Source organism: Palaemon carinicauda, unplaced genomic scaffold, assembly GCF_036898095.1.
Source record: "Palaemon carinicauda isolate YSFRI2023 unplaced genomic scaffold, ASM3689809v2 scaffold681, whole genome shotgun sequence".
Taxonomy (NCBI): domain Eukaryota; kingdom Metazoa; phylum Arthropoda; class Malacostraca; order Decapoda; family Palaemonidae; genus Palaemon; species Palaemon carinicauda.
Genome location: NW_027171962.1, coordinates 29,730 through 92,500, shown reverse-complemented (window position 1 = coordinate 92,500; position 62,771 = coordinate 29,730). Strand labels below are relative to the sequence as shown.

Below are 62,771 nucleotides of genomic sequence, written 5' to 3'. Positions count from 1 at the left end.
ATTTTTATCACTATATTTATGTAGTTTTGAGATTGGGAGATTTTGGTAAAAAATGGGTATCCTTCATAAACTGCTAGTGTATCCTAGTGTAACTGGTATACATACTAACACTAGGACTCTGAGAGGCTGGTGTACTTAATCGAAGCTGAGAACTTGGTGTTTTTGTGGATCCTAAGATATATTTGTTAATCTTGAGGTTTCTGGCAACCTTTATAGACTACTAGCGTTCCCTGATATAACTGGTATTCCTATTAATATTTTATTCCTATTAAGCACCTCTTAAAGGAGAAGGTCACTCCAAAATCAAACCACTGTTCTCTAGTCTTGGGTAGTGCCATAGCCTCTGTACCATGGCCTTCCTCTGTCCTGGCTTAGAGTTCTCTTGTGTCTAACCCCATATGGAAGCAGCAGTTTCAGAAATACAGTCCAATAATATGAAGAGCAGCCTATGTCATACTGTATTTTGTTTACAACTATAATATTCCATTGCGTATAAGTACATGTATATGTCCTTATATTATTCTCAGTAAATAAATCACTCACACGCACGCACACGTAAATTCTATCCAGCTAACTAATATCTGTTCATAGAGGACTAATTTAACTCAGAAAAATACTATTCACTCGTTAACGTCTTTCGGTTTTGTCATGTGTATGAGGACAGAGGAGAATATGTAAAGAATAGGCCACACTTTTCGGTGCAAGTGTACGCAAAGGTAAAATGAGCCGTATGTATATATATATATATATATATATATATATATATATATATATATATATATATATATATATATATTATATTATATTAGAGAGAGAGAGAGAGAGAGAGAGAGAGAGAGATTCCCGAATGAATATATGAATATATACATTTATATATATATATATATATATATATATATATATATATATATATATATATATATATACATATACATATATACTGTATATATATGCATATATATATATATATATATATATATATATATATATATATATATATATATATATATATATAACTCCTCTGTCATTTGTGTTAACTGCAAATATCTAGAATTCAAAAGGAAAGCGAATGACACATCAGCTTCCCCATCAAATATAATTACTCTCATTAATGACATATTCAACACATCTGCATATGGAAATACCTTATCTGAGTCGCGGTTCGCCTCTTTTTTTATTTCTTTGGGTGGAATCTTTATTGATATAGAACATAATCTCGATTAAGAATGTCTTGAGAGATTTTGGTAATGATTCTCTCATGAATGTCGCTCGTGGTCCTGAAATATCAAGATATTTGAGTCCTAAATTCTTGTAGAAAATTTTTAGATAAGGAAAATAATAAACAAATGAAGATATATAAAGATAAATATATAAATAAACACTAGAGTAAATATATGAATAAACACATTAAACTAGGAAAGGACTCTGAGATTGCAGACCTCCGCCACAGCAGCTTATTTCTCGAGGTTAGGTTAATTTGGTCGACATTTTCTCTCGACCTTGACCTTAACCTTTGACCTAGGACTTACAAAATTGAATCACTTCCACGTTTCAAGATAACGATTAATCCATGAAAGTTTCACTACTCTGTGAGTAAAATTGTAGACAGGAAGCAGTTCACAGACAAACAAACGAACAAACAGACAAACAGGGCCGAGAACATAACTTCCTTCCAACTTCGTTGGCGGGGGTAATAAATAACAATAGGGGCTATTTTCCTTGTAGCTTCTTAATAAATAATGAACCATAAGACATGAAGTATATACTTGACAATTTCCAAAAGAAAAAGCCTCTGTAGCAGCCAATGGGAAACGTCGTTGCCTGGCAATCAGTCGGAGGGGAGTTCGAGACCTACCTAAGCTCGATCGTTTCTAGTAGTGTCTGCAACCTCACCATCCTTGGGGGAGCTCATAGATCTACTTGCTGAGTCATCAGCAGCCATTGTCTGACCCTCCCTGGTCCTAGTTTGATGGAGAGGAGACTTGGGTGCTGATCGTATATAAGGACAGTCTGTAGGACATTGTTCTGTCTCTTTGCATCTGCCATTCATGAGCGACCTTTAAATCTCTAAAGGCAAATTGAGTTGTCTTACTTATGAACAGGTTATTGGCATTGACTCTTTAAGGATGAAGGTTTATAGGAAAATCGGTAAGCACAGACGAAAGGAAAGAATTCCAGAGTTTTGCAGTGGAGGGAAAGATGCAAGTCACTAAAGATTGCTATTCTCTGCTAAGGAATGAGAGGATGTAGTTTGTCGGGTGTTACAAGGTCCCTGGATTTGAGTGGCTATTCTATCCTTGAGCGTTCAATGGAACGGTGAGAAAAAAAGAGTAGTCAACTCAGAGAGAGAGAGAGAGAGAGAGACTCAGGCAGCTAAGATTGTGACTATTAATCAGATAAATTGTCTTTTATTTAATCCTACTTAAGAGCAAAAGAAGAAGAACCTCGACCATGTAAACATTGTTTAAATCAAGAGTGAATAAATCCCTTGTGAAGCTTCAAGATCTGAGATAAAATTAGAAGAAGTTGTGACATTTGATGATTAATTTCACCAACATGTCTATGAGAGTTGATCTCCTCCATTTTGATAATAATAATCACCAACAAGCTCCCACTAGACATCCGAAAGACTGAAGACATTAAGGCTTTCAAGAAGAAACTGAAGACTTTCTTGTTTTCTAAGTGCTTCAGTGAGTGGAACAGCTAACAAGGAATTTGCTGTGTGATACTACCAAAGAATGTATACGATAAACAGATCTTGTAGGTCCTGCATGGCACAGGGTACCCCTGTGTGACAGGACCATGAAAACAGCCCTAGAGGAGGGACAACCCTACTGCCCAAGACAGACGTCCCTCAAGAGGCCGGGGACTTTAGACCTATAACGATAACATCAGTTGTGACAAGGGGACTGCATAAGATCTTGGCCAGGCGCCTGGCGGAGCGCATTCCCTCCTCGACTAGACAGAAGGGCTTTAAAGCCGAGGAGGGGGTCAGCAGTAACCTTCTAATCTTAAAGGAACTCGTCAAGGAGGCCAAGAAGGAGCCGAAAAGTCTTTACATTGCTTTCATCGACTTCAAGAAGACTTTCGACTCCATTGGCCACCCGGCGCTTCTCAACACCCTAAAAGCATCGGGCCTTGACAACGAATCCACCAGCTACCTTGCCAACTTCTACTCAAGTATCAACACGGAGGTAGCAGGTGTGGAAGTGGATACTAACAGAGGGGTTATGCAAGGAGACCCATTGTCTCCCCTGTTGTTCAACTTAGCCCTAGATGTTGCGCTCCAGAAGCTCCCCGATGGTGTAGGGGCAACACTTCGAGGAGTATGCATTAAATACATGGCCTTCGCTGATGATATCGTGGTTGTGGCGACTACAAGAGTTGGATTGTCATCTGCGGTAAGGAATCTACTTGATGAAGCAGGAAAGCTGGGACTGGAGCCCGGCTTGAGGAAGTGCGCCACGGCCGGTATCATTGGTGATAGGACAAGGAAGACCTGGTACGTGGACACCCGCCCCTTTATGTACAGAGGTACCATCATCCCGACCACGAGCCTCGACAGATTTTACAAATACCTTGGGGTCGAAGTCAGACTCGTGGTTAACATAAATGGGGCGAAACTGATAGGCAAGGCCAAGAATGAACTGGGAAATCTACAATCAGCGCCAATGAAACCCCAGCAGAAATTCTGGGCCCTTAAAACCGTGTTGGTACCCCGACTCAAACACATAGCCGTGCATGGGGACTTAAAGAAATACCACCTAAACAACATAGACGACCAGGTGAGGAAGTTTTTGAGGAGGTGTCTCCATCTACCAGGAGACACTCCCATTGGAGCATATTATGCAGGCACAGCAGCAGGAGGACTTGGCATATTTAACCTTGCCGAGGGCATCCCAATTGCCCTGCACAAGTGCTATGGAAGGTTGGCCAGATCCCCAGACCCGTTGGTGGCGGGACTAGCTGCTGAGAAATGGCAAGAACACCCGCCTCCCGCCAGCACGGACTGGGGACAACGGCTTTACCAATCAGTAGATGGTTGCGGGCTTAAGGAGGCGCCCTTTGGTCTGCGGCCCAGATGGTTGGACTCTGCAACGCGCCTGATGAGGGGAGGGCACCTTTTGTAATGCCTTGAAGCTAAAATTGGGAATCCTAACAACACCAGCCCGAAGCGCCAGAGGCAGAGAGAGGAGCAGCCGATGCGATCTTGGCTGCAATGTCCCCGGTACCCTGCACCATATTCTTCAGGTGTGTCCAGCTGTCCAACCTTGGAGGATAAAGAGGCATGACAACATCAAATGCTTCGTAAACAAGAAGGCCAAAGAAGCAGGGTTTTCCACAGTTGATGAACCCCACATCACTACGACATCGGGGCTTAGAAAACCAGACCTTGTAGTCTGGAAAGACACGACGGCAGTAGTAGTCGACTGCCAAGTTAATGCCGACGCTAATGTGGGACCCCTCGACTACTTTGAAAGAGCGAAGATACAGAAGTACAACAACGCCTCTATAAAGAACGCCATTCAAGACCTTATGGTGGCAGTACCTCAAATAAAGACCATTACTGGTAACTGGCGTGGGGTGCTGTCCAGGGGTACCATCAACTTATGCCAGAAATTGAATATGCGACTGGACAATATGGACTTATTGACGGTAAAGATACTGGAAGGTGGTTTGGCAATATACGCCAACTACATGGGAATGTCGGGTGGCGGAGACGTGTCTTAGCACCACCGGCCATGAAGCTTGACCATCAGACGTTCCTCCGGATGATGATAACGAACATGCCATCCGTTGAGTGGAGATGGTCGCCGGTTGGAGATGGCAGCAGATTGTGTCTACCATCAGTATGAAGGCTACATCTCCAAAACTTAGAATTGAGGCTAGTTTGTAAGGTGTTAGGTTTTCCTCTTAGAATAGCTTAGGAGCCTCTTCACCGTAAATGAGACCTATGTAAGTAGGAAAAGAACCCAACCTGTGGGAAGAGGATGCATTGTAAACCATCTGGTTAGCTATAGTTGTTAGGATGAGAGCTCTCACGATAGGGTTAGGGAAGAAAAAAAATAAAGTACAGTAACATAATTTTGAAATAATGTGGTTTGGTCTAGAAAACAAACTTGTTCAATATGCAGATGATGCTACTCTCTTTACATCAATTCCGTCTCCTGAATGTAGATCTGGGGTTGCTGAATCCCTTAATAGAGATCTAGCTAAAATTAGTACATGATGCAAATTATGGGGTATGAAGTTGAATCCTAACAAAACTCAAAGTATGATTGTAAGTAGGTCAAGGACCGTGGTTCCTCATCATCCAGATCTCAGCATTGATAATGTTTCTTTAACTTTGACTCTTTTAAAAATTTAAGTGTGATTCTCGGTAGCAAATTTACTTTTGAGAAACACATTAGGTCTGTGTCTTCTTCAATTGTACAAAATAAAATGGCTTATTGAGAAAGTCTCTCAAGATTTTCGGTGATCAATGTATTCTGCAGAAATGTTTTAATTCTTTCATTTTACCTTGTTTCGAGTATTGTTCTCCTGTCTGGTCTTGAGCTGCTGATTCTCATCTTAATTTGTTGGACCGGAACTTACAGTTTATTAAATTTCTTATTCCTGATCTAGACATTAACCTTAGGCACCGTCGTTCAATTAGTTCATTATGCATGTCGCATAAGATTTTTCATAACTCTGACCATCCTTTACATTCAAATCTTCCTGGACAGTTCCATCCTGTTCATAATACTAGGTATGCAGTTAATTCTAATAGTCAGGCCTTCTCCATCATGAGGCTTAATACTACACAGTACTCTACAAGTTTTATTCCAGCTGTGACCAAGTTGTAGAATAATCTTCCTAATCGGGTAGTTGAATTAGTAGAACTTCAAAAGTTCAAACTCGCAGCAAATGTTCATATGTGGAACAGGCTTGCATAAGTCCTTTTACAGTTTATAAATTGAATATGTTGTAATGTTGTTAATGTTTTTAAAGTTTTTTTTATTTAAATTTTCATTACTTCTCATATAGTTTACTGATTTCCTTATTTCCTTTCCTCACTGGGCTATTTTTCCCTGTTGGAGCCCTTGGGCTTATAGAATCTTGCTTTTCCAACTAGGGTTGTAGCTTAGCTAGTAATAATAATAATAATAATAATAATAATAATAATAATAATAATAATAATAATAATAATAATAATAATAATAATAATAATAATAATAAGTGACGAGTTTTGCTGAATTTCAACGGAAATATGTGACTAATTAGATAGGAAATAAGCAAATTGTTTTGGAGGCATTGAAATAAAGTAAACAATGGAATATTCAATTAGATAGACTTTTCCGATAATAGCAATAGACTAAGAAAGGGTAGTTAAAAAAATGAATACTCTATGGGCTTACTATCAATTATATTTCTACGTCTGAAATAATCTTAACGATACTTTTTCATGACGTCAGCTGGCCCCTAACTCTGTAAGATCTATGAAACTTCTTACTAATGTCTTGCGTAGTGTTGAAATCATTTAAACACAGCGAAATAGTTCACTGTTTAGGTATCAGAATGCTTAGAATGTATATTTTCCCTACTTATGACAACCAGAGCCTATGGGTAATAGATTATAATGGCTAAAACTAAGGTTAGCCTTATATAGGTGAAAATTTGACCCTAGTTCGAAGCTTGGGGAGGTACCTTACATCCCTATCAATAGAATTTGCAGGTGTGATCCTTTATTTCATAGCCTTTATTTTTCAAGGTATACATATGGTTTTTAATGGTATTATCCAGACCATAAATATATGAGATCCTTGTTGGTGTATGGTGCAGAAAACAATGTGTAAAAAGATGCTGGAATAAACGTTTTCGGGTAATATTTTCCTGCTTTTCCAACTACGATCGTAGCTTAGCAAATAATAATAATAATAATAATAATAATAATAATAATAATAATAATAATAATAATAATAATAATAATAATAATAATAATAGGTCCTACAAGATTCACGTATACCTATAACCAAAGCCAATAGAAAATTCTATTGGCCTTGCCTCTAACTAGGCTCTAGCCGCTAGCGGCTAGCCGATAGAAAAAAAATAGTGCGTTTTGTATATACAATTGATATTTAAGCATCACAGGCAAATCCATTATTTTTATATTTTTGTCTGTTAAAAAATTGAGAAAATAAAAATATGATTATATGACGCTTATTTTATTTGTTATCTCAGAAATTTTACTTTATATAAAAATATAAAAAGTGTAGAAATATGTTGAGATGTGCCGATACAAAACGCACTCTTTCAGTATTTCGTCATCTTAAACCAAGAAACGGAAGATTATTAAAGAAAACAGCCCAACCGGCAGTTTTGAACTTAATCTCCTAACTATTAAATATTATCACAACTATTATTCTTACTTTGCCAATAATCAAAACTATAATAACCTAAAACACAGATAAATAGCAGCCATGTCCAATGAGGCGACAACGTTTACTGGAATATTTTCATTATGAACTAAAATATTGAACTTGTTCTGTTTAAATTACATTATTATAGTATTCATTGTAATGTTTTAAAAATGCTTATGCAGATATAATAAAAAAATCATGACTAATGTCTTCGATTCCGATTATGAAAGTTTTGAATTTTCCTCATTCAATCGGGTAGAATGCAAAAGCAAAGCGATTATTTTAACAAGTTTTTACACCATTACATATATTATATAACAGGATAAAGTAAATTAAATCATATGTATTTTAATTTACCTTTTATTTCACTTATAATAGTAAAAAATGCAAGTTTATAATATATGAAGATAATGTTAAAAACATATCCTGCTGAGTGACATCGAGCGGAAGTAAACAATACCAGAGACGCTGAATCTTCGGGCGTTCGTTGCTCTGATTATATCCTGCGTCATATATTTTTCCTCGTGTTTGTGGCTGTGTTTGTTTTACAAAACAGTAAAATACAACTGTTATTGTTTGATATCAACGCCGTTTTACGTGTATGCGTAACCTACGGGAGATGTGAAGGATAATAACTCAATTGAGAGGTAGGATACGGGTGGAGTTGTGGCTGTACAACGGCACGGCTCTTGTATCATGTTTAGGCCATGTAGGTTTACGTCAACTCATAGCTTATATTCACGAAATTCGTGTATGAAGATCAATAAATAGACGAATATTGTATAATTCAGCTAATTTTCACTCTTATTTCATTGGCTATTACGTAGGCTTGCCCATAGTACTTTGCTCTACCTACTGTAGGCTTGTCATATTGCATTTACGTATCCAGGGGCCTATTATGTAATATTTATATTATGAATTCATATATTCATGTATGTAGGTGTATAAATAGATTAATATGCTTTGTGTGAGTTTTTTTATACTATATTTTATTGGGCTTGATGCATAGGCTAACATAGGGTACTCAACTCTGTGTTTGGCAGGCTTCTCTGATTCAGTATTAGTACCCTATACCTTGACATATAATATTTATATTGTGAATTCATATTCTTCGTATAAAGTTATTTTCACTTTTGTTTGGCCTTGAAGCATAGGCTAGCTCAGGGTATATTGCTCTGCCTGCGGTAGTCTGGTCTGATTCTAGGTACGTAGCCTGTGATCTATTACATAATCTGCTACTGTGAATTTTACCTGGGTTAATCTAAATATAGTCTACTCAATCATAAAGAAAAATGGGTTTCATTGTAGTGTATTACAGGGCGATGTAACCTAGGAAAACAACTACTTTTTCTTATAGAAAAAATTACTCTCTTCGAAAATGACACTCGTTCCCGTCGCAAATTAATAGTTTCAGAAATATATATACATCTATATCCTCCGATAATGGGGGACCCCCAGTTGGAACTCGGGGTTTTGGGTGGGGAAAACATACTGGGGAATCGATATATAAACGTAACTCAAGCCTTTTCTTCTCTATACATTACCTTCTTGAAATTATAATAACCGGAGGAAAATACAAAACAGTATATCTGAATTAACTTTCGGGGCGCCGTTACAAAGATTGTGTCATGAAAAAATACAGTAACCAGTGCTGCTAACGTCCGATGTAGATCAATTGTTATTTTGTGACCTCTCATACTACTAGGCTAGGTTAGGTGGGTTTGTTAGGTTCTGTGCCCTTTTTGTACTTTTTATATATTGGGTAAAACTTATTTGGAGAAATTATTTAAAATACGTATGGAAATATCTATCATTGCTATCGTTAGTAATGTCAGCGTGCCGTTGGTAACTCTGTGTACCATACGTCAACGTTGGTAACACTGTGTATTATTGGTAACGTTGCTAATGTTATCGTTCGCAGTACATTCGTAAGAGAAGTGACACCGTTCAACTTAAAGTTAGCCGAATTGGTTGATCTGTTTGTTTCCGATTGAAATGAACATCAAATTCGGTTAAATCACGTTAATTACTATAGGAAAACATATATTTTCTGTTCGAAATCTCACCCAGTAATACAATAAAAAATTACCTGAAAATGTACCGTCAAAACCTGTAATGGTTTATATATGATCTATGGTGCAGTAGCCTGCCGATGTCTTTGTCACGTCGGGTACTGTTTATGGTACCGCAGTGACATTTTTACCCTTATGCTACCTTTGCTTTGGAAAAAATTTCACGTTCCTACTATAATCAAAACTAGTATGTCTTGTCTTCCACACCCACATTTACCGAAACTGACTTTTCTCTCTTATCTCCTGATTGGTGCATGGGTAAATATTTAAAGACTGGAACACTTTGGTCCTTTAAAGTTGACGTCTGCTATTCAAGCGTCAAATCTTTCAACTCGATTGACATAGAAAATCTGTAACAAGGAGGGTATAGCATTGTATATTTTATTACCATAGAGTTAAAAAAAAAAGCTTTGTTCCGTAGCTGGAATACAAACCACGCTATTTAGTAGGGGTATTATTTTCAGCATAGCTGAAATGACGAGCCATCAAATTTTAGCGAGGGTTAACTACCCATACCGCTAGTTAAGGGGGGGTAGGGGAGGGTAGCTTGCTACCCCCCCCCCCCCCCCACACACCTGTGATTGAGCTCACTTTGCTTTCGGCTCGGATGGTGAACGGACTTTGCTGCCCTTCATCCTCGCCGAATATTGGCAGCCATTAATGACTTTTGCTTTTTCTTTTTTTTTTTAGTGTCTTTGCGAAGTTGACTTTTGCGACCACGCGCAACTGCCCTGGACTCTTTGGATGCCCTTGTAGGACGTTTTTGTCGGCGGTGGAGACTGATCCTCACAACCTTTGTCCTGTATGCAGATGTCAACGGTGTGATAGTGAAAATAAGTGTAATGATTGTAGGGAGTGGTCTTCCTCCCAGTAGGAGAGGTTTGGTCGACGGCGGAAGAAGTCCAAGCGGGATATTTCTCCTTCGAAGGTTCTTTCGACGGGAGAAAAACTAAAGTCCTCTTCTTCCGTCTCCCGACCGTCCTCTGAAGCTCCTACTCGTTCGGTCTCTTACGAGAGACCGTCGAGTAGTAGCGTAGACTAAGTTAATCTCGGCCAACCCTGGTTCTCGAGAGATGATGTTGCTTCCCCTAGCAAAGCGGCCCCACCTCTCCCCCCAGGTGAGGCCTTGTCACTAACCCCTCTTTTGCAGATTTAGTCTTCCTTGGGGCTTACGGGTCCGCCCTCCAAGGAAACTTTGCTACAGTTCATCCGCATGGGTGCTTCTGTTCAGCAGACATCGTTGCCATTAGAGGCAGATCCTCTGACCCTTGTCGATGTTATGGTGTCAGAGGTGTCACATGCGGTTTCATCCAACTCCTCAGCCCCTCCAGCGGTTGCTGCCGACTTAATTTCCCCCGGTCCTGAACATCCTTCGAGGGGGAAACTAAGTCCAACGTCTGTCTCTCCTGCAAGTGTTTCTTTCCCTCGGGGGAGTTCACTCATAGAGACTCCTCTTCGGAGGACTGCTGCGGCGCACGGTCAGCTTGGTGATCCAACGGCCCCCAGAGGGCGCATTCGTCGGAAGGCTCGCCTTCCTCTTCGCCTTAGAGGTCTCCCTTCACTGTTTCTGCTGTATTCATCTGACCTTCTTTCATCGATTGTCTCTGTTCCTGCAACTAGTCCTGGACCTCTCTGCAGATCGTTCGCGATCCCCGTCGGTGGATGCTCGCCCTAACAAAGTACACATCCCGGTTCCTGACCATCCACCGTTCAGACCCGCCGACCTGTCATCGCCGTTCCTGTCACCGGTAAAGCCTCTTGTAGCTCTACCAAAGTGCGCAGCTGCGTGCCATTGCCCTGCAGCTTGCCAACCTACAGGACATCAGCGCTCACCAGCAGATCATCAGCACTCTACAGCGCTTCGGCATGCCACTTCACTACAGCCCTTCGGCACGCCACTTCACCTGCTCACCCTCAGAGAAGGCAGCAGCCTCATGCGCCTGCGTGCCAACGTTCACCCGCTCACACGCCCAGGGTCGCCCACGCGCCAGCTCACTACTGTGCGCCCACGATCTCCTGCGCATCAACAATCTTCTGCGCATACGCGCCCACGATCTCCTGCGAGCCAATTATCTCCTAGGCACCTGCGTGTCAACGAGTTCCTGCGCGCCAACACTCTGCAGGTGAAACAACAAGTGCGATCCAGTGCTCTCCTGGACATCCGCGCTCTCGTGAGCGCCAGGTCTCTCCCGCGCGCACGCACCACCACTCGCCTGCGCTTCAATTTTCATCTGTGCACGCGCGCCAATACTCTCCTGCGCACGCTTGCCAACAGGCACGGCTGCTAAAACTGCATCCGGCAAGGTCACCATCGCCTCATTCCTCTCCACGCAAACGCATTCCAGCGCCCCCTGCGGTAGAAGGGAAACAGGCACCAGCAGAGGGATTCAGGATCCATAAACTGCGTTCTAAGACGGACCCATCTAAAACGGTGACTCCTCGTTGGGAACCTTCGGTCCCTTTCCCTTCAGGGGATCTGTCTGACAGTGCATCAGTCAGCCAGCAGCCTTGGTTCAGTGCCTTAGTCAGAGCTGTAACACAGGCATTCAAGCCTGTCCTGTCCGACCTCTCGTCAGAGCAGCCTACAGCTCTGGACTCACAACATGGAGCATGGCTTCCTCTACCCCTTTGAAGAGGAAAAGAGGAGTTTCTGACGCGGTCACTTCCCTGAGGGTGAAGCTGACTCCATGCAGACCATCGAGGCTAGTCCCTCCGGTATCTCCCCAGGGATACTCTCCCTTCCTGTCCGATGAAGACCATCCTTCACCAATGGAATCACGTAAGGAGAGGCACTCCTCCATCCCACCATTGGAGGAAACCTCCCTTCATGTGGAGAGTTCCCCTCAATCAGAGATCAGGAGGGACACAATACTCAGGCCTTCGATGTTGGAGTCTTACCTCCTTCCTGGAAGGAGTCCGAAGACTCTTACTCTGCCAAAGTCCTCCAACAGGACTAGAACGGAGACAGCCAGCCACTCAAAGAATGTCTGCGACTCAACCCAAGAAGAGCTCTTGGGGACAGAAGGAGACTTCGCTCCGAGTCCAACATCAGGAGGAGACCAACAAGAATCAGAACATACATTCTGGCAGGTTCTGACTCTTAATAAGGGTTCTCAATGGGTTTTCCGACCCAGAGATACTACCTTGAGAGGGCAAAGACACGGTCTTAGACTGCGTGTTTGGCACTCAGAAACCCTCAAAGACCAGTGCAGCCCTGCCCTGGTCTCAAGGGTTCAAGAGTACCAGGGACAAGATCGCCCAACAGCTCTCTGAGTTTGCCTCCTCCAACCGTGCCGGCTCTACGAACAAGCTCCTCCCACCTCCTCGCGTACAGCAGAGGAGGTACTTTAAGTTCCTGGAGAAGCCCAGTTCAGCTCTTCCACTTCACCACTCTTTAGAAGAGCTAACCAGGGGAGTCCCTCTTGAGACTCTCCAGCCGGCAGGTCTCGTTCTCGGCGGCCGAGGTCCTTAACCAGGAAAAGGTCACTAAGTATGCGATGCAAGCTACTTCGTGGCTGGACATCCGGTTAGGGACCTTGGGTACCCTGATAAGATCTGAGGATTTCTCCAAGGAGCGTACCAGGAAGGCAATGGAGACCTTTTTACTCTCAGGCTCTCGCACGATCGAGTTTCTTGCCCGCAAGGCTCGAACTTGTGAGCAAACACTATCTTGAAACGTCGAGAGGCAGTGTCTGAGAGGTTCCACCAACAGGTCCCCAGCGTCGAGATAAATAGGCTCTAACATTCCTCTCTAGAGGCGGCCCACCTGTTTTAGCCTAAAGAGACTCCCTCCTCCATAGGGCTTTTGACATCCAAGCCCTATAAACCTCCAGCACCTCAGCCGTCTCGTCCAACCAAGACCGTGACGACGAAACCAGCAGCGAAGACAACGTTGTCTAATAAGCCCTGACAGGAAAGGCAAAAAGTCGTCCAGGGGAGGAAAGAATCCTAGAGGGAGCGGCCAAGGCCGCAAACGGTAGGATAGGCACTGGCGGGATGTTGCAAAACAACCCCCACACCCTTGATCACACTAACTGACAAATGTCTCCTCTGCACAAAGTTTCCCCTTACGTTATCAACTGGACTCTTGGACAGAAGGAAAATGAAAACAAAACATAACCTTAACACTATATTCTTAAAAGTAAACGCAATCAAAATTATTACTCTACTTGAAACTAAAGATATCATACAGGCAACACAAAAAAACTTAACATACAAAATAAATAAAAAATACCACATTCACATAAACCGGGAGAAAAAATATCAAAACTTAAAACTAAGATGCACCACAACCAAATATGTTTATATATATATTTTAGGGACACCAATACAGTCGTCCACACACTGCCAACTGTCTTTAATGGCAAACTACTACAGCAAGGGCCAATGTGCCATAGCTGCCTCCCTAACTGGGGTCGTAATCATCATCGTCATCATCATCATCAATAACAGCAATCAAAATTCATTCGGTCCGGGTCATCAACATTTAACTAAATCTGAACAGTCGTATCCAGTTCCTTATTATAAGCCAGGCCGTCAGTCAATATTCAAAATATAAGCTCTCCAAAGGAGGAATCACGGCCTGCCAAAATATAAAAAGAAAAATACTTACGAACACTCCTAACTAACTTAACTATCGCACTATAATCAAAGATAAATAACAAACTGTTCCTATCATTCACAATCATGACAAGCCAATATAAACAAAATTGTACTTACTTTTGAAATATATAAACGCTTCCACGCTGGTAAGAAAAATATATAAATCCAGCGTTCACACAACTGCCTCAGGAGGCAGTCAATCAAAAAAAGCTTTCTCTCCTAAACAATCACCACTATCGTAACCTAGCTAAAAACATAAACAAACAATCTCATTTAAACCAACAGTCTTTCTCACAACAAACAATCGATACACTAACTATCTCTCTCTCTCTCTCTCTCTCTCTCTCTCTCTCTCTCTCTCTCTCTCTCTCTCTCTCTCTCTCTCTCTCTCTCAGGATTTGGCAAACAAAAGTTAAATAAAAATAAAACAAAAATTAATCCTCCACAGCACTCCCCCTGCATTTCCATCAGTGGTGGAATGCCTACAAAGTTGCTCAGACAGGTGGAAGCAACTCGGGGCCGATTCCTGGACAATCTCCGTGATCCGTCTAGGATAGCGCATCCTGTTCATAACATCTCTCCCTCCCCTGGCCAGGAATCCAGTGTCAATAGACTCCCTTGCCATGGGATCGGCAAGGGGGAAGGCCCTTCGGGCAGAAGTCCAGACCCTGTTGAAGAAGGGCGCTCTCCAAGAGGTCCTCGATGGGTCCCCAGGCTTCTTCAGTCGACTCGTTCTTGTAAGAAAGGCGCCTGGAGGCTGGAGACCAGTCATCAACCTCTCAGCCCTGAACAAGTTTTTCAAATAAACTCCGTTCAGCACGGAGACGGAAGACACGGTCAGACTAGCAGTAAGACCTCAGGACTTCATGTGTACAATGGACCTAAAGGACGCGTACTTCCAGATCCCCGTCCATCCGTCTTCAAGGAAGTACTTAAGATTCATTCTAGACAACAGAAAGTACTTGTTCAAGGTGCTGTGCTTCGTTCTTTGCACAGCACCTCAAGTTTTCACCGGAGTGTTTGCCCTAGTGTCATCTTGGGCACACAGGATTGGCATCCGTCTCCTCTGTTACCTGGACGATTGGCTAATCCTAGCAGACTCGGTGTCAACTCTTCTTCAACACCGAGACAAACTTCTGAGACTTTGCCAAGATCTGGGGATCATGATAAATCTCCAGAAGTCTTCTCTGCTTCCTACACAGAGACTGGTATACTGTACTTAGGCAAATAGACAACAATCTCCACAAAGCCTTCCCATCAGACGACAGGATAACAAGGCTGAGAAAGGTCGCAAGACCTTTTCTCAGACAAGAAGAACTTCCAGCCCAAACGTGGTTACGTCTCCTCGGTCACCTTTCATCGCTGGCCTGTCTAGTTCCCAATGGTCGCCTCAGGATGAGATCCCTCCAGTGGCATCTCAAGTCCCGGTGGAATCAGACTCGCGATTCTCCGGACATCCCGATCAGCGGAACTGGCAGACCTCCAGTGGTGGTTGGCAGACGAGAACCCACGAAAGGGAGTGAATCTTCTCGTCCTCCCCGCGGATTTGATGCTGTTCTCAGATGCTTCAAAAAAACGGTGGGTGGCCCCAAGTGCTGCACCACACGACCTCAGGCTTCTGATCTGAGTCAGAAGAGTACCCCCTCATAAATCTCCTAGAGGTAAAGGTCGTCTTTCTGGCCCTTCAACAGTTCCTGGCAGGCCACTCAGTGGTAGTGATGAGCGACATCACCACAGTAGTGGCTTACATCAACAAAAAAGAAGGTACTTTCTCGCAGCAGCAATCCCATCAAGCAGTAGAGATACTGAGATGAGCCGAAATCCACTCGATACCACTATCGGCACGCTTCATTCCGGGCAAAAGGAATGTGCTCGCCGACAACCTGAGTAGAGCATCTCAGATAGTGAGTACCAAGTGGTCTTTGGATCATCAAGTAGCCAACAAAGTCCTGACTTTGTGGGGTTCTCCGACTGTGGACCTCTTTGCAACGGCTCTGAACTTCAGGCTCCCGCTGTATTGTTCCCCAGTCCCAGACCCCAAGGCTCTCTGGCAAGATGCATTCCAACAATGGTGGGACAACATAGACGTTTACGCGATTCCCCCGTTCTGTCTTCTGATGAGGAGGGTACTCAACAAGACCAGAACATCGGTCAATCTTTCAATGACCCTCATAGCTCCGCTATGGCATCACGCAGAATGGTTTCCGGACCTTCTGCAGCTCCTAACGGAGCCCCCAAGAGAACTCCCTCTACGACACAATCTACTCAAACATCCACATGCTAGCATATTCTACAAAGCCGTAGCTTCGCTACGACTTCACGCCTGAAGATTATCCAGCACCTCCTCTCTGAGAGGATTTTCGCAACAAGTTGCGACTAGGATGTCTGGATACCTGCGTAAGTCATCAGCAGCAGTCTACGAGGCAAAGTGGAAAGTCTTCTGTGGTTGGTGTCGTGTAAGGCCTATCTCTCCTCTCGATGCCACTATTTCAGCAATAGCGGAGTTCCTCGTTTATTTGCATGAAGAAATGCACCTGTCAGTCTCAGCAGTAAAAGGTTATCGCTCAGCGTTAAGCCTCGCCTTCAGACTGAAAGGAATGACCGTTTCTTTATCACTGGAACTTTCCTTACTCATATGGAGTTATGAACTTACCTGTCCTCAGTCAGAAGTGAGACCTCCCCCATGGAATGTGGTTTGAGTTCTCAGGTCTCTTAAAAGGCTTCCCTATGAACCATTACGCCAGGCAACCAATCGCCACCTGACTTGGAAGACGATGTTCCTGCTAGCTTTGACTTCGGCCAAATGATGTAGTGGTTTGCGGACTGTGGACAGAGGTAGCACCTGAACTACCTGGTGTCCGAATGCCAACCACACTCCAACATTCACTACACAAAAAATATACAATGGTGGATTACCCAAAAATTTGGGTAAAAGGCAAAAAATCAGGGATGAATTGGGCACCACCCCTTGATTTTATACTGGACAAGGGGACCCAGCAAGAACCTTACTTCCTCCTTATCTTCCCTTGCCTTGAGCTTGCTGAATAAACGTGTAGCGTGACCGCTGATTTATTTCTGGAAAAAATGAACAGTATACATGAATACTGTAGCTTAAATTTCAGGTTAGATAGCTTCAAGTTTAAGTAAGGGTCAGAACATTAGGTGAAGGGGAACGTTTATATTTTTTTAGAAATGTCGTTTTCAGGTTCAGTATATATAAAAAAAAACAATGATACTAAGTAAAAAAAATGGCTGAGAAGGGAACACAATGGTGAAAGGTTCTGGAGTGAAATTCTGTCTTCATAAAACAAGCAAAAAATATTTATTTGTAAATGAAACAAAAAAAAATCTATATCATTGCAGATAAGTTCCTAACGCTATTCTACAAACGTCTACATGTTTTAGTACATGATAAATGCAACCGTGTGTATTGCCTGAGTGGTCCAATTATCTTCACAACAACTCTAATCCTACACTAAGCTTGAAGGAGAACCCCGCAACACTATGGGTTTATGACATCTGTAATGACCAATAATAAACCTGAACAATTAATATCAACTACCCAGAAAGAAAATATAAACTGTGAAAATACAGTACTGCAATAGTTTTCCTAAAGCAATACTGTCCTTATCAATATCCAATCTATCATTAGGCTGCAGTTACTTAAAAATTATTAGCTTCTGAATAGTATGGCCGCATACAATGCTGTGCAGGTCTCTGTGGGCTTATGATAGCAATGTCTAGAAAATCTCCAATTGTAACCCCACACTGCGATAAGGTTTTGTTGTCATCGAAATTTTTCTGACCAACAACAATAGTGCCTACAACAAAGTAAAGTACTTCCAGTTCACAGGCAAGATAATATGAATACAGAGCAGCATCAGAGACCACTAACACAATGGTAACGGGTAATAAACGACATTCATCTTCCTCTGTACTTAGAAGAATAGCCTAAACTTCTCTTCCTACTGGGTGTAGGGGGCTGCTGTCAGTACCAGTTAAAAGGAATAATAACGGATTAAGGCATTTTTTTGGGGGGGTGCTAGAGGGATAAAAAAATAATAGTGTCTCGTAATACTATATAAATCAAAAAATGTTTTTTCATACACACAAAGCATCAAGCTTTCTTTGACATTAACCATTATGTATTGCAACGAGTCTGGGAACTTCATGGTCTCTCATACGACATCGCCCATTCAAGGGGATGGGGAGAGGTAACGTTCAGCTTCGTCCCTGAGTTTATTGCTAAGACTCAGAACCCGGGAGTTGCGGATCCATGATTCGACTCCTTCCGGATTTCTAGTCTCCGTACTGTAACAGATGTCCCTGACCATCTCTTACTATGCCCAGTGAGGAGTTTGAGGCTGTATCTTAAGAGAATAGCCGCAGCCCGTCCCCGTGTGCCTGCACTCTTCCTCAACACTGGAAGGAACAAGAGGAGGGTCACCAAGAACATCATCTCAGCATGGATTCTCAAGGTCATAGACCATGCATTGAATCCAGACCCTCCTCCTTCACGTCGTCCCAGAGCTCATGATGTCAGGGGCGTAACTACGTCCCTGGCATTTAAGTGATGCAGGTTCTTCAAGCTGGGGTGGTCAGACCAAATTCACATCCTACTACCTGCAAGACGTGACCCACAGGAGACTCTATACGTTCTCTATCGGTCCTGTGTGGCTGGTTTAAAACCTCAAGCTCCCTATTGGACAAGTAGCAGAAGGTTGAGGGCATTGTTACCCGGTTTTAGTCTGCGTGAATAAGAAGTTGTTCCAACACGGAGTACTTACCTCGAACTACTTTCTTAGGAGTATCTGGGATCTCCTCCCATGCGACCCGAGTTTTGTGTAGTTTACCCTATTCCCGTTTTCTATGAGGGGTAACCTCAGGCGGAGTGATACGCGCCCTGAGGCTAACCCCGGGTCAGAGAGCATGCTTGCTCAGGTCTCGACCTCCAGTAAGTTCTCTGGTCACATCGCGATATCATCTCGATGCTCTCCTTAACCCAGTGCGACCCTTTGTGTCCCCGACTTCCCTTTGTGTCTCACGCGGTCCCCACGTGGTACCTTTGTGCTTTAGCTTGTTCTTTCCCTCTGCGTTCCTGTGTCTCGCGGTGCGTTACTAGTGTGTGATGGAGCATCCCCGCCGTTGTCCTGGGCCTATGGCCGGTAAATTGTGTGGTGCTTTCCTGTCGAAACTTGAAGTAAACCCGCACTCCTTGTGTTCGTCGTGTAGGGGCAGTGTGTGTTCCCCTATGGCCACGTGTCCGGAGTGCGTGTCCTGGAACGAGGTGCAGTGGGTGCGTTACGGTACCAAAAAGAAGAAGGCGCCGAAAAGCTCACCTAAGAAGCCGAACGTCTCTTCTCCTCTTACTTCGCCGGGCGTGTCGTCAGACCGAGCTTCCCTACCACCTTCCCCTACCCAGAGTAAGGGACGAGGTAAGTCCGTTGCGGGGAAGAGGCCTGTGGCCCTTCCCCAGGAGTCAGAGTTGCAGGATAGTGGGGTTGTGGCATCATCCCAGGCAAGTGAGGGGCTGAGGGAGGGTTGGGAGTGTGTGGGGGGGACGAAGCCCTGGTGCAAGCAGGGCCCTTCTCCTCAGATGATCTCCTCAGATGACCCTGTGTGAGGTAAAACTGATCCTACCTCCTCTTCCGCCTCTTGGGCGTGCTTTTCAGGTGCTTCTGCAGCCGAGGGTGCCACTGAGAGAGAGGACCCGCTGCCGTTGGATTCCCTCGCGTGGGTACCGCCGAAGACGTCCTTCAAGTCCCCATTGAGGATTGAAGAAGACTTTGGAACCTGGTCCCCCAACGAAGAACGCCCACGCTCCCCTCCAGCGCCTTCAGCTAAACTTCTGGACGTCTTTTTGCAGCCCACGCCTTCCATCGAGCGTCGAGTGGGCCCCCCAACGACGCGACGCGAGTCGGGCCCTCCGGCGAGGTCCTACAGGTCGTCGGGATCTTCGGCCGAAGTCCTTTCTTGCTCCTCGGAGGCCGAGGGCCGGAGGAAACTTCATAGACGTCGCAAGAGGTCCCACAGGAGGCACTCTTGTTCTCGCTCCCGCTCCCGTCACGTGGGTAGACGGTCCCGATCCCCCAGAAGAAAACATAGGAGAAGTGGCTTCCCGGGGGAAGAATGGGTGGTCATCCCACGCAGTAAACTCATCAAGCTGTCAGCAGTATTGAGCTCCTCAAGTTGGAACCCTAGGACTCGTTCGCCGAAGAGATACGCATCCTAAGGCAGATACGACCGATGGAGGGAGTCGTCGCTTCAGGTCCCAGCGGACAGGCATAAGTCCGCGAGGGTTCCGTCTCCATCCGCCCAGCGGAGAGAATCGCCCCCTCGATCTGGCTGCCTCGTCCCGACCCCCAAGTTATCTTCGAATTGGCAGGATCGTGAGAAGCAACTCCCCTCGTCGAGTAGACCCGCGGATGTCTGGACCTCCGCAAGGAAGGATAGACGTAGGACGGAGGCCCCCGTCTCGACGGCGATGCCCGCCCTACGTTCAGAGCCACAGGAGTCGGAGCGGATCAAGTCGTCTCCTTCCCCCCGTACGGAGGCCTCCGTCGGAGGGACCCCGTCTCAAGCAGTTGGACGTCGTACGGAGGAGCTGGACGACCATGTAGAGGGTTCGGCAGCGGAGGTGTCAGCCTACAGGAGGGTGATAGGGCTCATCAGGAGGCATCATAGGTTGGACGAGCCTGAGCCCTCTTCCGAAGAATTCTGGCAATCAAGTCTCAGCAGGCTAGTGGATGCCCCCGTCCAGCAGAGACCCTCTCTATCGCTCCCGTTAGCCAGGGACGTTAGGCTAGATAGGGCCCATGTGAATAAGATCGTGGCCAACCATGCCGAAGCCCCCAAGACCCAGAGTTCCTCCAAGCTGCTTCAGGGCCTGAAGGCGCAGAGCAAATTCTACCTGCCGGAGGGACATCGTGCAGGTGCTTGTACGGTGGAGCCGGCAGTCACCGTTTTAGGCCAAGGAGCAGCGGAAGAAAGGGCCTCTACAACACCAGTCTGTTTCTCTCCGTCAGAAGCGACCATGATGGAGGAGATAGCTAAGGACCTCGTAAACGTGTCTTCTTGGCTGGATTGGTGGGCTTTCACGCTAGTAGGCGTCCAGTCCTCCTACGACCTCACTATCCCAGAGAACCAGGCATTACTGAAGGAGTTGATTAGCTCGGGAGGTGAGGCCCTAAAGTTCTTGTCGTACCAGTCCCTCGCACAGGCCACCAACTGGGTTCTGCGGAGGAGAGAGACAGTCCTCAATAAACTCACCAGGCGCCTCCCCAACAGGGAAGCAAGGTCCCTGAGGAGCCTGCCCCTGTGGGACGATTCAATTTTCCCCCTGAAGGTGGCAGAAAAAACAATCGAACGGGTCAGGAAACTGAAGGACACGGGAGATTCCAGACCCCCTCCAGCGAGAAGACCCACCCACAGAAGAACCACCTCCGACGTTCCCCGCCCTCCTCGGGCTTTGCCTAGCCAGTCCAGGAGAGACGTCGCTACTACGGCCTGGTCGCAGCCACCGCAACCCTCCAGTCTTCGTTTAGGCCTTCCTACGCAGCGGCCAGAAGAGGGCGGTCAGGCCGCGCCTCTAGAAGAAGATAGGAGGAGAGGCCCCCTACTCCTGCCGAAGCTTCAGGTGTGGGGATGCCTCAAACATTCTTGGAAAGCATGGAAGGACCACGGGGCGGACCCGTGTACCGTAGCAGTCTTGAAAGAAGGGTACAGGTTACCCTTCTTAACAGACCCCCCACCCCTAATGCCAGATCAACAGGCAGAGTGGTTGGCTCCCAAGGACCCCTTGAGAAGGACAGCCCTGCAAGAGGAGGTCTCAGCGATGCTGCCAGTCAAGGATCCGGGCCCGGGGTTCTACAGCAGGCTGTTCCTGGTGGAGAAAGCGACAGGGGGATGGAGACCGGTCATAGACCTCTCAGCCCTCAACAAGTTTGTGTACAAGACCGACTTCAAGATGGTTATCCTGAAGTCGGTCCTAGCGTCCTTGAGGGAAGGGGACTTCATGATGTCCATAGACCTCAAGGACGCATACTTCCAGATTCCAGTTCACCCCTCCAGCAGGAAGTACCTAAGGGTGAAATGGTGTTCCCAGATGTTGCAGTTCAAGACCCTCTGCTTCGGGTTGTCAACAGCACCTCAGGTCTTCACGAGTCTTCACAACGGTCTTAGCCGGGGCACACGAACAGGGTATCCGCCTGATTCGGTACCTGGACGACTGGTTACTTTCAGCCTCAGGGGAAGTACTGAGGGAGCAAGGCGCGAAGCTACTGCGGTTCTGCAACGTCCTGGGTATCATCATCTACCTGGAGAAGTCCCAATTGATACCCTCCACCAGGATGACCTACCTCGGAATGGTCCTAGACTCCCGGTTGGCAAGAACCTTCCCTTCCGGGGAGAGACTAGACAACTTAGACCAGATCCTCCATCCCTTCCTGTCGGGCCAGCCCAAGAGAGCGAAGGACTGGCAGAGATTGATAGGCCACCTCGTGTCATTGGAGAAACTGGTCCCCCAGGGGAGACTCAAACTCGGGGGTGTCCAGTGGAATCTGAAAGAGCTCTGAAACCAGAGAGACTCCCCCCACAAAGTGATCCTAGTCTTCCCGGAGACGAAAGGAATCCTGGAGTGGTGGCGCGTCAGATCGAACACCCTCAAGGGGATGCCCTACGCAGCCGACCCTCCGGAGATGCTCCTGTTCACGGACGCATCCAAGGAGGGGTAGGGTGCCCATCTCCTCGGAAGATCAGCAAGAGGAAGTTGGACGGACAACGAGAAAACCCAACACATAAAGGCTCTAGAAATGAGGGCAGTGCGAAGGGCATGCCTGGAGTTTGCCCATCTACTCCTGGGGAACACCGTGACACTGATGTGCGACTACGCCACGGTGGTGGCCTACATAAAGAATCAAGGAGGACTAAAATCGAAGGAGTTGTGCGTCATTACGTTGGAACTTATGGAATGGGCCGAAGGGGAGCGGATCAGAATTTCAGCAAGGTTCATTCCAGGAAAGAGGAACATCCTGGCCGACAGTCTCAGCAGGATGGGACAAGTAGTAGGGTCCGAATGGTCTCTACACCTGGAAGTGGCCAAAGCCATCATTCAGAAATGGGGATCACCAGTGATGGATCTCTTCGCAACGAGACTGAACGCACAGCTCCCCGTGTTTTGTTCTCCTGTGCCAGACCCAGAAGCGGCATTCGAGGACGCCTTCCAACACCCTTGGGACAACCTCGACGTGTACGCCTTCTTCCCTTCGAGATGCTCAGACAAGTCCTCAAGAGAGTACGGCAGGCGGACAACCTGTGGATGACTTTGGTAGCGCCCTGGTGGCCGGAGAGAGAATGGTTCGTGGATCTAAAGGACCTGGCGCGCCTTCCACCTTGGCCCCTTCCGGACAAACCAGACCTTCTCCGGCAGCCCCACTTTCAAAGGTTCCACGAGAACCCTCGGTCCCTCCGTCTTAACGCGTGAAGGTTATCGAGTGTCTCCTGAGGAAGGAAGGCTATTCGTCGGGAACGGCAGCGAGGATGTCAGGATATCTGAGACGATCATCAGCAGCGGTCTACCAGGCAAAGTGGATCACTTTTACTAAATGGTGCGTCTCTAAGAACATCAAACCACTGAGGGTCTCTATCCCAGAGATAGCGGACTTCCTGGTATATCTTAGGGATGTGGTTAACATGTCTATCCCGGCCATCAAAGGGGTCCGAGCTGCGCTGGGCCAAGTCTTCCTTCTGAAGGGCATCGACCTGGGTGCCTCTAGACACATCTCGATGCTCATCAAGAGCTTCGAGCAGTCGTGCCCCCCCCCCCCCCCCCCCCAAGCCGTTAGGTTGCCACAGTGGGACGTGGCCAGAGTCCTGAAGATGTTGTCAGAACCGCCCTTCAAACCCATAAAAGACATTGTGGACAAGGACCTCACCCTCAAAACAGTTTTTCTGCTGGCTTTGGCCTCAGCAAAACGAGTAGGGGAGATTCATGGACTGTCTTACGAGGTTTCACTCTCGAAGGGTTGGCGAGAAGCTACCTTCAGGTTCGTGCCATCCTTCGTAGCAAAGACCCAGAATCCAGCTGTGTGGGATCCCAGGTTTGAGGGCTTCTCAGTGCCTGCAATCCCTCGGTTGGACAACCTAGGGGACTTGCGGTTGTGCCCGGTAAGTGCAATAAGGAAATACTTGGAGAGGACAGCCAGACTTCGACCCGGGATCAAAAGTCTTTTTGTTTCCACAGGCCCAGTGAAGAAGCCAATCTCGATAAACACTATCTCCTTCTGGTTGCGGCAGGTGATTATCAGAGCCTACAGTAGCGCAGGGATTCCACTGCCGGGCAAACCCAGACCCCACGACATTAGGGGCCTAAGTACGTCTTTGGCATTCGAGAAGAATATGGCAGTGGGCCAGATCCCGAGAGCAGGCATCTGGGCTAACTAATCAACCTTCACAGCTCACTACTTGAAGGACTATTCGAGGAAGTCCGTGGACGGGTTCTCGATAGGTACCGTCATTTCCGCGCTCCAAACAATTTAAAGGTATAGCCTCAGGGATAACCGCGGGTAGTAAGTCCAAGAGACACAGGTTCATTTCTTAACCCCCTTGTTCTTCCTTCCCCTGTTTCAGCTCAAAAATTGACTCCGATAGCCCCCTGAGTCGGCTACAAGATACACTGTCATTGGAATGACATGTCTCCGAGGATTTCTTGCAGAGGTGAGTTACTTAGACACTAACATAGTTTTTTGTGAAGTTTTATCTCTTTTCTCGCATTTCTTGGGGTCAACAGAACCCAGCCTCTTATCTAGGTTCCTTGGATATGCTTCAGCACGGTCTCTAGGTCTGGAAGGCCACTCCCACCTCCTAAAGTATAAGTCTCCTAAGAAAGTAGTTCGAGGTAAGTACTCCGTGTTTGAACAAATCACAAATTTTAAGTAATTTGTATTTTTCGTAACAGTACTTACCTCGAACTACTTTCGGGTAATGGCCCACCCTTCCTTACCCGAGTGCCTTACTGGACTTTTTAGAAACCTAAGCTGCCAAGAACTTACTGGAGGTCGAGACCTGAGCAAGCATGCTCTCTGACCCGGGGTTAGCCTCAAGGCACGTATCACTCCGCCTGAGGTTACCCCTCATAGAAAATGTAAACTACTGTACACAAAACTCGGGTCGGATGGGAGGAGATCCCAGATACTCCTAAGAAAGTAGTTCGAAATAAGTACTGTTAGGAAAAATACAAATTACTTAAAATTTGTGATATTTGACTGGCCCTTATTCTTTTCTTCATTCTCCTCTCTCTTGGGGAAAGCACATCCTGGGTTCTCTGCACAGCTGACCTCAAACCACTGCAGGTAAACCATGCTCCCTTGTGTACAGTACCAAGTATAAAGATTAATACTGTTGCGTCCCCGTACCCTGGCGAGGTGGTATTGGGAAAGTCCTGGTTACACAGTTTTTCCTTCTAAAGAGTCGGAATAACTTTACCTGGACAGTCACACTTCTATATACCTTAATACACAGCTTGTGTAGACCGCGGACATTGCGTAGCAAGGTTTTAGCTAGGTGCAGGGACTCCTTATTTTTGAGTACGGACATACTCAGATAAGGAGCCCCCGGGTAAAGTCAAAAGCCAGATTGGCTGGGATGTCCACCCTACCTAATGGGTGAGTCACCCCTATTAAATAGCGTGGTTTGTATTCCAGTTACGGAACAAATGACAAATTCGTAGATAATTTGTATTTTTCCTAACTATACAAACCATAGCTATTTAAGCAAACTTACCCACCAGCCCTATCCCCCTTGAAGTCCTACCTCCAAGCAAAGTGAGCTCAATCACAGCTGTGTGAGGGGGGCCGGTAGCAAGCTACCCTCCCCTACCCCCGCTAACTAGCGGTATGGGTAGTTAACCCTAGCTAAAATTTAATGGCCCCTCACTTCAGCTACGCCGAAAGTAATACCCCTGTTAAATAGCTAAGGTTTGTAATGTTAGGAAAAATACAAATTATCTACAAATTTGTCATTTTAAATATGTGTCTTTTTGTTAGATTTAGGATATACTGTAAACGTCTTCGTATTGCAAAGTTTGGCGTATGCAGTACTTGTTTTATCCAGTATAGTAGTGTACTTTCCATCTTTTCTTCTCCGAAGTACAGCATACCCTTTTAAGTGTTCTGATTAGTATTGTAGTGAAATATTTATTCACATTTAGCATAAATTTATTCCTGTATTCACTTGTTCATTTTCACACCAATATTGCAGAATAGCTTTGTAAGATGTAAACAATTTCTTTTTTAGTTATGTATTTGATTATAACCAAGGATAGATAATACTTCTGTATCTTGTAGATCCATACATCCCTGTTGCTTCTTGAATCCATAAAGGGTCATCATGTTGAAGGTTTTCCATTAATGTATCACAGGTAAACACTAAAAATGGGGAAGGGAAGAGGTAAGCCGGTCTTAAACTGTCTCATTTAGCTTCTGAAGTGCTGCATCCTACTAGAGTGGGTTGGTGCATCTCTACCTGTGGAGCCCTTTAACCTAACCTTAACTAACCTATTGCACCCTAAATCATAGGGTGAACCATAGGGATGTATCGTAGCTTAGCCTAACCTAGGATATGGGGTATGAAATTTCAATGGGGCAAGCATTGCATATGTTTAGTAAATAATTAATTTTCCTTTGACTGTTGTATTATATTTGCAATCTTAATGGTTAGCTGTGGCCTACTTTTGTGATTTCAATGAGAGCATCGTGCTAGTCTTCTTTTTGTATTTGTCTTTGAGTTATTCTACTGTTTTTTAATTACACAACTAATTTGCTGTGATATTCATGCAAGCTATTGGTATGATTGTAAGCAAGGACATGGTCATGTTGGCGCTTAGATTTTTATTTGTTCCGTAACTGAAATACAAACCACGCTATTTGATATGGGTATTACTTTCGGCGTAGCGGAAATGACAAGCCATTAGAATTTTAACGAGGGATTACTACCCCGGGGTAGCTTGCTACCCCTCTCCCCTCACACACCTGTGATTAGCTCACTTTGCTTTTGGCTCGGGGTGACGATCAGACGTGTCTGCTCTCACCCTCGCTTATTGACAGCCTTTGATCTTTGTTTTTGCTTTTTCTTTTATACAGTGTGTTTGGAAGTTGGCCTCTACCATGCGGAAGTGTCCCGGATTACCTGACTGCCCTTGTGGAACTTATATGTCGGCGAGACCCTCACACCTTGTGTCCTTTTTGTAAGGGCCAACGCTGTGACAGAAATAATGTATGTGGTGAGTGTAGGGAGTGGTCTACCTCCCAGTGCGAGAGGTTTTCCCGGCACCGGAAGAAGAAGTCCAAACGGGATATTTCTCCTTCAGGGGTTTCCTTGAAGAGAGAAAATCCCAAGGACTCTTCTTCCGTAGCCCAAACCTCCTCCGAAGCTCCCACTCGATCGGTCTCTTCCGAGAGGCCGTCGAGTGGTAGCGTAGGCCGTACTTACGTTCACCAACCTCGGGGTTCGGGAGAGGGAGTTGCCTCCCATAGCGAGGCCGCTCCTCCTCCTCCCCCGGGGGATGTTATTTCTGATAACAATGTGTCTAACAATGATTTGTTGCAGCTTTGGGCTTCCTTGGGGCTTCAGGGTTTGCCCTCCAAGGAAGCCCTGTTTGACATAATCAGGTTGGGAGCTGCTGTCAAACAGTCACCGGCGGTAGCAGAGGTTGACCCTCTGTCTATCGTCGACGTTGTTGTGGCAGAAGCTTCCGAGGAGTTAGGTCAAACCTCTGCTGTGGTTCCTGATGTAGCTGAAGGCTTAGTTCCCCCTTCCGAACATCCTTCGAGGGAGGAGCTAAGTCCAACGGTCTCTCCTGCAGGGGATTCTCCCCCTCGGGGGAGTTCACTAACAGAGACTCCTCTTCGGAGGACTGATGATGGTCTGCCTGCTGCCCCCAGAGGACGTATCAGACGTAAGGCTCGCCCTCCTCTTCGCCGTAGAGGCCTTCCTTCTCCCCACAAGGGAGTTGGGAGGCGCCTCGTCGGTTCTTCGCATTCGCAGTCCCCCGCGGAGGATTCTCCTCGCCGTGCACCAACCGTTACAGCTGCATCCCTGGACATCTCTGCTGATCGTTCACGATCTCCTTCGCCTGCCAGACCTGCTGACCTACCGTCTCCGTTCCTGGCTGCTGACGCGCTGTGGGCGCCCACGCACCCCGTTATCCAAGGGGCACCGGTCCTTTCGGGGCAGAAGGGGCTTTCTCACATTATGAGTAAGTCCCTTAAGCGCCAGATATCCCCGCTCGCCTGTTGTTCCTGAGACTTCTCTTCAGAAACATCCTGTTCCAGGGACAACACGCTAGCGATCTCCTGTTGCTGAGTCTATGTGCCAGCGCTCTCCTACTCGCCAGCGCTCACCTGCACGCCAGCGATTTCCTGTACACCAGTGATCTTCTCCTCACCAGCGCACAACTGCGCGCCCACGATCTCCAGCTCGCCAGCGCTCTTCACCTGCGCGCCCACGATCTCCAGATCTGGGCGCAGGAAGGAAGATTCTTTCTTCTCCTTCCCGTCGGCGATCTCCTACGCGCCTTCGGACCTCGCCTGCACGCCATCGCGCGCACTTGTTCCAACCCCTGCTGTGCGCCCTTCTAGAGCTCATCGAGATCTTGCGCGCCCACGAGCAGTCACCTCCGCGCGCGCTAGCGCTTGCACATCCTTTTGCGCACCCCGTGCCTTTGCCAGATTGCGCACCTGCGCGCCATTGCTCGCCAGCACGCCAATGCACCCACTCACTATAGATTGCCTGCGCGCCCACGCACACCCTCGATCGCTCGCCTGTGCGCCATCGCTCTCCTGCTCGCCCGCGCGCCCTCGACTTCATGCGCGAACCAGCGCGATTCCCATCGGGATTCACAGCGCGAGCCCCCGCGCAAAGCTACAGGAACGAGAGCTTCCAGGTCGTCATCTTCACCCCACCCCCACCCCCACAAGCGCAGATCAGCGCGCTCGCAGGAGGAGGGGAAATCTCCGGATAGGTCCAGGAACCAACCTTCTTCCCTTTCTTTTCAGGCAGGCTCAGTTGTAGTTTCTACTCCGAAGGATAGCCCGATCCCCTTCCCTACAGAGGGAGTCTCTGACAGCACAGCTGTCAGTAAGCAGCCATGGTTCGGGTCCCTTGTCAGAGCTGTCATGCAGGATTTTAAACCTGCCTTCTCTGAGATGGGCCTCAAATCAATGGCAGCTCCGACCCCACTGAAGAGGAAGAGAGGAGTAGAAGTCGTGGTAACTTCTCCCAGGGCCAAGTTGGCTCCTAGGAAAGCCTTGAGGAAGGCTCCCTCCCCCTCCCAGACTTTCTCTCCCTCTCTGTGGACGAGGATTTTCCGTCCTCAGGGGAGTCTACCGAGGTGAGGCGTTCTCCCATTGCACCAATGGGAGAAACCCCACCTCGTGCAGGAGAATCGTCCCGGGTTGGGGCGGAGAAGAGCCCTCAGACTTCGTTGTTGGAGTTCTGTATTCCTCTCAGGTGGGAACCTAAGGACTCTAAGACCATCCCCAAGTCATCCTCGAGAAGTCTTCTCTGCTCCCAACTCAATGACTGGTATATCTAGGCATGATCTTGGACACCAATCTCCGCAAAGCCTTCCCATCGGACGACAGGATAGCAAGGCTGAGGAGGGTCGCAGACCCTTTCCTCAGACTTGAAAAACTCCCAGCCCAATCGTGGTTACGTCTCCTCGGTCACCTTTCTTCCCTGGCCCGTCTAGTTCCAAATGGTCGCCTCAGGATGATATCCCTGCAATGGCAACTCAAGTCCTGGTGGAATCAAGGACACGATTCCCCGGACGTCTTGGTCCCTATGGGTCCTGCGGAACGGACGGACCTTCAGTGGTGGGTGACAGACGTGAACCTACGAAAAGGAGTGGATCTTCTCGTCCTCCCCCCGGGATTTGATGCTGTTCTCGGACGCCTCTAAGAAAGGGTGGGGGGGCCCACGTTCTGAACCACAGGACCTCAGGCCTGTGGTCAGAATCAGAAAAGTGCCTCCACATATATCTGCTAGAAATGAAAGCCGTATTCCTGGCACTTCAACAGTTCCAACAGTACCTGGCGGGTCACTCCGTGGTGGTGATGAGCGACAACACCACGGTAGTGGCTTACATCAACAAGCAGGGAGGTACCTTTTCAGAGCAGCTATCCCATCTTGCAGTAGAGATACTGAGATGGACCGAAGTCTACTCAATTCCGCTATTAGCTCGTTTCATTCCAGGCAAGAGGAATATGCTCGCCGACAGTCTGAGCAGGGCATCCCAGATAGTGAGTACCGAGTGGTCTTTGGATCGTCCAGTAGCCAACAAAGTCCTGACTTTGTGGGGTTTCCCGATGGTGGATCTGTTCGCGACAGCTTTGAATTTCAAGCTTCCGTTGTACTGCTCCCCAGTCTCGGACCCCAAGGCACTCTGGTAAGATGCCTTCCAACAACGGTGGGACAACATCGACGTATACGCCTTTCCCCCGTTCTGTCTGATGAGGAGGGTACTCAACAAGACCAGAATATCAGTCAACCTTTCAATGACCTTGATAGCTCCGCTATGGCATCACGCAGAGTGGTTCCCGGACCCTCTGCAGCTCCTGACGGAACTCCCGAGAGAACTTCCTCCACGACACGAGCTACTCAAACAACCACACGCCAACATCTTTCTCAAAGCCGTAGCTTCTCTGCGGCTTCACGCCTGGAGACACTCCAGCATCTCCTCAAAGAGAGAGGCTTTTCGCAACATGTTGCTGAAAGGCTGTCTGGGCACCTGCGAAAGTCATCCGCAGGGGTCTACCAGGCAAAGTGGAGAGTTTTCTGTGGTTGGTGTCGTGGAAGGGGTATCTCTCCACCTCGATGCCACTATTCCAGCAATAGTGGAGTTTCTCGTGTATTTGCGGGAGGAAATACACCTTTCAGTCTCGGCAGTGAAAGGCTATCGCTCAGCCTTAAGTCTTGCCTTCAGGCTCAAAGGAATGGACATTTCCTCTTGGCTGGAACTTTCTCTACTCATACGAAGTTATGAACTTTCCTGCCCTCAGTCGGAAGTGAGACTTCCTCCATGGAATGTGGTTCGAGTTTTCAGGTCTCTTAAGAGACCTCCCTTCGAACCATTACGCCAGGCTTCTGATCGCCACTTGACTTGGAAGACGGTGTTCCTACTTGCTTTGGCCTCGGCCAAGCGAGTCGGCGAACTTCATGGTCTCTCGTATGACATCGCCCATTCAAGGGGATGGGGGGAGGTAACGTTCAGATTCTTCCCTGAGTTTGTTGCTAAGACTCAAAATCCAGGAGTGCCGGACCCTCGGTTCGACTCTTTCCAGATTTCGAGTCTTCGTTCTGTAACAGATGACCCAGACCATCTCCTACTGTGCCCAGTGAGGAGTCTGAGGCTCTATCTTAAGAGAACAGCTGCAATTCGTCCGCAGGTGCAGGCACTGTTTGTGAGCACAGGAAGGACAAAGAGGAGGGTCACTAAAAATACCATCTCAGCGTGGATTCGCAGGGTTATCCATCATTCCCTGAATCCTGACCCTCCTCCGTCACGTTGCCCTAGAGCACACGATGTCAGGGGCATTGTTACGTCCCTGGCCTTCAAGAAGAACTACTCAGTGACGCAGGTTTTACAAGCAGTGGTTTGGAAGCGTCAGACGACCTTCACAGCCCACTACCTGCAAGACGTGACCCACAGGAGGCTCGATACGTTCTCTATCGGCCCTGTGGTGGCTGCACAACAGCTGGTTTAAACCTCAGGCTCCTTAATGGACAAGTAGCAGAGGGTTGGGGGCATTGTTGCCCAGTTTTAGTCTGCATGAATGAAAAGGTATGCCTGGCCCTTATTCTTTTCTTCATTCTCCCCTCTTGTGGGGAAAGCAGCATCCTGGGTTCTCTTCACAGCTGACCTCAAACCAATGCAGGTAAACCATGTTTCCTTGTGTTCCTAATATTAAGATGATATTGTCACGTTCCCATACCATTACGAGGTGGTATTGGGAACGTCCTATCCTAGAATTCCATCTAAAGGACTTCAGGTCAACTTCCTAGGACGAGTCACACTTCATTCCTTCACTCACAAGCTTACGTAGGCCGCGGTCCTTGTAGAACAAGGCACTTGCGAGGTGCAGGGCTCTTTATCTTTGAGTACTGACACACTCAGATACCGAGTCCCCGGGTAAAAGCCAAAAGAGAGCTGGGACTTACCACCCTACCTAAGGGTTAAGTCACCCATATTAAATAGCGTGGTTTGTATTTCAGTTACGGAACAAATGACAAATTCGTATATAATTTATATTTTTCCTAACTATACAAACCTTAGCTATTTAATCAAACTTGCCCGCCAGCCCTGTCCCCCAAGAAGTCCTACCTCTAAGCAAACTGAGCTAATCACAGGTGTGTGAGGGGGGGAGGGGTAGCAAGCTACCCCTCCCTACCCCCTCGCTAACTAGCGAGGGGATAGTAATCCCTCGTTAAAATTCTAATGGCTCGTCATTTCAGCTACGCCGAAAGTAATACCCATATTAAAAAGCTAAGGTTTGTATAGTTAGGAAAAATGCAAATTATCTACGAATTTGTCATGTTAGCTTGTCTGGTTTCCAATAGGCTACAGTAGTTTTATATAAGCTATGATGGAAAGTGCTGAAAAACCTCACCAGTGTCTGGCCTCTGGCCTAAAAGTTGTAATCCTATCCAAAATAACAGCCAGGGCCTTGAAATTATTGTTTAGTCTTATCTATCAAGAGGAACATCAATGTGAAACAGGTTATTGGTGCTTCAGGCAATCATTATGATAAATACTGTCCTTATACTATAAAGTTGAGTCCTGTCAATTGTGTCAAATCAAGCAGAATTCCTATGTGAAACTATACACTCAAACTTAGTTAATTTACTTTATATGGAATCATATCAAAGATTTATGCAGGTTTATTTTTCTTTATATGCAAATCGCATAAAATTTACTTTAGGGCTCTTGAACGGCTTCAGAATCGAGAAAGGCCCCTTTCCTTTAGCCAGGATCTGCGGATTGTCGTCAATCGGATGCCTAAGCCGAGGATCGAGTAGGCGTATTTGGAAATACAGATAGATATGGCAGCAGCAACAGTAGTCCCACAGGTGCCAGGGTACCTTTACCCTTGGCCCGGTAGCAATTGCTAGACATATTGTGTAGCGGACATACTTTCCTGATGAGACAAGCAACTTCCCCTCCAACATAGCATTGTTAATGAAAGTCTAGATTGAGAGGCAAGATTGAGTGTCCTTTTTACCTTTCTTTCCCTTCCTTGGGATGCAGCAGTCTCTCCGCTATGTGCTAGACTGGAGGCTATGCAGGTAAGCTGCATCGAGGAACCATCCTCCCATTCAACGTGGAGTACGCCGGAATGTGCACCCCAATTTCTCATATATGACCAGGCATTCAGACAACACATCCTCCACATGGATGTAAGTTCTTCCATGACCTTCTGCCAGTCTCCTGGTGAGGTCCTAGCCTAACAAATGTGACATCTTCATGCCCATATTGTCTGTCAGTCTCCTTGCCAGGTCCTAGCCTAATAACTGTGACATCTTCATGCCTATATTGTCTGCCAGTCTTCTGGTCGGGTCCTTGCCTAACAACTTTGACATCTTCATGCCCATATTGTCTGCCAGTCTCCTTGTCAGGTCCTTGCCTAATAACTGTGACATCTTCATGCCCATATTGTCTGTCAGTCTCCTGGTTGGGTCCTTGCCCAACAACTTTGACATTTTCATGCCCATATTGTCTGCCTGTCTCCTGTTTGGGTCCTAGCCTAACAACTGTGACATCTTCATGCCTATATCGTCTGCTTATCTCCTGGTTGGGTCCTAGACTAACACCTGCGACATCTTCATGCCCATGTCGTTGGGAGGTTGAAAGAGTTTATAGATTTCGCTTCTGTACGCGACCAAAGTGTTTTTATATTTTCAGGGAAAGTAGACCAGCATTGTTTTGGGGTTTGGGACTTCCTCTCTCCTGAGGATACATCTATTAAAAGACTCGGGTATGTATAGTCTGGAGAAATACAAACTTCTTTATAAATTTATTTTCTTATTTTTATGTTAAGAATCAAACAGATTTAGAACTTTTTCCCTTACTTTTTCTGGTCTTGATGATGATTCACTATACAGTGCTTGGGTTTTATTTTTCTCCAAATGAATAGAACCTGATTTTTCATTCGCACTAACATCGTATGATTGTTAGATACAGTATATATACAGGAAGGGAAACAGTCCCACTAAAATAACTAGTTCATCGAACAATTAAAAAATGAACAGTTTTAGAGAATGGAAATTTTCATGAATCCGTCCAACCCCTGCTTCGTATTTTGTGAAATTGCTCCTTACACTTTAAGGAAGGAATTTCTACAGTAATCATCATTTGACTCTTGCCACTATTCAGTTTTAGTGTTGGCTTTAAAGGTTTGAAGACATTCTTGAGCCACAGGCAAGAGACAGGTGTCACTCTGTGTGGCAAATGAATAATAAATGATGAGAGGCGATGAATTAGACGATTTTTACATCGTAAGAGGATTTATTGTCTAAGTTAATTTTCACAGAAATGTGAGCAGAAATCTTCTTCATAGTGAATAAATAGAACTTTAAATCTGGACAGTTACATATCAGAAGAAATATAAGTCTCTCACTTACTTTTGAGTTACTGGAATAGTTTATCATAATGGTAGTTAACAATGAATCACTTGTAATTTACACACACATTCGGGAGAACGGACTTAGAGGGGAAACAGTTATATGAATAAGGTTGTTACAACGATAAAAGACATTATTGGACGTTTCTTGGCATATTGACGCCAGCCATGGCTGAGATAAGCCTTCCATGGCAGGTGGGCCTACTGAGGGTTGCCCACTCACGACTTGAGCTTGATCTGAACTCGTTTTCAACTAACTCCTCTTGGTTTTCCAGCTGTTCTTATTTCTCACACATTGCGGGGGGCTATGAGGGCTTGTCTGGCCTCTGGGTACCGGTTGTAGGTGATGCAACCTCATCAGGCCAGTTCTTGCCTCCTTTTCCATCCCCTCTCCCCAGTGTACCTGTTGATATGGAAACAGATTCAGTACATGTGTGCTTGGGTCAGCAGATATCTATCAAATATACAAGTTAGTTCAAACTGCTTCGTACACTGCCCAGGGATCGTGAAGATTAGGTCATAGGTTGGCAACCGCCGCCCTACTTCATGCGCATTTACCTAATCCAGATAACATTAGTTTTGGCATTCGTCTAAATTATCTAAATCATTAATTCTGATCCTCTTATACGTGACACAGTTATGATGAAGGCCCAAGGTAGGACCAGGGAAAACCATGCAATGGCTGCTGATGACTCAGCAGGTGCTGTCCAAATTTATTTCAATAGTTTTTTTTTTTTTTTTTTTTTGTGCTGAAAAGAATCCTCTTTAGCCAGTTTAGTACGATTCATTCTTAGGTCTGTGACATGTCTTTTCGTTTAGTCAGTCAGAGTGAAGGTTGTCATGATCATTGCATCCATGTTGGATGTGGATGCTTCATATAACATTTTGATGGATGAGGGGTGGCTGGAGGTAGAATCAGATGCAACAACTCCACCCGCCTTTTTTTTTTTCTGTTTGAAATGATTTGGTGATCCACTGGAATGAGCCTCGAGACCTGCTCAAACTCGGAGGTTTCTTGTAGTGTCTGCAACTTCACTATCCTTGTGAGCTAAGGATGGGGTATTTTGGGGGAGCCTCAAGGTCTACCCGCTAATTCATCAGCAGCCATTGAATGGCCATACCTGGTCCTAGCATGGGCGGAGAGTTGGCTTGGCCACTTATCATATGTATACATGGTCTGTCTCTAGGGCATTTACACTGTCCCTAGCCTTTGGCATTCATGAGGAACCTTTAAACTGTATTCACGTGGGAACCAATCAGGAAAAGCCATGAAGAGGACTTTACCATAAATGTTGAAAATATATTTCCCACCTTAATGCATTTCCTAACCTTAGATCTCCTTCCTTGTCTAACCTGATGTGAGAGATATTACAGTAGCATATAAGTGAAATGATGTGTTTGCATATATGAAACAAATTTGTTTTTATTATTTTCCTTATTATCAACACTTTATTTTGATACAGTCATTGTTGTCTATTGTTTTCATTGAATTCCATTGTGCAAGTTTGTTTATTTTGTTACAAAGTTTAGTACAACATTACATGCGTACTTAACCTTCTGAAATGACAGTACAATACGAGTTTGAAACCACAGAGTTTCATCATATTAATCTAGTGCCATGTATTTTTGTAGAAGTAGTTTAATACTGTTTGTGGTTTTTATGTAATGAAACAACCTTTTCTTCCTTAACTGGAAAACAAACATACGCTAATTATTTAGGGGTACTGTACTGTATTACTTTAGGCAAAGCTGAAATGACGAGCCATTAAAATTTAGCGAGGGTTAACTACCCATACCGCTAGTTAGAAGGGATAGGGGGGGATTAGCTTGCTACCACTCCCACTCACACACCAGTGATTTAGCCCACTTTACTTTTGGCTTGGATGAAGACCGGTTATATCCCCTCTTCCTCCTAGCTTATTTTGGACTGCCATTACCTTTTGTCTTTTAACTTACTTTTTTCTTATATTTATATATATATATATATATATATATATATATATATATATATATATATATATATATATATATATATATATATATATATATATATATATATATATATATATATATATATATATATATATATATATATATATATATATATATATATATATATATATATATATATGTGTGTGTGTGTGTGTGTGTGTGTCTGTGAAAACATTCTTAATGTTTATGTGTGTGTGTGTATATATATATATATATATATATATATATATATATATATATATATATATATATATATATATATATATATATATATATATATATATATATATATATATATATATATATATATATATATATATAATGTTGTAAGTTTCCAGTTTCGTTTCTCAGTGTTTGTGCTGTGCGTGTGATAACATATACGGCAGGTTCTCAAGACACTTGCGCAAGGCCGTGAAACCTTCCCATCCGATCTCTCCCTCATTGTACATCGCTCTTCCCGTCGGCGGATAACCTACCGTTGACTCGGCCGCTGCCGCAGGGGAATCGTCATCGTTTGAACCCTCCTCGTTCAACTGTTGTCCTCGCCTTTCCCTCTTCTACGGGGAACATATGGATTACTGAGGGAAGGGAGTGTGGCCTTTCAGAGATTGACTTCAGTCTTTCTCTTCTCAAGGCCGTTCACCTTTCATGGGCTTCTGACAGTATACTAACGGGGGAAGCACCTTTCCCGTTCGTAGGTCAGGTTGTGATTCCGATTATTTTTCTTTATTTAAGTGAAATTATAATAGTTTGTAATTTAACTTTTCAGCTACTTCTCCACAGGAAGCACTTACTTTGGAGGATCAGTGGTTCTTTCTATTACTGAATATTTTTAGCTGATTGAAATAATTGTAATTATTGTTTTATTACAGTTACTCTTCGCTCTCCTCCCGTAGATTTCGACTGGGGAAGGGAGGGCATAGTTCTTATTTTACGTTTGTTCCATCATTGGTCTCCTTTCCCGTTGTGGTTTAGGTGTTCCTTCCTAGGGAGTTTTCTGTTACATAGTTTATTTCATTTTTCCTCAGCTAGCGATACAGTTCTTCGTTCGACTAAGAGATCTGACGAAGCAGAGCTTTTCTGTTCATTCCTGGGGAATCTGCTGTCACTGCCAACCCTCAGAGGGCGTCATCCCTTCTCCTTAGAAGTACGCCCGTGGCAGCACTAGCTCCGGCTACGCTTCCTCAGGCAGCGCTCTTGGCAGATCATCTTAGAGTGCTACCAAGAAGTTCGCCTCCAGGGTTGGACTACTTTCCCTTCCAAGGGAGAGTTTTCCTCCTTAGGTGTTGGATTGTTTTTCTCTTCTGAGGGAGAACTTCCCTGCATCTTCTTCATCACTTCATCGAATCCGACTGTTGTTGCTGTCTTCGCCTAGACTAGGCTCCCCCCTTGGTGAGTTTTTTGGGGGCGGAGCATAGTCTTAGGCAAATCTCTCCTGCGAAGTGATCACCTCTCTCGTGTGTGAGAGAGGCTACTCATAAACTCCTCTTCGAAGAATTGCTACTGCTGAAGGTCAGCTTGCTGATCCTCTGGCCCTCAGGGGCATCATCTGTTCCTGGACCTTCTCCTGATGACGCTGCAGCTAGTCCTCTGATTTCGGTCGTAGATTCTTCACTGGATCGTTCGCGATTTCCATCGGTGAATGTTCGCCCTTCCAAAGGGCGTACCCCAGTTCCTGATCGTCCTACCAGCTGACCTTACATCTCCGTTCCTATCTTCGGTATAGCCTCTCGAGGCCATATCTAAGCATACAGCTACGCGCAAACACTCAACAGCGCGCCAGCGCCCTGCAGTGCACCATCGCTCATCAACATCTCGTCAGTGCCAGCCTGCTCCTTCGCATTTTCCAGAGCGCCCACGCTCTCCTGCTCGTCAGGGCTCTACAATGCTTCGGTGTTCACCCGACTTGCAGTCTTCTCCTGCTCGTCGTCAGCGCCCTCCAATGCCCCAGCAATCTTCCGATCGCCGGCACTCTCCAGTACAGCCTCAGCATTCTAGGAAGCAGCGTTTGCCAGCTCACCAATCTACCTACGCTCGCCAGTGCAACTGCACTCTCCAGCTCGAGCTCTTCAGTGTTCAACAAAACCACACCTCGCTCTTGAGCTCGCCAATGCTCTTCTGCACGCCAGTGCTCCTCTGCGCATCAGCGCTCCCCAGCTCCGAAGCTTTCACCAGCTCTTCAGCGACCTCTGCCTCGGTAGCCCTCACCTGTGCACCTGCATTCTCCAGCAACCTCTTGCGCAGCGCTGAACTGTGGCGCATTCTGAGGAGACTGTGCAACACCCTGCACACCATCTTACTGCGCTCCCGCGCTCCCCTGCACATTCAAGGGAGACTGCGCAACACCCTGCACAGCGCCTTACTGCGTGCCAATGCTCATCGGCGCGCCAGCGCTCTCCTGTGCGCTTGCGCTCTCAGATCCAATGCTTGCCAATGCACCGGCACTCTCAGATCCAGTGCTTGCCAATACACCAGCGCTTACCAATGTGCCAGCACTTGCCAAAGTGCCAGCGCTCTTCTGCGCATTTACCGGAAACTGTGCACCATAATCTTCCTGTGCACCACCGAACTGATCGTCAGCACTCTCCTGCGCATTGTGCGGAAACTGCAATCAGCATCATCCTGCGTGCCAGTACTTTCCTGATCGACAACGCTCCAGTACTCTCCTGCGCACTCGCACGAGAGGCAATAAGAACGAAAGGGCAAAAGGGAAAACTTTTTGACAGGTCACCATTGCCCCTCCCCGCAAACGCATTACGGCATGCTCGCTGGGAAAAGAGGGAAGATGCTTCACAGAAGGGTTCAAGATCCCGAAGATTTTATCTTCCAAGGCGAATCAACCACATCTACCTTCGGTCGAGACTCCTCACAGGGAACCCTTGGTCTCTTTCTCTTCAGGAGGTTTTTCTTACAGCACCACTATCAGCAAACATGATCTGGACATTGCAAACGGCCTATCATTAGCTCGCAAATCTCTTATTGCCAGAACGCCGATCACGAGCTCACCGCCCGCCGTTCACTAGTCCGCTGATCACCGATTTCTAGTTCATCTTCTATCAATGAGAAATCATCAACCAACTGATCGCTAGATCACCGTTTGCTGATTGCTAGTTCACCGATTGCCAGATCGCCAATTGCTAGCTCAGTTTTCTCTGATATTTGACCTCCAGTCTCTCCAATTATTAACGATCTCCGATTGTTAGCGTGCCGATCGCCGATTGCAAGTCAATAACCAGTCATCATATTGCTGATCACTAGATTGCCGATGGCCAGCCCGTCTTTCTTTGATCATCGAGCTCAGCTTGCTGATCTCTGACCAGCCAATTGTCAGCTTGCTAATCTCTAGTTCGCCGATCGCCAATGGCTCACCTATCACCATCTGACGATCTTTAAACCATTCTGCTGTCTCTCAGGACTACCAAGCCGATCACCAACTCCTTAATCGCCAACCTTCCTTGGCTGACTGACCAGACAGCCTTCATAGGCCTGTCAGTTACCATCTTCGGCTCGCATATCGCCGATTCACCGTTCACCCGCAGGTCGTCACTCAGACTTATTAGTCAACCTCTGCCCGTGGTTCCCTAGATCGGAAGGCAAACAACACACTTCTCGCTACTTGCCGTTCTCCATCACACCAGTCCACTAAAGTGATTGGTGGGCATTCAACAGCCCCCATCAGTGGCTTGTTGACAGGTGACTACTCATGAGCACTCTCCAAGTGCACAGTAGCCACAATACCCAGCCGTTTACCATTGATTAACATTTGCCGGACCGATGCTGTTCTAAGGAATTGCATCAATCCCATCAGGGCGCATGGTAGGGTCAAGCGTTGCCTTACTTCTATCGGTTAAAGGGGTTCTCTCCCAGGGAAGAATTCTTACACAGGGTATCACGTCCCATCCTTTCCGCCATGAGTCAAGATTCTCCCATGCGAAAGGATCCGCAAGGAGCTGTCCCTTTGGGTCGATGTCCACAACATATTGGAGGAGTTTGGACAAGGACCAAGACCACAGGTCTTCATGTACATGCTGGACCTAAAGGATGCATACTTCCAGGCCCAAACCATCCATCTCATAGGAAGTATTGGTGATTCAGTCTTGACAAACAAGAAACACCACTTCAAGGCACTGTGTTTCGGTCTTTCCACAGCACCCATCCTGGACTCACAGGATCGGCTTCCGTCTCCTCCGTTTCTGGACGACTGACTGACCTTAGCAGACTCAGTGGCAACCTTGCGTTAGCCTCGTAACTTTTGAAGTCTTTTTACCAAGATCAGGTGATCATGGTAAACCTGTCTTCCCTACTTCTCTCTCAGAAGACTAGTATATCTGGGAATGATTCTAGACACCAATCTCCACAAAACCTTCTCATCAAAGACAGGCTTACAAAAGTCACAAGACCCTTTCTCAAGACAAGAACTCCCAGCCCAGAGTGACTCTTTATCCTTGGACACCTATCATCCCTGGCCTGATCGTGTGCTAAGGTACCGAGTGAAGGACAAACCGTGGTTCAAGGATGATTGTAGATGTGCTTATTTGGAGAAACAGGAGGCCTATCGTCTTTGGAAGGGTAACAGATCAGATTTGACCTGGAACAACTATACTCAGCTTCGAGCTTTTGCTCAGAGAGTTTATGCCTCAACTGAAAAGGAGTACAATTTAACCATAAAAGAAACACTTTCTGGTACAACTCAGGAACATAAATGGTGGTCTACCCTTAAATCTGCACTCTTAGGTGTAGATGCAACAGTTCCTCCTTTACTTAAACCAGATGGCTCAGTCACTCACTGTCCAAAGGAAAAGGCAACCCTTTTGGCTTATGTTTTTGACAGTAAACAGAGTAAGGAAAAACTTGAACTTCCTCATTCCTGTTTTCCTGAGGCTAAACTAACTAGTTTAGCTTTTCGATCTCGTGAGATTAAAGCTCTGTTGGTGGACCTTGATGCTTATGGAGGTGTAGACCCAAATGGTATTTTTCCTTTGTTTTTTTATAAAGACAGCAGATTTCTTAGCTCCAAAGTTATCTGTTATTTTGCGCAAGTTAGCAAGAAGAGGAGCTTTTAGCACTAGTTGGAGAATTGGTAATGTTACTCCTCTATGTAAATGTGTTTGTGGTAGCTCAAATCCCACTGATTACCGACCAATTTCCATAACTCCCATATTATCTAAATTTTTTGAACGTCTTCTGGCTGAAGGTAATCATCTACACCCTAGTTTGCAATTTGGTTTTCATAAAGGCCTTGGAGCATGTGATGCCCTTCTCACAATCTCCAATGCTGTACAGAAATCCCTTGATTGTGGTCGGGAAGTTCGTATGATTGGCCTTGATTTTAGTGCTGCCTTTGACCGTGTTAATCATGAGGCCCTTATTTTCAAACTGAAACAGTTGGGAGTGGGTGGGTCGTTTCTTAGCATTATTATTGATTTTTTAAGTAATAGATCTCAAAGAGTTGTTGTTGATGGGCACCATAGTGATTATAGGAATGTGATATCCGGTGTTCCACAGGGTAGTGTTCTTGACCCATTACTTTTCATACTATATACATATGACATGTGGTTTGGCCTAGAAAACAAGCGTGTTGCATATGCAGATGATGCTACTCTCTTTGCATCAATTCCATCCCCTGAATGTAGATCTAGGGTTGGTGAATCCCTTAATAGAGATTTAGCTAGAATTAGTGCATGGTGCAAATTATAGAGTATGAAGCTGAATCCTAACAAAACTCAAAGTATGATTGTAAGTAGGTCAAGGACGGTGGCTCCTCAACATCCGGATCTCAGTATTGATAATGTTTCTTTAAATATGTATGACTCTTTCAAAATTTTAGGTGTGATTCTCGACAGTAAATTTACTTTTGAGAAACATATAAGGTCTGTGTCTTCTTCAATTGCACAAAAAATAGGCTTATTGAGAAAGTCTTTCAAGATTTTCGGTGATCAATCTATTCTGAAGAAGTGTTTTTCAATATTAAACTTACCCAATGATCATATAGCTGCAACTCTGTTGCTCGACAGAAAAAACCTACGGGCGGAATACGCCAGCGATCGCTATACAGGTGGGGGTGTACATCAACAGCGCCATCTGTCAAAGGTACTCAAGTACTCGATGTCAACAAAGAACCAATTTTTCCTCTGTCGTGCCAATGGCAGGACCTACTAAATACGCCGTCCCTAACTGGATTTGTTTTCACAACGATTTGGTGAAGTACACTATTCCAGTTTTGAGCTTTCGCTATGCAGGGGTTTTATCTTCATTTCAAAACTTGAATTCGTTTTGGATAGATTTAATTATGGTGACGAAGAGAGTATGACTCTCTTTCATTTTTAAATGGCCGACCCTTCCCTTAGATGGAAGTGTGTTTAGGTTTTTGGTAATTTTGCTTAACACGTTATAGATCCATTTATTTATATCTCTCCGCCTTTTTAGGCCTCTTCAGTTAACTTTCCAATTATTATAAACTTATAAAAATTAATTTTTATGTTTGTTTATATGCGACCTTTCCTAATAGTAGGCGGTCCAAACTTGGAACCGAAGTTAATTAACATTGAGCCCGTTTTATCGTATTTAACCTTTAAAGAATTTAATACTTTTTTAATGTTAATGTTTTATGGAAGAATTTCTTTGATAGTCTCGTACTGTTTTCAAAGATGAACTAACGTTTAGTTTTTAGTCTCCGCAGTTGTTGACGTTCAGAACGTTCAACTTGCGCTCTATCGTTACGATAGAGAGAGAGTGTATCACGGTTTCACTTTGCAGTAAGAGTAAACCGATTCTAGCGTTTCGTTCATTCTTTCTTAGCTTGAAGAGTTTAAATTCTAAATAAAGGAACTTTTTATTTGGGAAACCTTTCAGTTTTTTCCTTTAGCAAATAACATGTTTTAACGATATATAATTGGGCTCTTCTCTCAGGTGCTAATTCAAGAGAGAAGAGAGAGAGAGATAGAGACGGAGGGAGAGAGAGAAGAATAAACGTTTCGTTCAAGCGGGTAACGTTGTTCTCGTTTTTTACTCTTCTCCCTAGTCGCTGTAGGGGAAGAAGGTAAAACGTTTCTAGGGTTTTATTCTTGTTCCCAGGCTTTATGCGGTGAGAGATTGTAAACGTAGTTTATTTGATCTAGTGTTTAGTCTCTTTTCCAGCCACTGAATTCTTTATCTTTATTTATGTTTTTCTGTTGCATTGTAAAACTGTTTTCGCAATGACTACCTTTTAATGAAGGATAGGATTGCGTGTTTCAGGTAGAAATCAGTTAAAGTTTCGATTTCAGTGAAATAAGTGCAAACAGAAAATCAAAAGTGATAAAGTGATATGCGCAAAGTGTTACAGTGTTGCGTCCGAGGGTTCGTCTGTTCGTGCCAGTTGTTCACCTAGTCCGGGACCTCTTACAAGCTCCCAAGCCCAGGGGAGAAGTAATGTCAAACGACTTATGGGTTCCACAGGCCTTGATCGACGAACAGACGTTTTTCCCTCCGTGGTTTCGGGCGTATCTACACACGTTTGCCGACGTGAGATCGCCCCACCCACACAAAGACGAGAGAGCCCATTTATTCCTCGTCTGCGGAAGAGGTTTCTCGTAAGAAACCATGGACCAAATCTTGCAGCTTTTAAGTGCAAGTCGGTCCATTCCGCGCAAGTCCAACGGCCTAGGTGTAGCCACTGGGTCAGTTCGGACTCGCTGCAGTCATCCGACGACTGCACACCTCCCAAGAGAGGCAAGGTGGTACCGCAACAGGCAGTAACTCCGTCTGTTGCCGCACCAGCTGTTTTAGACCCTCAGTCACGACGGACAGTAGCTCCGTCTGTTGCCGTTTTTTGTAGACCCTAAGTGGTCTTTACTGCAGTCTATGCAGACTCAGCTGCGGTTATGCAGGAGTTTCCTGCGGAGAAGGTTGTCACTGCTCTCGTTAGCCTACAACCTGCCACTGTTGTGCATCCAGCTCACGCTGAGGCTGCCTGATCCCACACTCCGGCTGCGGAGAGCTCCACCTCCGATGCGCAATCGACCCTGCCAGACGCATGTTAACGTTAGCCGACGTGCGGCTCCCTCCGTTAACATGCGTGAGCTACCGCATCAGCAGTGGGAAGGTGGAGTCAAGCTGCCGTGTTTTGACGCGATGCGTTAGTTTCCGCAACCCACGGCAGTCCCCACCACGCACCACCACTCCGCTTTGGTTGTTGTCTGCTCCCACACTCCGACTGCGGAGAAGGTTGACGATGCACCCGTTTGCCTACAACCTGCCACGGTTGTGCGCCCAGAATGGCTGCCTGCTCCCACACTCTTGTTGTGAGAGCTCCTCCACCCATGCGCAGTCGACCCTGCCAGACGCATGCTGACTCCCACAGACACACGGAGCACTCCGTTGCCGTGCGTGAGCTACCACAAGCTGCCGTGTTTTGACACGGTGTGTCAGCCTCCGCAACCAACTGTGGTTACCGCCACTCACCCGCAGCAGACTAGTCAGTCAGGAGTTGAGGCTTCCCCACACAGCTTTGGTTGTTGCCAGCTCACAGACTGTCAAGCAGTTACATGACGTTGCCTTCTGGTCTGCTACTAATGCACCAGTGCTGTATGTCCTCACGCACCTGTTGTGGTTGACAGTTCAGTTTTTGACAGTTCACAGACTGTCAAGCAGTTACATAACGTTGCCTTCTGGTCTGCTGCTTTTGCACCAGTGAGACCCTCACTGAGATAACCTAGCTTTTCTCGGACATGGTTCCTGTAGATGAGAAAGTGCTGTTCTCCCTCCTTCTGATATTCCTTTGAGGACTCTGTCATTTGGAGAGGAGCCTTAAGCTGCTTAACCTCCTATGGACTTTAATTAAAGCATAACAAGGCTTCCAGGGATGGTAAATGGTTCCGCTTCAGTCGCTAACCCCGTCTGTTGCCACACCTGCTCCCATAGACCCTAATGGGCTTTGTTGCAGTACATGCAGTCCAAGCTTGTGTCCTTATTAGAGGATTTTTTACGGAGAAGAACCTTCTAGCCAACAACCTTCCTACCGGTTGGTTGTACGCCCTGTTGACGCTGAGGTATCCTACTCACGTCCGCCAGTTGAGATGGTTCCTCCACCGGTGCGACCCAGTGTGGGTTGCCAGTCGCACGTTGACGTTAAGCGACTCTCGGAGGTGGTTGTGGACGTTCAGTGTGTCACTGGGAAGACGTTCAACAACCAGCAGAGATGACTTGTTGTGACGCAGTGCGGCAACCTCAGCAACCCTGTAGGGGGTTGACTGCACAACCCAGACAGTCTACACAGTTTCGGGTTGACGCTGTACTTCCTCGCGTCCCCATGGTTGACAGTTCACAGACTGTGCAGCAGTACCATGATCTTGTGTCCGGCTCCGTCACGCATCCACCAGTGCGACCGGATTCAGCGAGTCAGACGTTGCCCACTCCGTTGCCGTTTCCTCATCAGTTTCGGATGAGGAACCCTCTGATGAGGACATTGCTGAACAAGACGATCAACCCCCAGCCCTGCTATCCATCCAGAAGATGCTGAAGAAGGAACACTGCCCTGTCAGGCTGTGGATGAGTCTGGTTAGGACACTGTCATCCGTGGTTCAATTTGTGTCACTTGGAAGACTACACCTCCGTCCTCTTCTGTATCATCTAGCTTTTCACTGGAAAAGGACTAGACGCTAGAAGCGGTCTCGATCCCGGTTTCTGGAAAGATAAAGTCTGGTCTGACTTGGTGAAAGGACTTTATCAACCTTTGAAAGGGTCTTCCCCTGACTGTTCAGACTTCCAACCACGTTCTCTTCTCAGACGCATCGGACGTAGGCTGGGGTGCGACATTAGGCGGTAGGGAATGCTCGGGATTATGGAACTCGAGTCAAAGGACAATGCATTTCCACTGCAAGAAGCTTCTGGCAGTACGTCTGACCTGGAAAAGCTTCAGGTCTCTCCTTCAAGGCAAAGTGGTGGAGGTGAACACGGTCAACACCCTGCTTTGACGTACATCTCCAAGCAAGGAGGGACCTACTCTCTGACATGGTACGAGTTCGCAAGAGACCTCCTCTCCTGTTCAACAGGTCTAGACTTTTCACTAGTAACGAGGTTCATCCAAGGCAACTTGAATGTCATAGCAGATTGTCTCAGTAGGAAGGGACAAATAATTCCAACATATTGGACCCTCCACAAGGATGTATGCAAGAGACTTTGGGCCACCTGGGGCCAGCCAACCATAGATCTCTTCGCAACCTCGATGACCTAGAGGCTCCCAATACTTTGCTCACCTATCCCGGACCCAGCAGTAGTTCATATAGATGCCTTTCTACTAGATTGGTCACATCTAGATCTATATGCATTCCCTCCGTTCTAGATTGTCAACAAGGTACTGCAGAAGTTCGCCTCTCACGAAGGGACAAAGTTGACGCTAGTTGCTTCCCTCTGGCCCGCGAGAGAATAACTCACCGAGGTACTTCGATGGCTAGTAGACGTTCCCAGAACACTTCCCCTAAGGGTGGACCAGTTACGTCTGCCACGCGTAAAGAAGGTACTCCAAGGCCTCCACGCTCTTCGTCTGACTGCCTTCAGAATATCGAAAGACTCTCGAGAACTAGAGATTTTTCGAAGGAGGCAACCAGAGCGATTGCTAGAGCAAGGAGAACATCCACCCTTAGAGTCTACCAATCGAAGTGGGAAATCTTCCGAAACTGGTGCAAGTCAGTATCCGTATCCTCGACCAGTACCTCTGTAACTCAAATAGCTGACTTCCTCTTATATCTGAGGAAAGAACGATCTCTTTCAGCTCCCACTATCAAGGGTTACAGAAGCATGTTGGCATCAGTCTTCCGTCACAGAGGCTTAGATCTTTCCAACAATAAAGATCTACAGGACCTCCTTAAGTCTTTTGAGACCACGAAGGAGCGTCGTTTGGTTACACCTGGTTAGAATTTAGACGTGGTTCTAAGATTCCTTATGTCAGACAGGTTCGAACCACTTCAATCAGCCTCCCTGAAAGATCTCACCTTTAAGACTCTTTTCCTGATATGCTTAACCACAGCTAAAAGAGTCAGTGAGATTCATGCCTTCAGCAGGAACATCGGATTCTCATCTGAAACGGCTACATGTTCTACAACTTGGTTTTCTAGCCAAACACGAGCTGCCTTCTCGGCCTTGACCAATATCGTTCGATATTCCAAACTTATCGTATGGTTGGAAATGAACTAGAAAGAGTATTATGTCCTGTAAGAGCTCTTAGGTTCTATTTTAAAAACCTTCACGAGGCCCGTCTGAAGCTTTATGGTGTTCAGTTAAGAATCCATCTTTGCCTATGTCAGAGAATTCTTTATCCTATTTTATCAGACTGTTAATACGAGAAGCTCATTCCCTTCTGAATGAGGAAGACCAAGCTTGGCTGAAGGTAAGGACACACGAAGTTAGAGCTGTCACAACTTCCGTGGCCTTTGAACAAAATAGATCTCTGCAAAGTATATTCGACGCAACCTATTGGAAAAGCAAATCAGTGTTCGCGTCTTTTATCTTAAGAATGTCCAGTCTCTTTACGAGAACTGCTACACTCTGGGACCATTCGTAGCAACGAGTGCAGTAGTGGTGGGGGCTCCACCACTACAATTCCCTAATTCCAGAACCTTTTTGATCTTTCTCTTGAAATATTTTTGGGTTGTCCGGAAGGCTAAGAAGCCTTTCGCATCCTGGTTGATTTGGCGGGTGGTCAAAATCATTTCTTGAGAAGCGCCTAGATTAGAGGTTTTGATGAGGACCTTTAGTATGGGTTGCAACCCTTCATACTTCAGCTCCTAGGAGTCGCTCAGCATCCTATGAGGATCGCGAGGCTCAGTAAGGAAGACGTACTTAAAAAGGCAGAGTAATTGTTCAAGTCGTCTTCCTTACCAGGTACTTATTTATTTTATGCTTGTTATTTTGAATAACTGCTAAAATGAAATATGGAATACTTAGCTCATAATAATGTCAACATGTAATGCTGGTCTCTACCCACCCCCCTGGGTGTGAATCAGCTATATGATCATCGGGTAAGTTTAATATTGAAAAATGTTATTTTCCTTAGTAAAATAAATTTTTGAATATACTTACCCGATGATCATAAATTAAAGGACCCACCCTTCCTCCCCAATAGAGACCCAGTGGACAGAGGAGAAAATTGGTTCTTTGTTGACATCGAGTACTTGAGTACCTTTGACAGATGGCGCTGTTGATGTACACCCCCACCTGTATAGCGATCGCTGGCGTATTCCGCCCGTAGGTTTTTTCTGTCGAGCAACAGAGTTGCAGCTATATGATCATCGGGTAAGTATATTCAAAAATTTATTTTACTAAGGAAAATAACATTTTAATTCTTTCATTCTACCTTGTTTTGAGTATTGTTCTCCTGTCTGGTCTACAGCTGCTGATTCTCATCTTAATTTGTTGGACAGAAACTTACGGTCTATTAAATTTCTTATTCCTGATCTAGATATTAATCTCTGGCACCGTCGTTCAATTAGTTCATTATGCATGTTGCATAAGATTTTTCATAACTCTGACCATCCTTTACATTCAGATCTCCCTGCACAATTCTATCCTGTTCGTAATACTAGGCAGGCAGTTAATTCTAATAGCCAGGCCTTCTCCATCACGAGGCTCAATACTACGCATTACTCTAGAAGTTTTATTCCAGCTGTTACCAAGTTGTGGAATGATCTTCCTAATCGGGTGGTTGAATCAGTAGAACTTCAAAAGCTCAAAGTTGGACCAAATGCTTTTTTGTTGACCAGGCAGACATGAGTCTTTTTATAGTTTATTTATGACATTTGTTTTTGGTGTTGTTAATAGTTTATGTATGACATGTCTGTTTTGACGTTGTCACTTATTTTAGAATGATTTATTGTTAATTTGTTTTCTTCATTTATTTATTTCCTTATTTCCTTTCCTCACTGGGCTATTTTTCCCTGTTGGAGCCCCTGGGCTTATAGCAGCTTGCTTTTCCAACTAGGGTTGTAGCTTGGATAGTAATAATAATAATAATAATAACGGCTGCCTCAGGATTCGTTCCCTCCAGTGGCGGCTTGAGTCCGATTGGAATCAGGCCTTCAATTCCCCAGACATCTTAATCCCCATGGGACCAGAAGCTTGGATGAACCTCAAGAGATAGGTGTCAGTCGAGAATCTACGGAGTGGTGTAACCTTCTCATCCTTCCCCACTTGATGTTGTGCTTAGACACATCAAAAGAAGGGAGGAGGGACCATAGTGCTGCACCATATGACCTCAGGCCTCTGGACAAAGTCCAAAAGTACCCTCACTTGAATCTCTTAAGAGATGAATGTCAACTTTCCGTTTTTTCAACAGCCTCATTAGTTCCTAACTGGCCATTCAGTGGTGTGATGAGCGACAACACCACATAAGGGCTCACATCAACAAGCAAAAAGGAACTTACTCACAGCCTCTTCCCACCTAACAGTATAAATACTAAGATGGGCCGAAGTCCGCTCGGTACCACTATCAGCCCTCTTCGTTCCAGACTAGAGGAATGTGCTCGCCGACAATCTGTGCACAGCATCTCAGATAAGGTGTACCGAATGGTCTTTGGATCACCTTGTAGCCGACAAAGTCCCGACTTTACGGGGTTCTCCAACTATGGATTTGTTCGTAAAGCACCTAAACCTCAGGCTTCCGCTGCTCCCCAGTCCTAGACCCCAAGGATCTCTGGCAAGAAGCATGCCAACAATGGTGGGTACAACAATGACTACGTCTCGTCCCTGTTTTTGTCTGAAGAGAAGGGTACTCAACAAGGCTAGAACATCGGTCAGCTTCTCAAGGGCTCTCATAGATTATGCAGAATGGTTTCCAAACCTGCAACCCCTGAGAGAGCCTCCAAGAGAACCTTCTCCATGTCACAGACAACCACAGTTCAACATTTACCACAAGCTGTAGCTTCGCTATGTTTGTACGCCTGGAGAGTATCCAGTACCTCCTTTCTCAGATAGGCTTTTTGCAATAAGTTGCGAAGAGGTTGTCTGGATATCGGAGGAATTCCTCACCGTCAGTCTACCAGGCAAAATATAACGTCTTCTTTGGTTGGTGTCATGGGAAAGCGTATCTCTCCACTTGATACCTCTATTCCAGCAAAGCGGGATTCTCGAGTTTATGCAGGAGGAAAAGACCCCCTTTTCAGTTTCAGCAGGTAAAGATGATCACTCAACCTTGAGCCTCGCCTTCAAACTGAAAGGAAGGGACATCCCCTTATCTTTAGATCTTTCCTAACTCATGCAGACTTACAACTTGCCTTTTCCCAGTTGGAATTGAGATCTCCCTCTCGGAACATGGTTCGAGTTCTCCTGTCTCTAAGGAGACCTCCTTATGTTCCATTTCAGCAGGCAACAAATTTTCACCTGGTTTAGAAGACCACACACTTTGAGAGCGGCCAAACGAGTCAAGGAACTTCATGATTAGTCTTTCGACATCGCCCATTCATGAGAAGAGGGAAAGGCAACGTTCAGTGGCATCCCTGTGTTTGTTACCAGACAGTCTCCAGAGGTGATGGATCCTAGACAACAAGTATCCACCCAGTAACTGACGATCCAGATCATCTGTTACTGTACTCGGGATAAGGTTTGAGGCTCTACCTCAAGAGAATGGCAACAGCCCACACTGGTGCCTTCTCTTGTTGTCAGCAGTGGAAGAGACAAGAGGAGGATCACCAAAACATCATCTCTGTTGGATTCACAGTCCTCAATTATGCTCTGAATCCAGATCCTCATCCAACACGTCGTCCTACGAGGTCAAGGCCATAGCCATGCCCCTGGCCCTTCTAAGCAGATTACTCTGTGATGCAGGTTCTACAAGGAAGGGTGTGAATGCTCCAGGGAACTTTCTCAACTTTTCTCCTGCAAGACGTGACCCACTGGAACTCGATACAATCTCTATCGGTCCCGTGGTGGCTGCACAACAGCTGATTGTATACCTCAAGCTCCTTATTGGACAAGTAGCAGAAGGTTAAGGGCACTGTTACCCGAATTTAGTCCGTGTGAATGAAAAGGTTTGACTGGCTCTTATTCTTTTCTTCATCCTCCCCTCTCTTGGGGAAAGCAGCATCCTGGGTTCTCTGCATAAGCTGACCTCAAACCACGGCAGGTAAACCATGCTCCTTTGTGTACCTAGTACAGGGGGTCCTCGGGTTACGACGCTGATCCGTTCTTAAGACGCGGTGTAACCCGAATTTCCGTGTAAGTCGGAACACCATAAATATACGTACTGTACTGTACTGTAAAGTATTACTGTATACTGTACTATAATAAAATGTATCAAATGACATAAAAACAATATTAGAAAAAGAGAAAACAATTCCTTACCACATGAATTAAAGTAAATATCAATAAAAAAAGAAAACAATTCCTTACCACATGAATTAAAGTAAATATCAATAAAAAAAAGAAAACAATTCCTTACCACATGAATTAAAGTAAATATCAATAAAAAAAAAAGAAAACAATTCCTTACCACATGAATTAAAGTAAATATCAATAAAAAAAGAAAACAATTCCTTACCACATGAATTAAAGTAAATATCAATAAAAAAAAAGAAAACAATTCCTTACCACATGAATTAAAGTAAATATCAATAAAAAAAGAAAACAATTCCTTACCACATGAATTAAAGTAAATATCAATAAAAAAAAAAGAAAACAATTCCTTACCACATGAATTAAAGTAAATATCAATAAAAAAAAAGAGAACAATTCCTTACCTTATTCCTATGGTTGGCTTGCACACTGGAAGGGATGTTGCAAGGGATGGAGAGACTGGTTTATTGTGGAGAGGAAGGTGCAGAAGATGCTGGAGAAACTGGGGCAGGTGAATCAGGATTCTCTGGAAGTGAGACAGAAGATGCTGGAGAAGCTGGGGCAGGCGAGTCTGGAGGTGAAGAGCCTACAAGAGGTGGTGGAGAAGCTGGAGAAGCAGAGGCAGCTGAGGTTGATGGCAGAGGCTCTGTAGCAATAGAGGCAGCTGAGGTTGATGGTAGAGGCTCTGTTGCAGGCAAATCTGGAGTAGTAGAGGCAGCTGATGTAGAGGGTGCAGTTCTCTCTACTTTCTTAAAATACCGCTCCAGGTTAGACTGGACAGAGAGGATCCTCTTCTCATCCAAAATCTCCTTATAACACTGCAGTAAGTCCATGACACCTCTGGAAACCCTGGTGAACCTGTCCATGTTGGGATCTTGAGCCTCGAAAGTTGCCAATGCTTGTTGTATCTCGGCAAAACCTTTTGACAAGCCCTGCCTTGTGAAAGCCTTAGGGTCTGGGGTGGGGGCTTCTTCCTCTTCCTCTATGATCTGCTTCTCCAGTTGTATCAAGTCCCCAGCAGATAACTCCTCTCCATGAGATTCTAGCAGCTCCGTAACATCATCAACCTCCATCTCCAAATCGGTTTCCTTACTCAGGGCAACAATGTTCTTGATAACATGGTCAACTGTGTCCTCAAACCCATGAAAATCATTAACAAATTGAGGACATAGCTTCCTCCAAACACCATTCATGTTTGTAACCTTCACCTCCTCCCAGGAATCAGCAATGTTCTTAATAGCATCAAGGATGTTGTAGGACTTCCAAAAGTCCTTCAGAGTCAAGTCCTTCTTCGTTTCAGTTGCCTGTAATGCCATAGCAATTGTTCTTCGGAGGTAGTAGGCCTTGAATGAAGCAATCACTCCCTGGTCCATAGGCTGTAAAAGGGCCGTGGTATTAGGTGGAAGGTAAACCACCTTCACATTAGGGTGAAAGTCTCCCAGCTGGGCAGGGTGTCCAGGGGCATTGTCCAGCAATAGCAACACCTTAAAGGGGATACCCTTTTGGGTGCAATACCGCTCCACACTAGGTACAAAATGGTTGATAAACCAGTCTTCAAACACTGCAAGTGTCACCCATGCCTTCTTATTTGCCTTCCAAATGACTGGGAGTTGACTCTTCCAAATTCCCTTGAGTGCCCTTGGATTTTCAGCCTGATAGACCAGCATGGGCTTCAGTTTGAAGTCGCCAGCAGCATTTCCCCCAAGAAGCAAAGTTAGCCTCTCCTTGCCTGCTTTATGACCGGGTGCTGACTTCTCCTCCTTTGCTATGTACGTGCGGTTAGGCATGCGCTTCCAGAATAAACCTGTCTCATCCGCATTGAACACCTGATAAGCAGAATAACCCCCCTCCCTAATTATCTTAGCCAACGCTTTAGGAAATTCACTTGCTGCTTTCTCATCCCCACTAGCAGCTTCACCTTGCACTTTAAGATTATGGTAATTGGCCCAAGCCTTAAATCGCATAAACCAACCCCTACTAGCCGAAAACTCTTCACTTTCACTTTCTCCCCCCCTTTCTTTTTTCAACGCTTCAAACAACCTTTTAGCCTTCTCTTGAATAACCATTAAGCTCACTGGAATACGCCGTTGATTTTGATCTTCCAACCAAAGCACTAATAACCTTTCCATTTCGATAATTAAACTACTACGCTGTTTCGTTATCACTGTTGCTTTCATTGGAGTAGATCCTTTTACGTGTTCAACAATGCGCTCCTTATCTTTAAGGATAGTAGCCACGGTCGAACGGCTAAGGCCAAGCGATCGGCCAATGTTCGTTGGCGTTTCACCGTTTTTAGACCGCTTAATAATGTCTAATTTCACTTCCATGGTGATGGCCTTCCTTTTCTTCGATGCACTACCATCAGAAGAATCTGCCTTGCGCTTTGGAGCCATAATGAAGGGCAAAAAGTTCAAAAAAACGATCAAACACGTGAGAGAAAGAACAGGCAATCACAACCAAAAATGGCGTATGAGTGGAACTGAGCGACGCCGTCTTCCTCGCCCACAACCACCGCAAAGCGTATTCATCCACCGCGCGCTAGAAACTAGTTCGCAATTGTTTACGTCGCTTACGACGCTAACGGTGTAAGACGGAACGACGCTTAATATTATTTTTATATCTTTATGGGGCGCGTTCGTAACGGCGAAACCGCGTAAGTCGGGACCGTCGTAACCCGAGGACCTACTGTATTAAGCTAATACTGTTGCGTCCCCATACCCTGGCAAGGTGGTATAGGGTATTGGAAAAGTCTTGGTTACAGCAGTTTTTCCTACAAAAAGACTCGGAATAACTTTACGTGGACAGTCACGCTTCTAAATATCTCAACACACAGCTTGCATAGGCCGCGGACCTTGCATAGAAAGGTTTTAGCAAGGCGCAGGGACTCGTTATTTTAAGTACTAACATACTTCGCTGAAAGTAATACCCCGAAATAAATAGCTGAGGTTTGTATCATTTGGAAAATTACAAATTATCTTTGAATTTGTCATTTTTTTCGTTGATAATGATTATACTGAGTATTTTCTGTAAGTAACATTGTTAATTTTTCTCTTTTCAGATGCTGCAAAATCATTGGAACTGTCAGAATAACAGACAACGCAAGTCTTTTGCAACTGTTTAGAGATGTCACGGCAAGATTACTTGACCGTGAATTATCCAGCAGACAGTGTTTTGAAGAAAGAAACTATGATGAGTTTAGTAAAGTGCATAGATACTGATTAACCATTATCAATCAATTGTTCCATTCATTTTGGTGTGCTATTTATCAGTATGGATTTTCTGTTGAGTGCACTTTCAATCATGAAACTTCAGTGATCGTTTACTAATATTTAAAAATTACTCTTCATGATTTAGTCTTTAGTTTTTCATAGGTGTTAAGTATAATTATTTCTTGCTTCAAAGGTATTAGTAGCCCAGCTAAAATGGCTCTCGAGAACTCCAGCATTAACCAGAGCAGAGCAGCGAGCAGCTCTTGCAACGTGTGCGGAAAAATATTCGTTCGGTCGGATGAGAGCATGTGTCACATTTTGATACACACCCAGAGTTCGTGCACTCCGTACAACGAGACGTACACATTCTACGAGGAGGAGGCCTATAGCCAGCCAAAGGAGGAGTTGTGTCACGTGGCGAGCGAAGCATGCGGCTGTCAGCAGTGCGAAGAAAAATTCCCCGTCAACGTGAAGGTAGAAGTTGATGTTGAAGATCAATCATTCGAGGAACCCGCCATCTGTAACACTTGCGGAGCGAAGTTTGAGACAAAGAACGATTTGTGGGTCCACATGAAAGATCACATAGATTCCAAACTCTTCACGTGTTCTGTATGCGCCAAGACCTTCAGGAAAGAGCGCTCTCTGAAAAACCACATGAGATGCCATTCGGACGAGAGACCCTTCAGATGCCATTTCTGTGATAAGCGTTTCAGCTACCAAAGTACGCTGTACCACCACCTGAAGATCCACACCGGTGTCAAACCCTACTCTTGCGAATTCTGCGGAAAGCGCTTCACTGTCAAGACTACGTTGGAGAACCACATAAGGACCCACACCGGCGAGAGGCCCTTTGCTTGCACGGAATGCGGGGAGGCCTTTTCCGTCAAGAGCACGCTCATGAACCACATGAAGAGTCACACTGCAGTGAAGCCGTACGCTTGCAGCTACTGCACGAGGGAGTTCTCCCACAAGACGTCTCTGAGCACCCATCTGAAGAAGCACCACCCAGAGGAGAAACCGTACTCCTGCCACCTTTGCGAGAAGAGCTTCTCTCTCAAGAATTCTCTCAGATTACATCTCCGCGTCCACACCGGAGAGAAGCCACACGCCTGCACGATCTGCGAAAAGAAGTTCCATTTCAAGAAGGCGCTCAGCGTCCACATGATGAAGAACCATGATGGAGAAATGCCCTCACCTGATGACTGTTCCATCTGCGACACGAATTCCACGTCTAGGGGTCAGGATTGCTCCCATAAGAAGAGACTGGCTGCGAAGGAGGAAACGGACGAGTGCTTAGTCTGCAACAAAAAGCCGTGCAAGGAGAAGCATCCCATATTACAGCAGATGAGATTCCATAGAAATGGCAAGCACAACTGCTGTTCCGTGTGCGGGGGAAAGTTCATTTTCAAGGGCACTTTGAACCACCACTTGAGGATGAGCCACGGGATCAAACCTTTTAAGTGTAATCTGTGCGAGAAGGAATTCTTCCAGAAGAAGAGTCTAGTCATCCATAAAAGATGTCACGAGGAAGGGAAGTCCTTCCCCTGCCCCGTCTGCAACAAGAAGTACCGTTGGCGAAACAGCCGCGACCTGCACATGCGAGTGCACACGGGGGAGAAGCCCCACGTGTGCAAGGTATGCAAGATGGCCTTCTCCCAGGTGAAATACCTTGAGTGCCACCTTAGGATCCACACAGGCGAAAAGCCGTACGCTTGCGAGGTGTGCGGCAAGCGCTTCACCCAGAAGGGCACATTACTGTACCACTACGAGACCCACCCGGGCGAAAAGAAGTTCATTTGCCCCAGGTGCGGAAAGCCTTTCCTGCTTAAGATGAACTTCGACCGGCACGTGAAGGGGCACGACGCTATAAGGACGGTGGTCTGCAAGGTGTGCAACAAGGAGATATCAAAGAACTCTCACGCCCAGCACATGCGCTCCCACACAGGGGAACGGCCCTTCGTCTGTCAGTTCTGCAACAAGACATTCTCGAAAAATCACAACCTCACCCGTCACCTGAGGAGCCACTCTGGGAAGCGAATGTTTCTGTGTGGCATCTGTGAGAAGTCCTTCATCCAGAAGGATCATCTCGTGCGCCACATGAAGACCCATGAGAAGTTCTTTTCCTGTTCCATATGCGAAAAGACTTTCGCAAAGAGGGCCAACCTCGCCAGCCACCTAAAGACTCATGCAAAAAACGAGACTTATAACTGTGAATTGTGCAATTTAGAATTCACCTCCAAGATTAAGTGTAGCGCTCATGAAGAGATTTGTAAAGCTGAAAATGAATTTGTTTGAAAGCATTCTTGCAAGAGTTCCATTTATTTCTGGGTAGTTTTCATTTGTAACAATGAAATACTAGTGTAGAAAACTATGAATATTGTATGTACATATTGTAATGGTGCGTCAGTTGCTGCGATTTTACGATCTTTGGAATAACTAATTTGCGTTACACTCGAAGCCAGGCTACCTGCATGATGCATAGGTTTGAAGAATAGAATTTAGATTCTTACATAATTTGCATAACTTTCAGTTTCCTCTCGTCACATGTAATGTAACCATGAGAAATTGTAACTTTTTGTCGAATGTTTGTTCTTGGAAATTTATGTATCACAATTAAAGTTATACTTTTACAGTAATATTAGATCAAATTCTAGTTTTTGAAATGATTGATAAATGTTATTCAAGTCTGTTCTTTGAGGTATAACCTCAGACATTCCTAAATGATGGATGATATACTCCAGATTTCACAGGGCCTTAAGTTCGTTAGATGATGTATGATTTACATGAATATAGATCTTGATTATATCAGTCTCTCAATTTAACCAACAAGGTGTTTACTTAAAATCTGTCTGCCATTCCTTACAGATTTATTGGGATTTTTATCAATACATTATTTGGGTTATTTGCAAATCTCTTTTAAGATGTTTATTCAGTTTTGAAATCATTATTACGAAGATACATTTTGGGGTTACATTCAAAATCCTTATGATCTTACTGCTTCACAATTTTCATTATTTATTTTTATTGTTATTAGAATTATTAAATTGTTTAGCCATTCAACTACAAGTTTCTTGATAACCTGTCTTTAATTTTGTTGTCTTTTTATTATAAAGGAGTCCTTAATTTGTTTACTGTTTTGACTACAGTTATTTCAGTACTAGAATTTATAGCACAAATTTGGCTATACTGTATAATAGCCCTGGTCCACCATTTGTACAAGTTGATTTGGGAATCTGCAGATAAATTTCGGAAAGATTAATTGAAATAAACGTGTTTTTCATAACAAAATTTCCAGGAATTCTATGACCTTTTACCGCCCCACTCGTAATGGTTTCTTGCTTGTAATGCCTCTAATGATTTAGGAAATTACATTGACTTTTATACCTGTGCTGTGAGGTATAGGTATGTGTTGAAGTGTGGGATTTTTATACTGTATATAGTGTGGGGTATAGGATTGAAGTGTGGGCATCGGATAATGCCGGGATACCCTGGCTATCATATAATACAGTAATGGAAAATAACTATGTTTAAGATTTTACTTTAAAAAAGGTTGTAAGATGTAACCGGAAATCTATTACTGCTAATTATTGGAATGATTTAAGTGAAGCTGAAGATGGTAAGCACTGAAGATGGTAAACAATCTGGTTGGAATAATAATGAAAATTGTTTAAAGGCAAAGATTATTTTAAACAATGGTCAGTCTACAGTGCCAAACAGGGCACACTGCATGCAGTGCTGTGACCCATTTATAAAGTTATGGAGTATCAAATCACTTAATGAATCAGAAAATAATTTTTTAAATAGTCCCTCCGCTGGTTTAGCCATTTGCATAAATACTCGATTGAAATAAAAAAAAATGTGTAGATAGCTTCGAAAGTTAGTGGTAGAAAAATATCCTAGACTATCAATCTAGATTTGAATGAGATTTATGTACGGTAATTGTTTTTCAGTTTTGTACAATATTCCGGAGTATATTTTCCCAAATAGTGAAAGTTGAAAGGTTGAGCAAGATCTTATTGGTGTTGGTTATCATATACAAAGCTGTTTCTTTTACAAACTGTTCAGGTCTACCTTAATGGTATTCAGTCAACCGTTTGGATTCGGGTTACCAAGCAATAGAGGACCAATGTTCTTAGTGAAGACCAGTTGACCATTCTACTTCAGGTTCCCAAGCAAAAGAGGGCCAGTGTTCTTATTGGAGACCAGTTGACCATTCTACTTCAGGTTCCCAAGCAATAGAGGGCCAGTGTTCCTATTGAAGATCAATTGACCATTCTACTTCAGGTTCCCAAGCAAAAGAGGGCCAGTGTTCTTAGTGAAGACCATTTGACCATTCTACTTCAGGTTCCCAAGCAAAAGAGGGCCAGTGTTCTTAGTGAAGACCAGTTGACCATTCTACTTCGGGTTCCCAAGCAATAGAGGACTAATGTTCTTAGTGAAGATTAGTTGACCATTCTACTTCAGGTTCCCAAGCAATAGAGGACTAATGTTCTTAGTGAAGATTAGTTGACCATTCTACTTCAGGTTCCCTAGCAATAGAGGGCCAGTGTTCTTAGTGAAGACCAGTTGACCATTCTACTTCAGGTTCCCAAGCAATAGAGGGCCAGTGTTCTTAGTGAAGACCAGTTGACCATTCTACTTCAGGTTCCCAAGCAAAAGAGGGCCAGTGTACTTAGTGAAGACCAGTTGACCATTCTACTTCAGGTTCCCAAGCAAAAGAGGGCCAGTGTACTTAGTGAAGACCAGATGACCATTCTACTTGAGGTTCCCAAGCAATAGAGGACCAATGTTCTTGGTGAAGATTAGTTGACCATTCTACTTCAGGTTCCCAAGCAATAGAGGACCAATGTTCTTAGTGAAGACCAGTTGACCATTCTACTTCAGGTTCCCAAGCAATAGAGGACTAATGTTCTTAGTGAAGATTAGTTGACCATTCTACTTCAGGTTCCCAAGCAATAGAGGACCAATGTTCTTGGTGAAGATTAGTTGACCATTCTACTTCAGGTTCCCTAGCAATAGAGAACCTATGTTCTTAGTGAAGACCAGTTGACCATTCTACTAAAGGTTCCTAAGCAAAAGAGGGCCAGTGTACTTAGTGAAGACCAGTTGACCATTCTACTTCAGGTTCCCTAGCGATAGAGGACCTATGTTCTTAGTGAAGACCAGTTGACCATTCTACTTCAGGTTCCCAAGCAATAGAGGACTAATGTTCTTAGTGAAGATTAGTTGACCATTCTACTTCAGATTCCCAAACAATAGATGACCAATGTTCTTAGTGAAGATTAGTTGACCATTCTACTTCAGGTTCCCAAGCAATAGAGGACCAATGTTCTTAGTGAAGACCAGTTAACCATTCTACTTCAGGTTCCCAATCAAAAGAGGGCCAGTGTTCTTAGTGAAGACCAGTTGACCATTCTACTTCAGGTTCCCAAGCAATAGAGGGCCAGTCTTCTTAGTGAAGACCAGTTGACCATTCTACTTCAGGTTCCCAAGCAAAAGAGGGCCAGTGTACTAAGTGAAGACCAGTTGACCATTCTACTTCAGGTTCCCTAGCAATAGAGGACCTATGTTCTTAGTGAAGACCAGTTGACCATTCTACTTCAGGTTCCTAAGCAAAAGAGGGCCAGTGTTCTTAGTGAAGACCAGTTGACCATTCTACTTCAGGTTCCCAAGCAATAGAGGACTAATGTTCTTAGTGAAGATTAGTTGACCATTCTACTTCAGATTCCCAAACAATAGATGACCAATGTTCTTAGTGAAGATTAGTTGACCATTCTACTTCAGGTTCCCAAGCAATAGAGGACCAATGTTCTTAGTGAAGACCAGTTGACCATTCTACTTTAGGTTCCTAAGCAAAAGAGGGCCAGTGTACTTAGTGAAGACCAGTTGACCATTCTACTTCAGGTTCCCAAGCAATAGAGGACTAATGTTCATAGTGAAGATTAGTTGACCATTCTACTTCAGATTCCCAAATAATAGATGACCAATGTTCTTAGTGAAGATTAGTTGACCATTCTACTTCAGGTTCCCAAACAATAGAGGACCAATGTTCTTAGTGAAGACCAGTTAACCATTCTACTTCAGGTTCCCAATCAAAAGAGGGCCAGTGTTCTTAGTGAAGACCAGTTGACCATTGTACTTCAGGTTCCCAAGCAATAGAGGGCCAGTATACTTAGTGAAGACCAGTTGACCATTCTACTTCAGGTTCCCAAGCAATAGAGGACTAATGTTCTTAGTGAAGATTAGTTGACCATTCTACTTCAGATTCCCAAGCAAAAGAGGGCCAGTGTACTTAGTGAAGACCAGATGACCATTCTACTTGAGGTTCCCAAGCAATAGAGGACCAATGTTCATGGTGAAGATTAGTTGACCATTCTACTTCAGGTTCCCAAGCAATAGAGGACCAATGTTCTTAGTGAAGACCAGTTGACCATTCTACTTCAGGTTCCCAAGCAATAGAGGACTAATGTTCTTAGTGAAGATTAGTTGACCATTCTACTTCAGGTTCCCAAGCAATAGAGGACCAATGTTCTTGGTGAAGATTAGTTGACCATTCTACTTCAGGTTCCCCAGCAATAAAGGACCAATGTTCTTAGTGAAGACCAGTTAACCATTCTACTTCAGGTTCCCAAGCAAAAGAGGGCCAGTGTTCTTATTGAAGACCAGTTGACACTTCTACTTCAGGTTCCCAAGCAATAGAGGGCCAGTGTTCTTAGTGAAGACCAGTTGACCATTCTACTTTAGGTTCCCAAGCAATAGAGGACCAATGTTCTTAGTGAAGACCAGTGGACCATTCTACTTCAGATTCCCAAACAATAGATGACCAATGTTCTTAGTGAAGATTAGTTGACCATTCTACTTCAGGTTCCCAAGCAATAGAGGGACAGTGTTCTTAGTGAAGACCAGTTGACCATTCTACATCAGGTTCCCAAGCAATAGAGGGCCAGTGTTCTTAGTGAAGACCAGTTGACCATTCTACTAAAGGTTCCTAAGCAAAAGAAGGCCAGTGTACTTAGTGAAGACCAGTTGACCATTCTACTTCAGGTTCCCTAGCAATAGAGGACCTTTGTTCTTAGTGAAGACCAGTTGACCATTCTATTTCAGGTTCCCAAGCAATAGAGGACTAATGTTCTTAGTGAAGATTAGTTGACCATTCTACTTCAGATTCCCAAACAATAGATGACCAATGTTCTTAGTGAAGATTAGTTGGCCATTCTACTTCAGGTTCCCAAGCAATAGAGGACCAATGTTCTTAGTGAAGACCAGTTAACCATTCTACTTCAGGTTCCCAAGCAAAAGAGGGCCAGTGTTCTTAGTGAAAACCAGTTGACCATTCTACTTCAGGTTCCCAAGCAATAGAGGGCCAGTCTTCTTAGTGAAGACCAGTTGATCATTCTACTTCAGGTTCTCAAGCAAAAGAGGGCCAGTGTACTAAGTGAAGACCAGTTGACCATTCTACTTCAGGTTCCCTAGCAATAGAGGACCTATGTTCTTAGTGAAGACCAGTTGACCATTCTACTT

General features: G+C 45.2%; 1 protein-coding gene across 1 annotated transcript; it reads left to right on the top strand.

Moving 5' to 3' along the window:
• The first annotated feature begins 7,857 nt into the window (after positions 1-7,857).
• Positions 7,858-58,532, top strand: LOC137637359 (zinc finger protein 845-like). The gene is made up of 2 exons (XM_068369585.1): positions 7,858-8,047; positions 55,100-58,532. Exon 2 carries the CDS (start codon positions 55,464-55,466, stop codon positions 57,543-57,545), a length of 2,082 nt encoding a protein of 693 aa, XP_068225686.1. The 5' UTR covers positions 7,858-8,047; positions 55,100-55,463; the 3' UTR covers positions 57,546-58,532.
• Positions 58,533-62,771: the final 4,239 nt, after the last annotated feature.

Bases quoted from the DNA above. Each gene is read 5' to 3' on its own strand.
- LOC137637359 (XM_068369585.1), top strand. From the start codon at position 55,464: ATGGCTCTCGAGAACTCCAGCATTAACCAGAGCAGAGCAGCGAGCAGC.